General features: G+C 27.2%; 9 protein-coding genes across 10 annotated transcripts; 4 read left to right on the top strand and 5 right to left on the bottom strand.

The window, feature by feature from the left end:
* Window positions 1–4,418: 4,418 nt before the first annotated feature.
* Window positions 4,419–6,994, top strand: LOC101498724 (protein DETOXIFICATION 16-like). The gene is made up of 7 exons (XM_004495213.4): window positions 4,419–4,632; window positions 4,992–5,536; window positions 5,691–5,777; window positions 6,045–6,101; window positions 6,254–6,492; window positions 6,580–6,785; window positions 6,873–6,994. The coding sequence occupies exons 1-7, from the start codon at window positions 4,435–4,437 to the stop codon at window positions 6,939–6,941; spliced, it is 1,401 nt and encodes a 466-aa protein (XP_004495270.3). The 5' UTR covers window positions 4,419–4,434; the 3' UTR covers window positions 6,942–6,994.
* A 2,558-nt stretch (window positions 6,995–9,552) lies between these two features.
* On the bottom strand, window positions 9,553–10,340 carry LOC140920183 (uncharacterized). Its single transcript, XM_073368044.1, has 2 exons — window positions 10,233–10,340; window positions 9,553–10,068 (listed from the first exon to the last, which is right to left on the bottom strand). The coding sequence occupies exons 1-2, from the start codon at window positions 10,338–10,340 to the stop codon at window positions 9,553–9,555; spliced, it is 624 nt and encodes a 207-aa protein (XP_073224145.1).
* A 3,186-nt stretch (window positions 10,341–13,526) lies between these two features.
* LOC101498383 (protein DETOXIFICATION 16-like) lies at window positions 13,527–17,843 on the top strand. Its single transcript, XM_012714293.3, has 10 exons — window positions 13,527–13,562; window positions 13,739–13,803; window positions 15,090–15,317; window positions 15,580–16,033; window positions 16,076–16,124; window positions 16,509–16,595; window positions 16,857–16,913; window positions 17,066–17,304; window positions 17,377–17,582; window positions 17,669–17,843. Exons 3-10 carry the CDS (start codon window positions 15,120–15,122, stop codon window positions 17,735–17,737), a joined length of 1,359 nt encoding a protein of 452 aa, XP_012569747.3. The 5' UTR covers window positions 13,527–13,562; window positions 13,739–13,803; window positions 15,090–15,119; the 3' UTR covers window positions 17,738–17,843.
* A 5,026-nt stretch (window positions 17,844–22,869) lies between these two features.
* Window positions 22,870–27,156, bottom strand: LOC101498040 (uncharacterized; the record flags this gene model as incomplete). The annotated part of the gene is made up of 7 exons (XM_073367081.1): window positions 22,870–23,164; window positions 23,405–23,800; window positions 23,988–24,074; window positions 24,206–24,341; window positions 24,592–24,865; window positions 25,026–25,494; window positions 26,793–27,156. Coding segments are annotated over 2 exons (660 nt in total), but the record flags the coding sequence as incomplete, so codon positions are not given.
* Window positions 24,269–25,145, bottom strand: LOC140920180 (probable receptor-like protein kinase At2g47060). The gene is made up of 3 exons (XM_073368039.1): window positions 25,026–25,145; window positions 24,592–24,812; window positions 24,269–24,341 (listed from the first exon to the last, which is right to left on the bottom strand). The coding sequence occupies exons 1-3, from the start codon at window positions 25,143–25,145 to the stop codon at window positions 24,269–24,271; spliced, it is 414 nt and encodes a 137-aa protein (XP_073224140.1).
* Window positions 27,157–33,992: 6,836 nt separating the features above from the next.
* LOC101497052 (ras-related protein RABE1a-like) lies at window positions 33,993–35,998 on the top strand. Of its 2 annotated transcripts, none has more exons than XM_004494943.4 (8): window positions 33,993–34,207; window positions 34,425–34,497; window positions 34,569–34,669; window positions 34,805–34,870; window positions 35,061–35,158; window positions 35,264–35,326; window positions 35,408–35,500; window positions 35,742–35,998. In XM_004494943.4, the coding sequence occupies exons 1-8, from the start codon at window positions 34,144–34,146 to the stop codon at window positions 35,823–35,825; spliced, it is 642 nt and encodes a 213-aa protein (XP_004495000.1). In that variant the 5' UTR covers window positions 33,993–34,143; the 3' UTR covers window positions 35,826–35,998. The 2 variants fall into 2 exon arrangements, with proteins under 2 accessions (XP_004495000.1, XP_012569725.1); XM_012714271.3 differs by lacking the exon at window positions 33,993–34,207 and adding an exon at window positions 34,208–34,331.
* A 12,811-nt stretch (window positions 35,999–48,809) lies between these two features.
* On the top strand, window positions 48,810–52,756 carry LOC101496299 (WAT1-related protein At2g37460-like). Its single transcript, XM_012714274.3, has 7 exons — window positions 48,810–49,079; window positions 49,176–49,238; window positions 49,329–49,445; window positions 49,921–50,155; window positions 50,826–50,987; window positions 52,178–52,329; window positions 52,416–52,756. Exons 1-7 carry the CDS (start codon window positions 48,868–48,870, stop codon window positions 52,528–52,530), a joined length of 1,056 nt encoding a protein of 351 aa, XP_012569728.1. The 5' UTR covers window positions 48,810–48,867; the 3' UTR covers window positions 52,531–52,756.
* A 1,155-nt stretch (window positions 52,757–53,911) lies between these two features.
* On the bottom strand, window positions 53,912–54,764 carry LOC101498044 (zinc finger protein ZAT11-like). The gene has a single exon (XM_004495211.3). It carries the CDS (start codon window positions 54,669–54,671, stop codon window positions 54,165–54,167), a length of 507 nt encoding a protein of 168 aa, XP_004495268.1. The 5' UTR covers window positions 54,672–54,764; the 3' UTR covers window positions 53,912–54,164.
* A 1,268-nt stretch (window positions 54,765–56,032) lies between these two features.
* On the bottom strand, window positions 56,033–56,686 carry LOC101495964 (zinc finger protein ZAT7). Its single transcript, XM_004494936.4, has one exon. It carries the CDS (start codon window positions 56,641–56,643, stop codon window positions 56,155–56,157), a length of 489 nt encoding a protein of 162 aa, XP_004494993.1. The 5' UTR covers window positions 56,644–56,686; the 3' UTR covers window positions 56,033–56,154.
* Between the last annotated feature and the right edge of the window lie 250 nt (window positions 56,687–56,936).

Genomic DNA, 56,936 nt, shown 5'->3' with positions numbered 1-56,936 from the left:
TGCTTGCGATGAGTCACATATTACGAAACTGCCATCCACAAGGTCAAAGTCAATGTTCTGATTCATTCAAACCCTAAACAGACTAGTCTCTTGTGCCTTGCTCAGTCAAAACCCTAATTTGACTTAGCTTCAGATGTGTGCCACGTCAAAACCCTAAAGCTGAGTCTTTCCCACGTTTTTGACTTTTGCCCGGTCAAGGAGCCTTGTCAATCAAGTTTCCTATTTCTGAGGCACTCTACTAGTGGCCAGTAAATGGACTCCGTGCTCCTTTGGATCCCCCCTTTTTCTCTGATCCAGTTGCTGAACTCATCTATAAATAGAGAGCTCACCTCACTTGGAAAAGCACACCAAAAGCTCTTCATATCTAAGGCTTTTCTCACTTCTCCCCCTTATATTCTTCTTCTTCTTCTTCTTTTCTTGAGTAGCCTCCGTGCTATATTTGAGTAGCCTCCGTGCTATATTCGAGTGTCAGTCTGTCGACTGGCATACAGAGGGTGTAATTCTAGAACGGTTTTCTACAGTGCAGTAGAACTCCGATACAGTGAATCTGGACTGTTTTATCCTGGGGACTTCGTGGTTGATAGTCTGCCTTGCACAATTTTGGGCAGTGCCTCGAAACGTCTTAAAGAGAGCGACCTAGTCCGCGACTCATCCCAGTAATATTTTCGGTGGCATAAATTGTTTTCAAAGGTTTTCGAATTTCAAAAACAACACCTTCAAGCGAAGAGAGTGGATCAACTTGTGATATTCATCAAGATTGGTGCAGAAGACACTAAAATCCTTCATCTGAGTCAATAACTTGAGAGCCTTTTCATACTTGAGTTGCTTAAAATATCCAACAATGAGCGTATGGTACAACAGAGCAATGAATAACTTAGAATCCTTGTTTTTGGCTTCTTCCAAGATCTTCCTTGTCTCTTTCATACCATCTGAACGTGAAAAACCACACGTAAGAACATGAGAAGTGGATAAACCTATGCTTTCCGATAGCATCAGCATCTCGAAAGCTTGTCCGATTTCCCCAGCTTTAACATAGGCAGTAATAATTACATTGAAAACAGCTGTTGAAGGAGGTGGTAGTGGACCATCTGCAATCATTTTAAATATCAACTGCTTGGCTGCGTCAAAATCTTTAAACCAACACAAGGCTTCGACAACCAGCAGACAGAGGCTTAGTTTACTCCCCTTTTCCCATTGCTCCACCTCCTCAGGGATATTAATATCAGTCAGCATCTCCAAAGCCAAATGTACGGTTTCTTTTTCTGAACAAAGTACGCGGATCATAGTAGTTGGTAACAACATATCTACCTGTAGCGACCAGTTTGGGTTTCTTTTCCGTTTCTCATTTGCTGCCAGATAGAGAGCATAGGCTTCTTTAATCATATTGTTTCCAGAAAACCAAGATAACATGTAATCAAGCATGTCGCCATCATCAGGAAGTAGGGTTTCTGGATGAAGCGCCATCTTTTGACAGATAGAAGCAGCTTGTTGGAGCATATGGCAGAAACAAGGGATTCGAGAACAGGGATAGTGATGAGGTACTTATTATTCTTCCATATCCACTTTACAAAGCGGATAAGATCATGAGGTGAAACGTTAGGGGTTTCAACTAATTTAGTTTGACAGGAGGTTTGCATAACTTTGAGTACAAATTGTTGTTGATGGTGAAGCTGGAGAGTGGGGAAGTCAAGGGCATTAAGAAGTGAATTAATTTGGTAGCCATGGCCATGGGGAGGAGCATTACTAAGAAAATTAATAACATTTTGGAAATCTTTGGATGGCTCGTGACGAAATGAAAAAGAGGAATCACAGGAAGTGCATAAGTTTGTTAATGAGGAAGAAGAACGGATGTTATGTTTTGATGCAAACGCGGCCACCAACCTCATCTGCATCATCATCTCCAGTTTCAATAAAAAATAATAAAATAATTGTCTCTTCTACGAAGGGTTTAGGTTTCGGGGCCTCAATCTCGTCAAATAAGGATTATTGAATAACCATAACTGAATAACTATAAATAAGGATTATTGACCAATAACTTTATCAAAGATATTAGCTACTCATAATAGCTTAATTAATTATTTTTTTAATATTAATAGCTCAAATTATTTTTTATTTTTTTATAAGCCAAATTATTTTGTATTTAATATATATCCATCACACAAATTGGTCATTAAACAACTTATTAAAATAGGAAATTATAGTTGATAAATTTATTTTATTCTATTGAATTTACTTAAATTTTTCTTTACTATGAATATATTATTTAGAATTTTAGATATAGTTTTTTTGAAAAATTTACACTATCTATTTATATATTGTTATTTAAAAAATTGAAAAGTTTAAATACAAAGTTAAGGTTTATTTTTACTACTATTTGTTATTTGTATTAATGTTACTAAATATTCTTTAAGCCCAATTCGCAATATCATAAATATCTTATGTATCTTTTTTATTCTATTCCATTTATTTATGATTTTCTTGTAATTTTTTTTTATAGTTATGATTTTGTTAATAATTTTGTAATTATGATCTTTTTTTAATTTTGTAATTATGTATCTTTTTTATTTTATTTATAATAATGATTTTTTTGTAATTATTATTTTATTAATAATTGTGTATCTTCAAACAAAATCTACTTCTGTAGTTGTATTTTAAAATAATTGAGTATCTTCGAACAAAATCTATTTTCATAGTTGTATTTTAAAACAATTGAGTATCTTCGAACAAAATCTATTTCCGTAGTTGTATCTTAAAACAATTAAATATCTTCGTATATATTTACTTTCAAATAAATCTAATACTAATAATCCTATATAGAGCAGTATATTTCTTTTTACAATCAGTCAATTTACGCTCCCATATTCTCTTACTATGTAATTCTCCTCTTCCCAATTCTCTTTTTTTGTTCTTTTTTTCTTCACATTAACAAAATCTTGTATTTGTTTTGTTTTCTTCTTCTTTACTTCTTTTTATTATAAAGATTTATTCATAACTATCTTGAGAGATTAATAATTACTAAAAGGAATTTTTTTTTTTTTTTTACTTTCCAGCAGTGGTTCTTTACTCATTCATTCCTTCAACTTTTTAAACTCAAATAGTTGCTCAACACTTAAAGGTAATAAATTTTTCTTAAGTTTACATGTTATAGTTTTGTATGATTACTTTAAGTTGTTATAGTCAATTATGTTTATATGACTACTTTTGTTGAATAGAATTATAATCATATGAACACATTATGTTTTCTTTAATTTTAATTAAATTGACACTACTATGTTGATATGAACATATTTTGTACTATATACAACGTGGAAAATTGAAAAAAGCAGGAAAACAAATCTAATTCTATTATATAATTCATAACTTCATTAATAGCCCATTGCATTAATTAATTACATTAAACTACAAATTATTTTACTTAACACAAATAGAATTAGGTAATAATAAAATTAATCAACCACATATTATTTTAACAAGAACTATGTGTTTTTTATTTTCTAATTGCACCAAAGCACTTTGTCTCTTATTTTATTCAAATAATTAATTCAAACAAGTTTCCTTACCTTATGTAAGTATTTCCAATTAAAAATATGACTATTTTATCATATATATGTAAAGTCAAGTTTAATTGCTATCCTATACATATAGCATGTATATATATGTGCAATTTTCAACTAGGTTCAACTCTTTTATGACATGATAGTGGTTATAATAGTTTGGTTGATAAAATTGTAAATATTTAGATTTGAATTGGATATTTTTAATATATTTAAAAATTAAAATTATTATTATATTAAAATTAAAAATATAAAATTTATTGAAAATATTTTAAATATAATTTATTTTATATTGATTCTCTAATAAAATTTGTCAAGTTCCGTCACTTTTTCCAACATGGGTTAAAACATATGTACGTGAATCTCTTGTGGCTAAAAGTATAATACCCAAATTTTTTAGGTCGAGTTAATTAACAATATTTTGTGAAATTTAGGAGCTTGATTCAACAAATGCAAATGCAATAGTTGATGTGCTTTTAAGGAGTTTGACATGGGCCCTTCATTGTTAATAATTATTATATTTTTTAAAATTTGAAGTTAATTAGAAAGAATCAGGAGAGAGAGAGAGAGAGTAAAGCCAACAACTACTATCTACTATAACCATTTGGGTGCAATTAAGGATATATATCAAAACATCAATTTTTGTGAAAAGTCAATAAGTATTTTTTTTTAAATTTGAATTTCATAAATAAGCTTGTAAATTTTTACATATATTTATTTTTGCAAAATTCTTTTCTATAACAACGCTTTTCAATTTTCATATATGTATATATATATAATTTGTCCACGAATTATATGAGTTGATTTTTTTTAAAAAAAAATAAAAAATTATATTTGTGTGTGCATGCAGTTTCAAAAGGGGGACAGAGAAGGGAGCACAATGAAAATAGAGAGAAAAGAGATTTTAGATGAAGTAAAGAAACAATTATGGTTGGCAGGGCCAATGATACTTGTTTGTGTATTTCAGAATTTACAAATGACCACTCTCATATTTGTTGGACATTTGAATCAAGAGTTGCTTCTTGCTGGTGCTTCTTTGGCTCTTTCAATTATCAATGTCACTGGTTTCAATGTATTGGTATGTTAATATGATTTTCTTAATTTTAATTTCCAAAACTAATGTTGATGTCTATGCATGAATGTAAGAAAGTCACATTTGCTCATGGTTTAAATATTTTTTTTTTTTATAACTTTTATGATGTGTGATCATATTTTTATTTAATTAATACATTTTTCTAAGTAATTAAATATGGATTGCATAAATTTTTGAAAAAAACTATTAGTCTATACTACTTAGTTTCAAAAATATATTTTTGAAAAAACTAATAGTCAAAATATCATATAACTTATGTGTTATATTGTACATGAAAATGTTGTTTGCTTTCTTTTGATAAAAATGATACTATTCTTTATAAACTCATGTTTATATTTATGTAGATGGGTATGTCAAGTGCACTAGACACATTTTGTGGTCAAGCATATGGAGCAAAACAATATCATATGGTTGGAATATATACACAAAGAGCTATGTTGGTTATCACACTTGTTAGTTTACCCTTATCAATTATTTGGGCATACTTAGAACCCATTTTGATAATTCTACATCAAGACAAAGATATCGCAGCACAAGCTCAACTATTTGCTCGTTATGCAATCCCAAGCCTTTTTGCCAATGGCATTCTTAGGTGCCTTGTTAAATTCCTACAAACCCAAAACATAGTTTTTCCTATGTTGTTGGCTAATGGACTCACTAATTTAATACATGTCCTTCTATCTTGGGCTTTTGTTATACATTTTGGGCTTGGCATCAAAGGAGCTGCTATTGCAATTTGTATCACAAATTGGGTTAATGTGGTACTATTGCTACTTTATATCAAGTTCTCCTCTTCATGTAAAAAGACTTGGGTTGGTTTATCAATGGAATCCTTTCACAACATCCCTCAATTTCTCAAACTTGCTTTCCCTTCAACAGTCATGGTTTGGTATGATCTTTTCTCAAACTTGTTTTCTTTTCATATTCATATGTTATTAGTTAAATGACAAAAATGAAAATTTTCGAAAGTTCAAAGATAAGTCTTTAGAAAGTTTTATTGTGATTTCTAATTGTTCCTCTATTGTATCTCAATCATGTTTCAGTTTAGAATCATGGACATTTGAAGTAATGGTGTTTCTGTCTGGTGCTCTTCCCAATCCAACACTGCAAACTTCAGTACTTTCTATATGGTTAGTTTCTCTTTGTTCATCGTCTCCAACATGATTTTAAATTGCGGTTGCGGTTATGCTACAAATTTTTATATTGTTGAAAAATGCGAGCAAATGCGGTTGTAATTGCGACTACGATACTGTTGCAAATACTTCAAAATCAACAATATTATAGTCGTAATTGTAGTTAGGGATCGCAATTTAAAATTATGGTATGCTGAGTTATTTCAATTTATTATTTTGTATATATATATATATATATGACCAAATATATTTTTTGATTCTCAGTATTAATGTACTTGGTTCGTTCTGGATGATACCATTTGGAGTTAGTGTTGCTGGAAGGTTAGTCTTTCATGTTAAACTTGATTAATACTATATTGTAATCCAAAATAGAAGCAAGAAAATGTGCATACTATTACAAAAAATAATTTATGATATTATTTATTATTGACTATATTAATGTGTGTGGTTACATGCATGTTTGAACAAAATAGTACAAGAATCTCAAATGAATTAGGAGCTGGATATCCAAATGCTGCATATGTAGCTGTTTTAGTGACCTTAATGATGGCGTTGACATGTGGAGTTGTAGAGTTTGCTTTGATTATTTCGGTATGGAAAGTTTGGGGCAAGGCTTTTAGCAATGTACATCAAGTAGTTTCATATGTGTCTTCCATGACACCTGTTCTTGCAATTGCTGTTTTTGTCGATGCATTTCAAACAACACTTCAAGGTATGAAGCTTGGTGCATTTTGCAGGCAACTAAAATGTTTTTTTTTTTTATATACATATATATAATTTATTATTTGATTGTGAATAGGTGTTGCGAGAGGATGTGGTTGGCAGAAGCTTGGTGCATATGTTAATCTAGGATCTTTTTATCTTGTGGGAATTCCTCTTTCCGCTTTATTGGCTTTTGTTTTCCACATGAACGGTCAAGGGCTCTTTTTAGGTCTTGTAACAACACTTATTGTGCAAGTTGTGTGTTTTCTTTTTGTCACTTGGCGCACTGATTGGGAGAAAGAAGTAAGTCTTTCTACTTTTGCTTAAACAAATATTTACGTTTTTAAATATGTGTGGCTCCTAACAACATTCATTATCTTGATTCTTTAGGTAAATAAAGCAGCAATAAGAGTAGGAGGCACTGGAGTCCAAGATAATACACTTCCACTTCTCGTATAGTTGAAGAATTTTTATTAGAATTTTATTTATAGAAACTTTGTGAGAAATGAGAATTGTATACAAAAGTTAGTATCTGGCTTCCTAATTTTTTAGTATTTTAGAGATAACATAGGTATTAAAAAACGATAAAGTTAAATTAATCTATATTATTTTATTCTTAATTTTTTTATTAAAAGTAAAATGCATTTAATGCATGTTTTTTATTTTTATAAAAGTATAAAAGAAAAAACATCATTGATTATATTTTAATTTATTAAAAGAATCAAAATATTGAAAAAAAGTAAAATAAAAACATTTAATATCGAATTAAATAAGTTTTTAATTTTTATTAAATTATAATTTTTTTTTAGTTTCTATAAAAAATATCGACTTTTTTTATTCACTTTTAATTACTATTTAATTTTTTTTAATACAAAATTGATATTTTTAGTTTCAAAAATTGAAGTCCAAAATTGGGGGAACTTCAATTTGTGCCTCAAATAAACCCATAAAATCATTTTCTTCTACAACCTATAAAATTACAATAGATAACATTCTAATAGCTCAAGAAGAAGGGGATGATGACAATCAAATTAGAGTGGCCCACATAGTTTGGTTGAATTGATTATTCGGTGCATTCATTCTTGTGTCTATCCTTCCCTAAGATTGTGGCATTACTTTTCTCTTTCATAGTTTCAGCAACATTGTCCCAAAAGTAAAAAAAAAAAAAAGTTAGGTGATCATATGTAGTTAATAAATTCTAAAGCATTAGTAGATTATTGCCACGGCCTAATAGGCCGTGAACAAATAAGTTCAACTCAACCTTCTCCTTTACTATCTCCTTCAAGTTATAAACAGATTTGAAATATAGAAAGGAAGAAAAAGAGATAAGGAGTATATATTAACTTGTGAACTCCTTGCACAATTCTAACAAAAGTTTTCATTCCAATTTGATAAGTTCCAAAATTGAACACTATTTTTATTGCTTGACCGAATGTAGACTTAAAAGAATTTATAAAACAATAAAAAAATTTGAAACAAAATATTTTGGCCATAAAAAGATTAAAAAAAATTAGTCTACTAGTAATAATAGCACAAACTAAAGCAATTGTATTCAAGATTAGGACTATATGCTCTTCTCTCCAAAAACAATCCTCGTACAAAAGACGATGTATTTTAATTAGAATCAAACCCATAAATCAAATAATAGATAACCTTTTGTGCCAAACCTGTATCCAAGAAAAACGCATTTTCTTGCCCTTGGATCTAACTTGTTCCTATTTTGAAGAATAGTTGAGGCAAACGACAAGCATCCAAAAACCTTTATGTCAAGAAAGGTTGGTGGCTTATGGTATAATTTTTTGAAAGGTGTGAAATTATTCAGTGTAGGAGTAGGCAATCGATTTATAAGAAAAACAACATGAGACAAAGCATAAGACCAAAAACATTTAGGCAATTTAGCATGAAACAATAAAGCCCTAGTGACATTCAAAATATGTCTATGTTTCCGTTCAACAATGGAGTTATGTTGTGGAGTTTCCACACATGAAGTTTGATATATAATTCCTAGATCAGAATAAAAGGAAGGCATTAAAAATTCAGCCCCATTATTAGACCTAATTATTTTGATTTTTACATAAAAATGGGTGGAAACCATGTTTATAAAATCCTTAATGCATATTCTAGTTTCAGATTTTTGTTTTAAGAGATGAATCCAGGTGTATCGAGAGTAATCATCTATAATGGTAAGAAAGTAACGATGCCAATGCAAAGAAGGAACACCTATGGGTCCCCAAATATCCATGTGTAACATTTCAAAAATATGAGAAGTAGTAGTAAGACTATGATTACAAGGTAATCGACATTGTTTAGCATAGTGGCAACTATCACAAATTTGATTTTTATTCATAGAAATATAAGGAAAATTCTTACAAAGTTGCTATAAAAAAACATGTGATGGAAGGCCTAACCTAAAATGCCAAACATCAAAATTGTCATTGTTAATACAAGTATTGATCATAAAAGGCAAAGCAGCAAATTTAATACAAGAATTATCAGCATTAGAAGTGATACTACTATCAAGAATGATTTTGGGGGATAGATTGAGAATGTAAAGGTTGTTTAATAACTCAACACACCCAATCATCTTCATTGTATGTAAATCTTGAATATCACAAGATAAATGTGAGAAAACTAATTGACAATTAAGAGTTTTGGTTAGTTTAAAAATTGAAATTAAACTAAATTTGAATTGAGGGATATAAAAAACATCAGTGAGATGCAAGTATGAATTGAAATACACAGTTCTAAATAAATTAGCAGTAATAGTATTGCCATATGGAAGTTTTATTGAAATATGAGGTATTTGCTTAATAGTTGAAAAATATTGTATAAAGGGGCAAACATGGTCATAAGCCCCTGAATCTAAAATCCAAAAAGAAAGAGGATCAGAATAGTTATTTGACTTGGAGATACTAGAAACAACATGTTGTGTTGTATCATTAGATTTTTGTTTGGTTGATTCATTCTTGGATGTTTGAAGAAGAGTAATCAAATATTTGTAATCATCTTTAGAAATATGTATGGAATCATCAACTTGATTATTTGAGGGAGAATTAGTATTGCTCTTTGGTTAATTACTAGTAGATACCATGTTAGTGTTGGTGGATTGGTTTTTAGAGGTATACCCAGGGGGAAAACCGTGTTTAAAATGACAATTTTCGATGGTATGATTTGTTTTCTTGCAATGAGTACAAAACATAGAACTTCGAGTTCCTTTACCACGACCCCTACTTGAAATATGGTTTCCTTTCCCTTGCCCAATATTGATAGAATTAACAGCACATATGGTGGCATCATTATGAGTGGGAATAAGTGTTATATCTTGTTGAATAACAAGAGAATAAACCTTGGTAATTGAAGGCAAAAGATCCATGAGAAGAATCTGACTTCTAACATATTGGTAAGAATCATTTAGGCCTTTCAAAAAACAGATTACATATTCATTATGCTTGTAGGTGCGGACAACAGAACTAAGTTTGCAAGAACAGGGAGTTGAACATGTACAAAAAGGTGTAGGTCTTAGATCATCTAATTCATCCCAAATGATCTTCATATCCGTAAAATAGGTAGATAGGGATCTTTCATCCTGTTTAATGGAATGTAAATCACGAAGCAAGTCGAAAAATCGCAAATAGTTACCTTTCGTAAATCTTTCGCGGAGGCCGTTCCATAGATCGAAGGCACTGTCAATGCAAATAGTTTTGTGATCATTTAAGGGCGAAGCAAAAAGAACCGCGCCGAGATTCTCACCGGGGTGTAGATAATAAGGATTTCGGGGGGGTTTAGGGTTGGATATTGAACGACCGATGATGGTGGTGGTTGTAAAGGAACATCAGAAAGATCGTTGCTAATGTTCATCTTGTGATGAAATTGGGAGGAAGGGAGGAAGAAAAAATTTGTGATCGTTTGAAGACGACGATGATGGAAAGAAACGATGACTGAGGAGCTTTGTGCGGAAGGTATGGACGAAAATTGTATATTACTGAATAAATGTCATTATTCTTTATTATGAATAGTCAAAGAATACAAATTGAGTTTATATAATAATAAACCATAACTGAATAGCTATAAATAAGGATTATTGACCAATAACTCTATCAAAGATATTAACTACTCATAATAACTTAATTAATTATTTTTCTAATATTGATAGCTCAAATTATTTTGTATTTTTTATTTTGTATTTTTTTTATAAGTCAAATTATTTTGTATTTAATATATATCCATCATACAAATTGGTTATTTCTCTATTGTTTATTCTTCATAAAACATTCGATTTTTTTAGTATCGGCCTTTAGTAACATATGATCGTGGGTACCTCTTCAACATATATGGATGCCTAATTTACATGAGATTGATGTGGCCTGAGTAGACAATGATGAAGCTTTTGATATGGTCAAGTATAACATGACTAACATGCTTCAGTTGAATCGTGTACAAAATTTCACCTTTAACATAAGAAGTGTTTAAATAAAAAATGTAACTTTTTATGTTATATCAATTCATTATGTACTGTTTTTTTTAACGATTTAATAAATGATTAATCCAGTGAAAGAGTTGTGTACTCTAATGGTCGAAGTTATCCAAATATCTGGCGAATCAAATTCTACCAAGCTTCTAATGGTCGAAGTCATGTTTATAAGTGGCAGCATTTTGAATAGTTTTGTAAATTAAAATAAAGCATTTTGATTATAGTCAAATGAAACGTAAGTTTTGTAATTTGTTTTTTTTGTTGAGTCTTGTGTATTTTTTATTATTGCTGGTTTAATGGTGTCTCTGTCACAATATTTTTTAAATAATCATTTTTATTAAAATAATTTTAATTTTTTTTTGTACTTGTTTTCAGTAATTTCTAAATAAGCATATTTTAAAATTGATTTTTTTTTTTAAAAAAAGTTATTTTTCATTGCGATATATATAGCCTGTTTGTTTAAGATTAAAAATGAAATTATTATAAAATTATTTTTTGACTAATAAAATTTTGAAAAATGATTAAAATGAAAATTGATTTTGAGAATTCTTTATAAAAATTATTTTTAAAATATATAATTTTTTTAAAAATAATATTTTTTCTTGTTAAAATATCTAATAATGAATATTTAATTGTTGAGTATCAAAATTATTATTTTTAATCGGTAACAAATAATTTTAAAACAACTTTTATTATTTTTAAATAAAATCTCATAAAATCATTTAAAAAAATATAAAATCAAAATTTCATTTTAAATTTTCTTAACAAACCGATCTACAAACGCAAACAGCTTCGACTTTTCTTAAAAGTCTATAAATTATTTAATAGCATCTATTTTTTTTCTCCCTTATTCTAATATTTTATTCTTTGTTTAATTAGTATTTGAGCATGGTAAATTTTATAATTTTTTTTTTACTTTTATCGCTATTATTGCAAAGATAAAATAATACAAGAAAGAAACATGACGAAATAAATATTAAAATTAAAATTGATAGTATAAAGAATGTGATAAATATAATACAATTAACAGTATAATGAATGTGATAAAATATTATTATTATTATTATTATTTTCTCTTCGCCCAGTATATATGCTTTTATAAATAAATATTTTCTCACGACTTAAGTCTCTAGAGATGGCAAGAAAATCATATCCCTGAAAATATGCGACAATTACAAGGGAAGTAGCTTAACTAGTATTTAAGAATAATATAAATAGATTAAAACTCATTACAACATACACCAGAACCATTATGAGACTGGTGAGGTTGACTCTGGGTCTTATATAATTTAAATATTTATTTATATATGATATATTAATTATTAATTATTAATTGTAGTACAAAATTACATAATCATCAAAATTAGAATTTTGGAGTTATTGTTTGTCTAATTAATTAAGATTGATCTGATGAATCATCAAAATTAGAAATTAATTTGTAAGTTATAAATAGTATATTTAGGTTAAAATGAAAAGTTAAATTTAGGAAATTATAATTTCTAAATTATATTTAGTCTAAATAAATAAGATTGAACCGTTAGATCATTCAAATTTAAATATTTATGTCATAATCAATCTAATTAGTTATAATCTAATCATTAGATCATCAAAATTTAAAATTTTAAGTCATAATCAATCTAATTAGTGAAGTTTGAACCGTTGAATCATCAAATTTCAACTAAAGATGACTTATAAATTCTAATTCTGATGACATATTAATTCAATCTTCATTGATTAGATTGACTATGTATTATCTACCTCATCTTCCAAAAAACATTTAATTTCATGCTTTAACTTTAAAGAGCTCCATCAACTAGAGGAAAACTAAATTCCATGGTAAATTAACATAACCACGCACATAAGAGAAAAGAGACGGAAACATGAGGCCACGTAGCGACGATACAAAAATAGGTGTTTCAGCGTCAACCATTCTTAGAGATCGTGCAATAAGGTGGGAGAAAACAATGTTTTAAAAACCAAACAGGAGATCAAACTTATTCTACCTATTTATTTTATTCTATTGAATTTGCTTCAATTTTTCTTTACTATGAATATATTATTTAGAATTTTAGATATAGTTTTTTTGAAAAATTTACACTATCTATTTATATATTTTTATTTAAAAAATTGAAAAATTTAAATACAAAGTTAAGGTTTGTTTTTACTACTATTTGTTATTTGTATTAATGTTACTAAATACTCTTTAAGCCCAATTCACAATATCATAAATAACTTATGTATCTTTTTTATTCTATTCCATTTATTTATGATTTTCTTGTAATTATTTTTTTATAGTTATGATTTTGTTAATAATTTTTTAATTATGATCTTTTTTTAATTTTGTAATTATGTATCTTTTTTATTTTATTTATAATTATGACTTTTTTTGTAATTATTATTTTATTAATAATTGAGTATCTTTCCGTAGTTGTATTTTAAAATAATTGAGTATCTTCGAACAAAATCTATTTTTGTAGTTATATTTTAAAACAATTGAATATTTTCGTACATATTTACTTTCAAATAAATCCAATACTAATAATCCTATATATAGTCGTATGTTTATTTTCACAATCACACCAATTTACACTCCCAAATTCTCTTACTATGTAATTCTCCTCTTCCCAATTCTCTTTTTTTGTTATTTTTTTCTTCACATAAACAAAATCTTGCTATTTGCTTTGTTTTCTTCTTCTTTACTTCTTTTTATTATAAAGATTTATTCATAACTATCTTGAGAGATTAATAATTACTAAAGGGAACTTTTTTTTTTTTGACTTCTCAGCAGTGGTTCTTTACTCCTTCGTCCCTTCAACTTTTTAAACTCAAATAGTTGCTCAACACTAAAAGGTAATAAATTCTTCTTAAGTTTACATGTTATAGTTTTGTATGTTTACTTTAAGTTGTTATAGTCAATTATGTTTATATGACTACTTTTGTTGAATAGAATTATAATCATGTGAACACATTATGTTTTCTTTAATTTTGATTAAATTGACACTACTATGTCGATACGAACATATTTTGTACTATATACAACGTGGAAAATTGAAAAAAGCAGAAAAACAAATCTAATTCAATTATGTAATTCATAACTTCATTAATAGCTCATTGCATTAATTAATCACATTAAACTACAAATTATTTTTCTTAACACAAAATAGAATTAGGTAATAATAAAATTAATCAACCACATATTATTTTAACAAGAACTATATATGTGTTTTTTATTTTCTAATTGCACCAAACCACCGATATCGACTATTTTATCATATATGTAAAGTCAAGTTTAATTGCTATCCTATACATATAGCGTGCAATTTTCAACTAGGTTCAACTTTTTTATGACCGTGGTTATAATAGTTTGTTTGATAAAATTGTAAATACTTAGATTTGAATTAAATATTTTTAATATATTTAAAAATTAAAATTATTATTATATTAAAATTAAAAATATAAAATTAATTGAAAATATTTTAAATATAATTTATTTTATATTGATTCTCCAATAAAATTTGTCGAGTTCCGTCACTTTTTTCAACATGGGTTAAAACATATGTATGTGAATCTCTTGTGGCTAAAAGTATAATACCAAAATTTTTTAGGTTGAGTTAATTAACAATATTTTGTGAAATTTAGGAGCTTGATTCAACAAATGCAATAGTTGATGTGCTTTTAAGGAGTTTGACACGGGTCCTTCATTGTTATTGATTATTATATTTTTTAAAATTTGAAGTTAATTAGAAAAAATCAGGAGAGAGAGAGAGTAAAGCCAACAACTACTACCAACAATAACCATTTGGGTGCAATTAAGGATATATATCAATGCATCAATTTTTGTGAAAAGTCAATAAGTATTTTTTTAAATTCGAATTTCATAAATAAGCTTGACTAGTTAATGGCTAGTTTGCCTTTCTAGTTTCTTCATTATTAACTATGCTACTAACAATTTTGTTCGTTGTTTCATGGAACGTAAATTTTTACATATATTTATTTTTGCAAGATTCTTTTCTATAAAACACTTTTCAATTTTCATATATGTATATATATATATATATATATATAACTTATCCACGTATTATATGAGCTGATTTTTTTTTTCAAAAATAAAAAATTATATTTGTGTGTACATGCAGTTTCAAAAGGGGGAGAGAGAAGGGAGCACAATGAAAATAGAGAGAAAAGAGATTTTAGATGAAGCAAAGAAACAATTATGGTTGGCAGGGCCAATGATACTTGTTTGTGTATTTCAGAATTTACAAATGACCACTCTCATATTTGTTGGACATTTGAATCAAGAGTTGTTTCTTGCTGGTGCTTCTTTGGCTCTTTCAATTATCAATGTCACTGGTTTCAATGTATTGGTATGTTAATATGATTTTCTTCTTTTTAATTTCTAAAATTAATGTTGATGTCTATGCATGAATGTAAGAAAGTCATATTTGCTCATGGTTTAAAGATTTCTTTTTTTTTTTCCTTTCTTTTTTTTTTATTTTTAACTTTTATGATGTGTGATCATATTTTTATTTAATTAATACATGAAAATGTTGTACATGAAAATGTTGTTTGCTTTCTTTTGATAAAAATGATACTATTCTTTATAAACTCATGTTTATATTTATGTAGATGGGTATGTCAAGTGCACTAGACACATTTTGTGGTCAAGCATATGGAGCAAAACAATATCATATGGTTGGAATATATACACAAAGAGCTATGTTGGTTATCACACTTGTTAGTTTACCCTTATCAATTATTTGGGCATACTTAGAACCCATTTTGATAATTCTACATCAAGACAAAGATATCGCAGCACAAGCTCAACTATTTGCTCGTTATGCAATCCCAAGCCTTTTTGCCAATGGCATTCTTAGGTGCCTTGTTAAATTCCTACAAACCCAAAACATAGTTTTTCCTATGTTGTTGGCTAATGGACTCACTAATTTAATACATGTCCTTCTATCTTGGGCTTTTGTTATACATTTTGGGCTTGGCATCAAAGGAGCTGCTATTGCAATTTGTATCACAAATTGGGTTAATGTGGTACTATTGCTACTTTACATCAAGTTCTCCTCTTCATGTAAAAAAACTTAGGTTGGTTTATCAATGGAATCCTTTCACAACATCCCTCAATTTCTCAAACTTGCTTTCCCTTCAACAGTCATGGTTTGGTATGATCTTTTCTTCACAACTAAATTTGAGTTTCATAGAATATAGATGAATATATTAATATAAGAACTGGAATCTTGATAGTAAAGTCATTTTATCTTAGCCATTTAAATATGGAAATTATTATTTTCACTTACTTGCAACTTTGGTCCATATATTTATATCAATTTACGAAATTAGTTCTCATATATATTTTAAAAGTTTTTAGTTTTGGTAACTCTCTCAGATTTTTGGAAGGAAAAAAAATGAATTAATATATTTTAAATGATGTGGTATATTATTTCATGATATAGAAATATCTAAAGGTATTAATTATTCGTATCTTATTAAGAGAGTTTTATTGTGATTTCTAATTGTTGTTCTATTGTATCTCTATCATGTTTCAGTTTAGAATCATGGACATTTGAAGTAATGGTGTTTCTATCTGGTGCTCTTCCCAATCCAACACTGCAAACTTCAGTACTTTCTATATGGTTAATTTCTCTTTGTTCATCGTCTCTAACATGATTTTAAATTGCGGTTGCGATTACGCTACAAATTTTTATATTGTTGAAAAATGCGAGCAAATGCGGCTGTAATTGCGACTACGATATTGTTGCAAATACTTCAAAATCAACAATATTATGGTCGTAGTTAGGGATCGCAATTTAAAATTATGGTATGTTGAGTTATTTCAATTTATTATTTTGTATATATATATATATATATGACCAAATATATTTTTTGATTCTCAGTATTAATGTACTTGGTTCGTTCTGGATGATACCATTTGGAGTTAGTGTTGCTGGAAGGTTAGTCTTTCATGTTAAAATTGATTAATACTATATTGTAATCCAAAATAGAAGCACGAAAATGTGCATACTATTACAAAAAATAATTTATGATATTATTTATTATTGACTATATTAATGTGTGTGGTTACATGCATGTTTGGACAAAATAGTACAAGAATCTCAAATGAATTAGGAGCTGGATATCCAAATGCTGCATATGTAGCTGTTTTAGTGACCTTAATGATGGCGTTGACCTGTGGAGTTGTAGAGTTTGCTTTGATTATTTCGGTATGGAAAGTTTGGGGCAAGGCTTTTAGCAATGTACATCAAGTAGTTTCATATGTGTCTTCCATGACACCTGTTCTTGCAATTGCTGTTTTTGTAGATGCATTTCAAACAACACTTCAAGGTATGAAGCTTGGTGCATTTTGCAGGCAATTAAAATGTTTATATATATAATTTATTATTTGATTGTGAATAGGTGTTGCGAGAGGATGTGGTTGGCAGAAGCTTGGTGCATATGTTAATCTAGGATCTTTTTATCTTGTGGGAATTCCTCTTTCCGCTTTATTGGCTTTTGTTTTCCACATGAACGGTCAAGGGCTCTTTTTAGGTCTTGTAACAACACTTATTGTGCAAGTTGTGTGTTTTCTTTTTGTCACTTGGCGCACTGATTGGGAGAAAGAAGTAAGTCTTTCTATTTTGCTTAAACAAATATTTACGTTTTTAAATATGTGTCGCTCCTAACAACATTCATTATCTTGATTATTTAGGTAAATAAAGCAGCAATAAGAGTAGGAGGCACTGGAGTACAAGATAATACGCTTCCACTTCTCGTATAGTTGAAGAATTTTTATTAGAATTTTATTTATAGAAACTTTGTGGAAAAATGGGAATTGGTTACAAAACTTAATTTGTAGTATTTTAGAGATAACATAGCTATTACGAAACGATAAAGTTAGATTAATTTATATTATTTTATCTTTAATTTTTTTATTAAAAGTAAAATGCATTTAATGCATGTTTTTTATTTTTATAAAAGTATAAAAGAAAAAACATCATTGATTATATTTTGATTTATTAAAAGAATCAAATATTGAAAAAAAAGTAAAATAAAAACATTTAATATCGAATTAAATAAGTTTTTAATTTTTATTAAATTATAATATTTTTTTTAGTTTCTATAAAAAATATCGACTTTTTTTACTCACTTTTAGTTGCTATTTAATTTTTTTAATAAAAAATTGATATTTTTAGTAAAAAAAAATTTAATAATTAAACTTAAAAGTTGAACACAACAAAAATATTACATGAAAAGAGAAACATAGTTTTATTTCATGAAAGAAGAATCAGAAACACAAACAGAAGCAAAGCGCACACACACATTACATTATACATAAAAAAAAAAAAAAAGAACAAGAAACTGTGTTTATTCTTAGTTATGATAGATTGATATTAATTTTTGAGAGGGATTAAGCCAGGAAGAGAAGGCCAATAATCAACAATTTTGGCAGGATTACCCATAAGTTTGTCACTACGCGTAAAAAGTACAAATTGTTGTTGATGTTGAAGCTGCAGAGTGGTGAAGCCAAGAGCATTAAGAAGTGAATTAATCTGGTAGCCATGGCCATGGAGAGGAGCATTACTAAGAAAATGCATAACATTTTGGAAATCATTGGACGCGTCGTGACGATATGAAAAAGAGGAATCACAGGAAATGCATAAGTTTGAAGAGATAGAGAAAGAGACCTTTGTTAATGAGGAAGAAGAACAGATGCTATGTCTTGCTGCAAACGCGGCGACTAACCTCCTCTGCATCATCATCTCCGTTTCAATAAAAAATAATAAAATAATTGTCTCTATGAAGGGTTTAGGTTTCAATTCGGCCTGAGTATTATTAAATAGCTGAAAAGTCGGGGCGTCAATACCGTCAAATCTTAAAAGTCCAGTACTTATTTTTCAAGTATAAGTAGTTAAGTACATGTACATTTTAAAGACAATCATGGTGAATCTAATTCACTACAAAAAAAAGTATCTATTGTGACACTCAATTTTTGTGATTATTTTTTATCTGTCACTAAAGCTATGCTTAGCTACGGTTAAGGTGTCACTGTTTCTAAAAATATTATACTCTTTTTTGTAAAAACATTAAATGAACAAAAACCTTCTAAAGTGAAAATGGTTTTCTCTTTCTTCTCATTTCTCTCATATTTGAACCCATTTTTTGATTTCCCTTACTTCTCTTTCATAAATTTTTTCACATTACAGTTAGGGTGAAATCGTTTTTCCATTTTCCCTCTCAGAAATCGATATGCTTCTCTAGTAATTATTGGATTTCCTTTGACTTTCCTCTTCGATTCATGTTCCTCTTCAATTTTTTGGTTTAATCGGGATTCTCTCATAACAATCAAGTAGATTCAGTTTTTCCTTTCTTCTCTCTTGTAGCAATTCGATTTTCTACGATTCAATTTAGGTCTTCTTCTTTCAAATCGTAAAATCGCTTATCTTCTCTCAGATCGTTCTTCTTCTCATTTCGATTCGATTCTGTTCATCCGATTTTCTTCAATTTCATTTGTCGTCTCACAAAATCGTAAAAATTAAGTTTCAAATCATTCTTCAATCTCAATCTCAAGTAAATGAATATCGTTCTTCCATCACAATTTCCTTCAAGACCTCTTCACCGGATTATCAGGCTCCACCGTTGACTTCACCTATAATTCTTCTTCTCAAATCTATGACACTGTCGTTTCAAAGTGTCCGAATCTTCAAGGCAGATATTGGGTGGCTCCCTGGTATATTGTGATAGACAACTATATTCAGTAAGTTGCAGAACTAGTCTACAATTCATTTCATGCTGAATAAGTAAGTTGCAGCCTCTAGTAGCAATTTTCTACATCTTGATATTGGTAGTTGAAAAAGCACAAAACATGTTAAATAGTAATGACAGTCTTCATGAGCAATGAATATTCATTTACATTAATTTCAGTCTTAGCTTTGCATGATTTCAATCTTAAGCCAAGTTATCCTTTGTTTTGAAATTTGTTATTGCCATTGAATGAAACCTTTTGTTCTTCCAGATTAATATTGCTCTATAAATTGTTCTATACATCTCTCCTAAATATTTGAAAGAGAACACACTTGTATTATGTTGAGCCTCAAGGAATAGAGTAGTAGCTTCTCTATGTGTCATGTTTGTTTTGTGTCTTCTGAAGATGAAAAACATTATTTTACACTAATGAAGATCTTCATATTATGTTATATGAATTGACTTTCGCTTGTAGTCTAGCTCTGATTTTTGAAGACAGATTACAGGCAGTCAAAAATCTACTTCTTTTTATTGTGTTAAATGAATAGAAATGAATTTGAGACATAAAGTTTTTTGGATTAGATTTTTTAGACTTATATTGCAGCAATATCATCTGCTTCAGGTTTATCTTTACTCAAAGTTGGTGGAAGAATGGTTTATTCAACATGCTCAATGAATCCTATTGAGAATGAAGATGTGGTTGCAGAGGTACTCTACTTTATAGTCTATACTTTTATGTAGCCTTGTTAGTCGCTGGGTTGACATAGAAAAGTGCTTTAGCATAGTAAGTTGAACTAATGCGCAATTACCTTTGAAGCACAGTACATCAGTTTGTTCCATTTCTGCCTATATTAGCCACCATGTTTCCGCCAGAGGCTGCAACACCAGTTTATATGGCTGATTTTTTGTTTGCCACCATAATCCACCAATGTCATTAAGGAAGATGATTATTGTTCTCTATGAAATTAGTTTGCAGTTAATCACAATAAATGTTAAGAAACTCATTCTAGCTTCCTTTAAAAATTTATTGAATCTTTTAAAGCAAATTAACTATTTATTGTATGTTTTAATAGAATTAGTAAAATTAAATTGTATTTTATTGTATGTTTCAATGGCATTAGTTAATAAAAATAAATTATAAATTTAAATTTAATTTCCAGATATTAATAATTTAGAATTACAATTAATAGGGAGATAAAATAAATTTAATTTAATAAATAATAATAGGTTTTAGTGATAGACATGGCTCTAGGAATAGATTAAATTTTTATTTACATGTTTCTAAGTTTTAGTCACAATCATTATCATAGGTAGAAATAAAAAACATATCGTGACAATTCTTAGAACATAGCTTTTAGCGACAAATGTTGTGTGTCACGATACGTCAATTTTTTTTAGTGATAATTGAAATACTGCTTAGTATATTTCTATAGTTGAGGGACTAAATTAGATAGATAATGATAGTTTAAGTTATAAATTAATGGTTTACTCGTAAATTAATTGTTGAACCGTTATCCATACTTATTAATTTTTTTATATTTTCTATGTGACTCAGCTTTGAGAAATTTACTAACCGCCGTCTACATTGATATTAAATTCAACCTTTATTTTTCACTTTGATTTATAAAAAATATTCTGTAAGAAAAACATATTACAGAAATTTCAAAATACAAAATATTTGTACCAACTTTAAAAAAAATATTATAAGTGTTTAATTATTGATTATAAATAAGAGATGCGGATTCAACATTAATAATGCCCTTCTCGTAGTGTCATGTTTGCATTTTCTGTCTACATAAGCAATAAAATAAGACCAAGATCAAAATACAAGTGATTTCAAATTACATGATCAACCAAAAAGAAAGTTATTTTGCATAGATTAAAAGCAAACTGATCTCAAATTACATAGACAAAAAAATATATCTAAGTCTATAAATTATCCTCTCCTTGGCCATGAATTATCTCCATTAAGTCATTCTTCCTTTCCAATAATATCTTTCTCCACCTCCTCTCCCCCTCTAATCCAAAAAAGAAATAAATTAGAGAAAAATAAATTAATAATATTAATAATAGAGTAATTATATTAAGAGTCATAATATATATAATCAATTAAATAAATAATTAATTAATACAAAATAATTAACTAATTCTAACTAACCAACAAACTTACCTATTAACAACTTAACTCCTAACCAACTAATTATTTAACCCATCAGTATATATTTGAACTTTAATGATTCAATATAAAGTTTCCGTATTCCTTCAAAAATATATCCTCTCCCTCACTAATATCATATACCGTGTTCAACTCTTCTTTATCAAAGCTAATATCATGTACTATGTGCAGCTCTTCTTTATCAAAGTTTCTTCAACATCTAAGTTAATTTTTATCTCATTTCCATTGTTTACCTTTAAAATAACATTTGAAATTTGTTTTTGTATATGACATAGAAAATTAATGTGATTCTTTTTTTTTTTTTAACGGATTCCTATTCGTGTATAAGCTCAATTCCTTTCTTCCTTTGCTGAATACGCACCGGTCATTTTCTTCAAGATCCCTTCCAAAATCTGTATATTGGAGGAATGAAAAGGCTGTTACGCCAGTTAAAAATCAAAGAGTAAACCGAGGTATTAATTCATCTTCTTCCTCCACTAAAAAAAAAATTGACTTATCGTGATACACAAATTTTGTCACTAAAAGTTAAAAACTGTAGGTAAAGGTCAATAATACTTTGAGTGACACTCAACTCTAGTGTCAACTTTAAGGGGGCGTCCTGCTACACTTCGAGGACTGTCACCACATGTTCTGACGACTGTCACTACATGTTTTTGATTTCTACCTACAACAATGTCACTAAACACTAAATAAATATAAATAAAGAATTGTCCTACGGTATTATCTGTCACTAAAACCTAAAAAATATAAAAAAGAATTAATCTATTCCTACGACATTGTCTGTCACTAAAAACTAGATAAATATAAATAAAAAAATTGATATATTTTATTTTATCTCCCTACTAATTGTAATTCTAAATTATTAATACTAGTAAATTTTAAAAAAAAAATTGTATAATAATACACATCAAAAGAGAATTATTGCCACCCCCAATTTCATTTTCAAGGAAAGTATATAAAACAAAACAACTTACTGCTAGTTAGATAAATCATAAACAATGAACATAAACATTCCTAAGAAGAAAACATACACAAAAATAATATCAAGTTTATGGGATCCATAATAACATATTAGTTTTTCTTTTTCTTTTTTACATCTTAGTAAAAGAGGCATTATTAGTACATTAAATAGGTCTTAGGTAGGAGATTCCAAAACACAAGGAAAAGATCAACCAACTCACTTTATCAAACACTTTCATGGGATCTTCCAGCCATGTCTTTAGCAATCACAATACAACCATAAACTTGAAAAATTCTTTTTGATCCATGCCTTGGTTTATTTGTTTCCTGTTAAACAATGTACATATGAGGCAGAGTTTAGGATACATGTTAGGCATCTCAAAGGCAACAATAACATGATCACCATGGTGTGATAATAAACACTGACCTAATACTTCAATTTCTATTTTAATCATATAGGATATAGGTCAAACACAAGTATTGCACAATTTTTCCAGATCATCCCATATTACAGTTTTCATATAATAAGATTCCTAACACAAACCCAAAATCATACTGAAAATTTACCATCTTTTGTAGTACACTTTGTCTAGATGGATCCACAAAGGTATGGGGAAGAAGCTTAAATATCACTTGTGCACCAGAGGCAACTACAAGAAAGGAAGAGTCAATTTTGAGTGTAAGAGTCACTTTTCAATATTAATTAATAAGACAAAAGTAAATGAGATACATCATAAACCATTAGTTCATGAATCTAGTGATGATTTAATTTACAACTTGTCATTATGTCTCCTTAAGAAAGGACCCGATGTTCTAAATTGCAGTCCTTCAATGGTGCAGTCACCAAAATCCTATTTGTTGCTTGAGCTCTTAAGTTGTCCTCCACCGGGAGACTATTGTAATTTGGCATTGAATCAGGAATTGAACGTGCAAAGCTATTATGCTGATTCGGAGCCACTGGATCTGAATGTGCATTAGGCAGAACATATAGATTTAAACTTCGGTCTCTTGTATAGTATTGGCTATCTAAACAAAATATAAGAATTCTACAGTCTAGTGAGCTTCTTTTATATTCAAATAAAATATAAGTTATTAAACACTTCCACATACAGTTAATAACATGAAAAACGGCCAAATAAAATAAAAATACCTTAGCAACAGCTTTTGGTGGGTATTCTCCTCCTAGTCTTGTATCAACACACTGTCTGACCTTATCATCACTGAGTTTAGATGTAGCCTAAAATACACATCAATCAAGATCATCTAGAATTTACAGTGGACAGAGATCACAATTAAAAGAAGCTTTGATTTTGTTTCTTTTTCTTTTGTTGGAGCAAGGGGTGAGAGTGTAAGGATATAAATTAGTACCCAAGTAACCAGACTCTGCTGTCCACGTGGTAGTGTATTATGATCAACAGGTTTCATTCCGGTCTATAGTTCCAAAAGGACAACACCAAAACTGTATACACCACTCTTAGCATTCAATTGTCCAGTCATTGCATATCTGCATCCACAAGATAATGTTTAGCAGTGAAGCTGGGGTACTAAATATAAATGATGGTTTTCCCAAATTGATACTAAGATAAAGAAACTTAATATATGGGAATTGCTCATGTTTGTCCAATAATCTGTAGCATATGAACATTCTCCATGGCTTGTCCAATTATTCAGCATTTACACACAAAAAATAGGTCCATCACATCCAATAGGGATAAAACAATGCACGTGGTCTAATATGTAACTTGAAATCTTACTCTGGTGCATGGTAACCAAAGGTTCCAAGGACATGGGTGGAATGAAGACGTGCAGCCATGTCTGGAGCCTGATTTGACAAATCAAAATCTGCAATTTTAGCAACATTATCATCAAAGATCAGCACATTGCTTGACTTGATGTCCTGGTGAATAATATGGGGATCAGCTTTCTCATGCAAGTATTCAAGCCCTCTTGCATCCCCAACATCAATTTTTATTCTCTATGCCCATGTCAAAACTGGACCAGGTTGCGCTCCATTAACCCCTTTTCTACCTTCATGTAAAAGAACGATGATGAAAACATCTAAATATAAGTAAAATATAGACTATAATCTATAATTTAACAGTTCCTTAATGTAGAAAGAAATTCAACCACTGTTTATCAATGTTTGATACTTTTCTAACATGACCAATTGAAAGGCAAAATCATATACCATGTAAATGTCATGAAGAGACCCATTAGATGCAAATTCATAAGCAAGAATATGAGAGTTTCCATCAATGCAATATCCAAGCAACTGAACAAAATTTTCGTGCTTCAGCCTTGATACCATTGAAACCTGAAAGCTCAGAAAACCACATGGTGTCTGTATGGGAACAACATCAATTATGTAACAAAAAATATTGAGCCAAGGTTGTCGCACAAATATATATGGGCCAAGAATTCCTCGTCGGACTGTTTACTAGCATCTAACTTCTTGATTGCTGCAGCCGGCCCATTTTTAAGAACTCCATAGTATACTCTTTCATAGGATCCCTCTCCAATAAGTGAATCTTGTCCAAAGTTATCAGTAACTTCTTTCAGTTCATCTGCCTGTATCTCAGGAACTTCAATGGGCTGCACTTTAACAGCCTGAGCTCCCTGTTTTGCAGTCTCAGAAGCATGATAATTTCCATCATTCCCTGCAAAGTGGAATTTGTCAGAATAATTACATCAAACTCAAATCAGGTAAATATAAGAAAACCAATTAACCCAGTTAAGTGTTGTAAACCGCATCTCAATTGCATATTATGAGTTCAATCCAGTCAAAACGGAAACACTCCTCAAATATGTGTGAACTCTTTTGAGTTGCAAACTATATATATAATCCCTAATGCACACCTCTAACTTATATGAGTCAAATTAACTGCTGGATTTTTTACAACATATGGTCCACCACTTTCAGCAGCCTTATGGTACTCATCCTCTTCGCAACAGCTGAAACAACTCATGATTCTTTCCTAATAAAATTAATTCATAAACCTGTCAGACCATACTAATAATAATTCACTTTTAAGCTTGAAGATATAGTCCATTCAAAAAATAACAATAACACTTATACAGTTCCATGTAGATTCTCATTGCAAAAAACTATATACATCCCGGTGATATTGCAACATTGAACAATTCAAATATCATGAAATAAAGAAGGAAATAGTGTATTTGTGTGGATTTTCTCCGCAACCACATTGACTGGTAATATGAAGTACTATGGCAACATAGCTTCATTTCATTCGCATAGTATAAAAACTTGAATAGACAAGATGCTTACACTCAATTTTGTTTTTGTTTTGCAACAGCCAATGTTACTAACAATTAGTTTTGTTAATCTAGTTAGTTTTTTTTGCTGAAAGTGGGGATCGAAAATGCGGCCTCCTTATCACTTTACTCCCTAACTCCCCCACCTCAGTCACCAAACCAAACTTATATCCCCTAGATAGATGCTTACACTCAACTGACTTAAATATCAGCTAAAATTTGCACTAATTGCCTACCTCTCAAACATCAATGTCATCAAATATTAAAAATTAAATATTACATGATCCTTGAACAACAAAGGAAGGCAATTGAACCATGAAATTTTCACAGTATAATATATCAATGTTCGTCTACAATTCGATAAAACTCAACGCCCTAGTTACAAAACTCAAACTCAATCGAATGAATCTAATGAAAGCAGATCGAGTCGGTTTCCCCCAATTAGACAAAACTACTGTCAAAATTCAAGCCAATAGTCACAGATCGGTCCAAAGCAAAATAAATTTTGTTGAAAACATTTGTTAAATGAAAAAGAAAAAAAAAACCTCATCCATAAACGAAATTATTGAACCAAAAAATTCAAACAACAGAATGAAAATAACAAGTACATGATTATTAATTTTTTTGGTAAATCAAAAAGGTAAAGTGTTACGTTGAAGGATGTGATAGATCGGATGAGTACCTGAAATGAGACGAAAGAGCGAAATTGTGGAGTTGAGACTCTTGAAGCGATAGGTAGTGAGAGTGTGAAAAAAAAGGGCAAAGACGCGTAATTGAGGATTTGAGTCCGCGAAACGGGTGAAAGTAACGCAGGATAAACAGAAAGGAGTGCGTAGAATAAAGGAGGTGCCGAACAACCAAAGCTTTTGACTCGGTTTTGAGTTGGAATTAGAACTACAATCGTTGTGTTGTACTGTTATTATTGTATTGTTGAATCTGAATCCTGAGCCTGAATAGTAAATCGTAAAACGCTGAATATTGAATTGGAAATCGATTAAAGAGGAAAATGAAGGAATCAATTGAAGAGGGAATCGAATTTTTTTTACTTATAATTTATGAGATGAAATAGGGAGAAAAAATTGAGAAGAGCTTCAATCATTCCTTAACCTTTTGAGCAAATTTGAGAAGAAATATGGAACAAAAGTTTATGAGATCGAAATGGGAGAAAGGGAATCAATTGTTGGGTGAATTTTGAGCAAATTAGAGAAGAAATGAGGAAAATAAATTCTGAGATCCAAACGGGAGGAATGGAATACGATGAAGTGAAGTGTGGGTCAACCAATAAAAAGTGTTGGTCAACTAGGAAATATTCTGTAGCTAAAAGTAATTATAGTGACAAATAATGAAGTATCACTAAAAATTGAGTGTCACAATAGATGTTTTTTTTTGTAGTGCTCATTCTTACCATGAACAAAGTGCAACCTTTAAACCTTAAATTGAGTATACTAGTTCAATGTTCCATTCGGTTTTGATTAATTATGGATTATCGTCAATATTGTTCACGTAGTTATGAGACATTCTTGGCTATGCTGTCAGTTTAATTAATTGCATGTCCAAAATGATATGAATACATGTACGTGTAAGAAAATTTGTTTCTTTGTTTTAGTTTTTTTTATAATTTGTAATGATGCAAGTTGTGAGATGAGTACATGGTGTATTAATGCAGTGTGAGATTGGGCGTGTGGGCAAGTGAGAAACTGCAAGTAGCAGTGTGAGTAAGTAATTTGAAGTTGCGGTTAGAAGCAGTAGTAATAGCTAAAGGGTTTGTGTTTGTGTGTTGTGTGACCAATTATTCACGGTCCAATTTGTAATAAATATGTGTGTGTAAGGTGGGTCTTTTTTCATTTTTTTTTTTATATTTTTTCTATTTCATCTTCGTTGGAGTTAATTCGCATAATAAATCTATGTAGACATTAAATTTTATTGGTGTAACCTTTAATTGTTTTTTTATATTATTTTAACGATAACATGTATATCAAAATTTATAGAATTTAGAAATCCATAGTTAGTTGTATAGTTATATGGTCAATATTTTATGTGTATATTGAAAAATATATGGCACATTGCACTGAACATATTCAATGAAGTATCTAACATTTTTTAAATTTTATGAATATTTACAGATTTAATTTACTCGATAAAACTATTTATTATACAGTTGAATCTATGAAATTTATTAAATAGAATAATTCGAACAAGAATTACTTGTGGAGTAAGTTGATACCCATATATATATATATTGAGTGAGAGAAATAAGAAGATAAAAAAGGTAAATCTTTATTATACAATTATACATAAATGATAATAAATTTAAATTATTTAAACATCACTTATTTTACATATATATCTCATGATTACTTATAATCATAGTTAGTCATTCATGACTTAATCCATGAGTGAAATACATTCATCTCACTTTCTCATTATAATATCTAATTTTGTATGAGTATATTCTTTTATATATCATATCATTTTATTTTTGTAAGTGTATTTCAAAATTAATTGTACTTTAATTGTATTTTAATTGTATGAAGTAGCAAAATAAAGAATTCTTATATTAGATAACAATATAAAACTAATATATATTTATGAACCTATTCAAAAACTGGATATTGCTATTTTTAATAAAATTTTAACAAAATATTAATAAAACTACTTACTGGATAATTTTATATAAATTAAAAAGTCTTATTTTTATTTTATTGATATTAAATTAATAAAATAATTTTACATGATAATTTTACATTGGTACACATATCAACTACATGATCCTCTTGCTCATACTAATTTACACAATGTTCTACTCATACCAATTTACATAATGTCCTACCTTATCAATTTACATGATTCTCTATGCATACCAATGTACATGTATATATATATAGACTCAAATTTCTTTCATTTATTTCATGCAAATTTTTAGAAATAGTTTAGTTTTACTGTCATCACATCTTGCAACAATTCTTTAATTTCTTATAATTATTTTCTATAATCTTTCACACGGTATAGTTTTAATATCCAATATATTAGTATTTTCTAAAATCTTTGTCACATAGTTTCAATTTCTAAAATAGAAACACTTACAAATTTATTAGTTTAATCTATTTATAAACCCGTTTTAAAATATTAATAATCAATTTAATGACTACCGGTTAAAAAACCAATAAATAAACACATATCTATGTGGTTATATATGTCTACATTCAAATATTTTAAACTTTATAATTTATGATGTGACTTATTATTCAATAAAACCTATATATTTTTAAAAATTATATTGATAATTGTTTTTTAACAAAATATATAATTGTTATTTTTTTATTTATTTATAAAATATATAGATAATTGTTACTTTTTTTATACCTTACATGTCTTACGGAGTTGTCTGGGCAAGATTGTATTAAACATTATCTTATAGAATGGTGTCAGACATGCCTCCAAACATGCACTGAATTTTCAGTGATATACATCTTCAGTGATATACATCGAATTGACAGATACAATCAAATAGAGGGTTGCAATGCAAACTGTAACCCTCTCTTTTATTTTGAAGGTAGACTATTGATTATATTCAGTGATATACATCGAAACCCTCTCTTTTATTTCATTTTAAATGAATTTTTAGTCTTCTTATTTTTTAAATTAATTTTTTGGTATCTTTATTAGCTAATTCATAGATTTATTTTTCTATTAATTTTAATAATGTGACACATTAATGATTGTAAGTTAAATAAAATATTTTCTATGTCATTATTGTTGTAATTGATTTTATTTCTATATTAATTAAAAAATAATGATGTGACATGTTTTAAATATCATATTCACGTATTCACTAAAATAGATCCCGATTAAAATACTATCAAAGAACGGGTTGCAGTGCAACCTGTAATAGCTGGGGTCGAAGCAAAAATATGGCCATTCAATGGATGGCATGAAAACAAGGTAAGTTTTATAATTCATTTATAATGTTTATAATTCATTTATAATGTTTTTAGTTGAATAATCTTATTTTTTTAGTTAAGTAATTTTTATTTATATTTCTTATTTTGACATGTAGGTATATTTGGATCCCTTTCGCCGTGTACGGAATGAATTTACACCCGACTATACGCAGAAAAATACTGGTTAATAAAAAATTCGTGGAGTGAAAGATTTGGCAGAAATGGATGGATATGTTAAAATTGAACGGGGCACTAATGCCTTTGCAATTGCAACATATACTTGGTATCCTATCATACATGACAGTAAATCAAAATAATTGTGCTTTAAACTATATATTTGAATGAATTTCAATTTGAATTTTATGCGTTGAATTATTTTTATGTGTATAATTGTAGTTGTTGGGTTATCGTTGTCGAAATATCATTGTGTATAATATGTTAATATGATATGTTATTTGTGCATGTGTTTTTCTTGTTATATGAATTAATCTAACCAACATCTATACATTAAGATTTATTTAACTTAATTTTTAATTAATAAAAATATCAACTAAAATCAAATCTACTACCTCTCTATAATAAGGGTTAAGAGTTTGCTAGTCAATATATTTTTATAAATTTAAATTTTTTATATATAATACAATATTATATTTTTATTTATTTATTAAAATTTTAAAATTTAGTTACTCAAGTGTTTTAATTGAAACTCCCCCACTATCAATTATGCATATGAAATAAAAAACAAAATTAAGTGGACTTACGTAGTCAAATATTGAACCACATTCATCTATTAAACAAAAATAATTTCTAGCACATATAGTTTATTAGGAAAAAAACAAAAATGGTAAAGTCATTATGTGTTGACATTAAGAATGGGTAATATAATCAAAATTAGTAAATAAATCAAATAACGTAGTGCGTTTTTTCCCTAACATTAAACAACTTATTAAAATAGAAAATTATAGTTGATAAATTTATTTTATTCTATTGAATTTGCTTAAATTTTTCTTTACTATGAATATATTATTTAGAATTTTAGATATAGTTTTTTTGAAAAATTTACACTGTCTATTTATATATTGTTATTTAATAAATTGAAAAGTTTAAATACAAAATAAGGTTTGTTTTTACTACTATTTGTTACTTGTATTAATGTTACTAAATATTCTTTTAAGTCCAATTCCCAGTATCATAAATAACTTATGTATCTTTTTTATTTTATTCCATTTATTTATGATTTTTTTTGTACCTATGATTTTTTTGTAATTATGATTTTGTTAATAATTTTATAATTATGATCTTTTTTTTTTTATTTTGTAATTATGTATCTTTTTAATTTTATTTATAATTATGATTTTTTTTGTAATTATTATTTTGTTAATAATTTTATATCAGTATTAGAAAGTTAAACCCAATTACTAATACAAAAATATATTTCATCTATATATATATATATATATATAATCTATAATATTTTAAATCAATTTTTTAAATTTAAAATCATTTATATAGCTAACAACTTATTGTGAGGTGCAGGAACTCACACACTAATGAATCAAAACAATTATCATGTTAAGTGAGAGATTTCTATCTCTTAAAAACTACCTGTTTCAGTGGTAAATATATGAACTTGATATTGTTAATGATTATTCTAAATGAACATCGGTAAAGTTTCTTAAACACAATAATAAATCACATAAATTTTTTACTACTTTCTGCAAACAAGTGCAAAATTAAAAAAAAGAAATTGTATTACAATATTTCGTAGCAATCATAATGGTGAATTGAAAAACAAACATTTTAAAAACTTTTATGAAGAGAATAAAATTGTACATAATTTTTCTTGTACTAGTACACCACAACAAAATGATGTACCTCTTCAAAAAATAATTGTTTTCAAATAATTTTAAGCAGATGGCGTTAACATTGCTTATTATATTGAAAATAAAATCTATAGAAGACCTATTTTCAAAAAGATTTTTTATAACATGTGATAATGAATAAAACTCAATATTTTGTATTTCCATCAATTTAGTTGTATATTTCCATCAATTTAGTTGTATATGTTATATTTTGGAAAGAAATTGACCACTCTCCCCCCACACTCCCACCAATCTACCTGTACCATTTTTTGTCTTCATATTCTACTTTTTAGAATTTTTTTTTCACTCGAAAGTAGAAAATTTTACCTATATCTCTCAATTTTAGATTTCTTTTTTGTTTCACAAAATGGTTATGTGTTCTGAAAAATTAGTAATTAAATATATGGAACACAAATGTATTCTAAATATTTAGAGTTTAAATTTTTTTAAATATTTTTGTATTTTAAATAGTTTATTTTAAGTTTTTTGGAACATATTAAAAACTTTAATGGTGCACACTTTAACAATTTATATTCTTTAAAAAAAAATTAATGTACCAATAAATTTTTCAAAGTTCTATTGAAATAGTTTAACTAGAGGGTATAGAGTAAAATTTTCTTAAAAGTATATTACTTTCTACCCAATGAAGCAAACAAAAAAACTTTTTACCTTTCTCTTCAACCATCTTATTCTGTACTACTCTTTTTTATTTCTTCTCAAATTTCATTTCACTTGTGTATTTTGTTATAGGGAAGCGGGGAAGATGAGAAGATATTAGATATTATTTTAAGTTTGAGTTATTTGATTCAATTATTTGGAGAGAAGTATATTAAATTTTCTCACATTTAAAATCTAGCACATTCTTTTCCTGCAACCCAAATGGTAAATGACTATATATACATTTAATATCTTAGAGTGCAAGTTGATACTATAATAATCCACTTCTTTACACAACGTGTGCGAATTTTGCTGTTAAATTCTTTATAACAAAAGTATATCTAGTTTTTTTTTTTTTTTTTTCTCTTCGAGTCAAACTATTAGATTTTTATATTGAATCTAATTCATTCTTAAAATTAATTTATAAAGTGAATAACGTATATCTTTATCAAGTTTTTAGTTATTAACTTTATTTTATATAAGACTTTAGTTTCTCCCAATATTACAAAATATTTTAGAATCTCTTATCTTTTCTGATAAAATCTTTTTCCTTCTATTCTCAAACAAACCCTTAATTTTTTTAACTCTCATTTATTTTTATAAACAAAATTAAACATCTCTTAATTTTGTATCTCTCATTTACTTTTATAAATAAAATTAAACACCGCATAAAAATTTATATTTGTAAGTATCTTCACTCTAATTTTTTAAAAATGTATTTGAAACATAAAAATTAACTCAATGGAAGTAAGAGAAGGAGAAATAATATTTAGTTCAAAAAAAAAAGATTTAAAAAAATATATTTAGTCATCTTTTCTCTCCTACAAACTCTAAGATTGAGATAAAAAGAGAACAAAATAATATAACAAAATAAAATAAATTATGGTTTACAACTTCAAATGAAATTTTAGTCTCTGCCCTTTTAAAAATGAAATCAAGCATATATTATTTAAAAACTAAGACAAACACATATTATTTAAAAAACTAAAAATGAAAAAAAAAAACAAATAAAAATATATTAAAACTTGTGTTTTTAAGTTTTTGAAAAATTTAAAAATTTTCTTTTCAATACAAAATTTCTATTTTAATTTTTTTTAACAAGTACTCCAAGGATACTTATTAACAAAATCCGATTGAAAATATTTCCTCATCTCATCGATCAAATAGACCTTAAGAATATTTTCAATGCCTTCATTCTTAAATATAAGATCCGTTTGAACAATTTATTTATCACTTTTATAATATATCCTATTTGAATTTTTAACTATATTGGTTATTTTTTAACTAACTTTCCCCCTTAATAAATTTAATTTTCAACTAACAATAAATACTATTATGAGAATATTAAGTCTTTTTTTTTTTCTTTAAAAGATAAAATTGTAAAAATAATATCAATAACCATTCATTCCTGGCGCACATCGCTAGGGCTCCTCTGCTAGTCACAGTTTTGAGTCTCAGCTCTGAATTTAATTTTTCCGACAAATAAAATCGCATAATTGTATTTTCCTTATTTATTTTAGTGAATTAATAATTGAACGACATCAAGCATCGTGGATCAGTTTATTAGATCTGGATGGCTGCAAGAGCTCGTTCCGATTACGATTATCTCATTAAGCTTCTCCTTATCGGTGATAGCGGTACTTTTCTTTTATTTTATTTTATTTATTAAATAAAGTTTATATGAGTTGGGTTCCGGAGACTGTTCAGATCTATATTTTATTTTACCGGTTCAAAGCTTACTAGGTTTTATGATTTTAAACGGTAAATGGATCATTAGTAGTTTTTGTGATGAAAAGTAAAATGGGTTACAACTAATTATTACTTGTTGTTATTAATTTTTTGTAACATTGGCAGGTGTGGGTAAAAGTTGCCTTCTATTGCGTTTCTCAGATGGATCATTCACAACTAGTTTTATAACAACCATCGGGTAGGTTCTTTTTTCTCTCTTTCTTGATGAGATGGTCCTTTACTTACTCAGAATGCTTTATTTTTCTTCAGCATTGATTTCAAAATAAGGACAATAGAGCTTGATGGAAAGCGAATCAAATTGCAAATATGGGATACAGCTGGTCAAGAGCGTGTTCGAACTATTACAACTGGTTAGTTTTCAACATTCATATTGGAATCAGATATGACTATGACACCAATACTTGAGCAATTTTGGAGGTTGCTCTGTAAGTCAATCAGTACATATTGTGATATCTATTAACATGTCTTTAATCTTTCTTTTGCAGCTTACTACCGTGGAGCCATGGGCATTTTGCTTGTGTATGATGTCACTGATGAGTCGTCGTTTAACAGTAAGTTCTCATTCCTCCTTCAGTTTTAATCTCCTTCAATGTGTGCTCCCTAATATCATGTGCATTAGTGGGACAAGTATTTTGTTTGTAAACTCTACTCTTCAACTTTGTATCTTGAGAGATTCCAGTGCTTACATGTGTATTAGCTGCAACTCACTACTAATCTACTATACTTGTTTGTGTCCACCAGACATCAAGAATTGGATTCGCAACATTGAGCAACATGCTTCCGATAATGTCAACAAGATATTAGTGGGGAACAAGGCTGACATGGACGAAAGCAAAAGGGTTTGCCCCACACACTCACTCTTTGTCCATCCTTTTGGTTATGCATGTACACGTGTCGTCTATGATTACTATGTTACACTTGATGCTGGAAATTATTCTCCTTAGGCTGTTCCAACTTCAAAGGGTCAAGCTCTGGCAGATGAATATGGCATCAAGTTTTTTGAAACTGTAAGCGGCACTTATTACTCTTGTTGGAAAAGCATTCTGAAATCACTGTGCTATTTTAATGCTGAGATTATTCTTCTACAGAGTGCAAAAACTAATATGAATGTGGATGAGGTTTTCTTTTCAATAGCTCGGGACATCAAACAAAGACTTGCAGAAAGTGACTCAAAGGCTGAGGTTTTTATTTTAATCTTTCTTAAGTTATTATGGATTATCTTGCAAGTTGCAACAGTTTATATTTGCTTCATTTTTTTGATTCCCAAACTATTCCAAGTTAATGCAAGACTCTTCCTTGAAATAGTTGGTTTTCATTTTGGACTGCTATTATTGGGGGGCATGTTTGGTTCAATAAGAAAATCCTTACCAGGTTTAAATGCCTCATTGTCCTCGCATTAAGTTTTTATATGGTTCTTTGCAGCCCCAGTCACTCAAGATTAACCAATCAGACCAGGGAGCTGGGTCTGCTCAAGCCGGACAAACATCTGCTTGCTGTGGTTCTTAGAGGAAATTCTTGCAAGTACATTTGACCGAGGAAGTTAAATTCGTGAATGACTTTCGTCGGTGCTTGTATTGTTCTTTTGTTATTTCACAGTTGCAACTTATTGGGTGTGAATGGTAGATCCTTCCTATGTTGGGAAATTAATCATATAAATGTATTTAGTATTTATTGCTGTATCTGTTTATTTTTTTCTTTATTTTTTCAGGAGCCTGACTATGCACAATCTTTGCTAAAACCAAGAACAACATCCTAATGTTTTGCTATGCTTCATATTTCAGAATCTTAATGGTACTATGCATCTAAAGAGAAAACAATATCATCTGATATACCTCACTATGAATTATTAAAAGAATGAATTGAATTACATTTACAATGTGAGAGGATCAATATATATAAGCCTATGGAATGAGTTAGTGATCAAATAACAGAATGTATACTAATATATTGACCAAGCCACCACCCTAATACATTAACTAATTCATAATGAAGAACAAAGAGCTGATTGAGTGGACTTAATATTATCATTCTTTACACCCCCTTGCAAACTCAAGGGTGAATGAGTGAACTAAGTTTGAATCGGCATTTAGGAAAAATAGATGTTGAAGTAGGCTTAGTAAGAATGTTTGTAGTTTGCCCAGAGGAAGGAATGTGTTGGACCAAAATTTCTTTGGCTTGAGTTTTTTCACGGACAAAGTATAATCAGGTTCAAAATGTTCGGTACGAGAAAGAAGAATTGGATTTGAAGCAAATAGCACAACACTTAAGTTGTCATGGTAAATAATTGGTTTTGACTTGTATTCTAAGAAAGTAATGAGGATCACCCAAATCATTTAATGGAAAATAAGCATTGAGGGAGCTGATGAAATTGTTGATAGTTTGAAGAGAATTTCCTGTGATAATAACATGATCTACATAAACTAAGAGGAGCAAATTAGCAATATGGTCATTAGCAATAACAGGAGCAAATTTATTTTGACATGAGTTATTAGTTATGGTTGGGATATGATCATGAAATGAATGGGAACTACTAAAGGGTCAATCTTTCATAGCCATAAGTAGTGCTTCAATAACTGCAATTGTGTAAGGATTTATACGATAGAGAACTGATGCAACTATGGAATCATGTTCTTGATCATCTCTTGGTATTGATGATCTTAATTATGGTTGCAAGTGTATCAACTATTTTCTGGATTGACTGAAGATATTCACACTAAAATTATGAGATATCATTTTTAAAAGTACAAATGTAAGTATACATTATAATTCTTTTGAGTTTTTCATATACGATTTTATTTCTAGAAGATATTCTTAAAACATCTCTCCGATGCATTGTTCTGAACATTTAAGAACTAAGAACAATCCTTTTTTATGCGTAAATATTAATAAATTAATAGTTATGTTACTTTTTTATATTTGAATTTTGAATTTCCTCTTTAAAATTCATTTTGCGTTTTCCAATTAAACTACCTACGAACTAAAAACAGCCTTTAATTGTTCACACCATTGTACATTGCCTAGTTTTTGTATTTAGGGAGAGTTCACATTTTGAACAAGGGTTGCTTTTTTACAATTATGGTAAAAAAGAGACTTTGAACGTGGGTGTTTTCTTATTTTATAGAGTTTTGAATTGTTCTCTCCTAATCGTATTTCGTTTGAGATTAAATAAAAAAATAAATAATTTATCTTTTCAAATTTATCGTCCCATAAATAAATAAAATCTTGTGGTAGGCTTGGTTCTTGGAAAGAAATATAGTAAAATTATATTTCCTATTCTTTTTCTAGATCCCGTTACTAAGAGAGATGAATACAAAAATTATTATTAAAGTTGAATAGAGTTACCAGTAACATTCGAACAATATTTTTGAGTAAGACTCATTATCTAATGTAGCTCGCATTTTTTTAGTCTCTTTCTCACTTAAAAATTTGAGTGTTATTACAATTAATCACACCAACTAAGAGAGACAATTTTAAACACAAGATAGATTGATGAAATCTAACAAAGTTGTAACAATTCAATCAATAGAAGTAAACAAGAATTGTACTTATCGGAATATATACCAATGACAGAAATACTATGTAAATAGACAATTTACTTTTAAACATATTTCATAGTTTGATTTCTTTCTAAAAATAGTTTTATTAATCAACAATTAAAACTATGAAAAGTTTAAAACATAATTGTTAGTATCACACATTTTTATATCATTTAAAAGTAGAAAAACTAAATTTATCTTTCAATCTCTAAGATTCAAATGTAAAGAGATTAGAGAGAGGAAATGTCATACTAAGATTACATTCAGTTCTCATTCAATTGAATGAAAGTTTCTTCTTTTATAAAACTTAAAATGTGTACAAGATATGTCGCCTATTATTATAAAGCTCATATAGCAATCATTTTTCCTAAACGCTAAAAAAACAGACTTCTTGAACCTCTTTAAGAATACGTTTGAACCCTTATCTTCCAGAACAAAAACACCCTTCCAAACTTATAAAATATTCACCTCCTTTCTGACCATTGACGTGTAGTCAATTGATATCTCCTCAATCCTTCACATCTAAAACAATCTTCACAACAAGAAATATCTCACTCTTGTCATTTCTTAATTAGATTAAAAAACAAACAAGATTTGAATTAGAAAAAATGTTTAATCTTGATTATGATCTTGTATATATGAATGATGATGAATAGATGAAAATGTTATTTTTTTCAATGATGGTACATGTTAATGTTTAAGAATATAAATTAGTAGGTAAAAGTACAATGCATCCTAATTTAAATATTTGATTAATAAGGGTCAAAAATTGATTATGTAGATTGTCTAAAAAGACTAAAGGTAAGAAGAACCCATGCCCAAATCAACACCACAAACTCCATATTATGTACAATCATCGCCTGACAAAGAGCCGCTCACTCAAATTTATGCCTATACACCACATCAGTCCTATATATGGATTCACAACGGTATGAATTAATTTATAACTTGTTCGATGCTAATTATAATACATATTAATTAACTTTTCAAGCATTTGAAAATATCTATATCCAAGTTTTGTATATTCATGCTTCAGGAGTTCATATACTCCATTAAATTAAAGATTTAACTGGACTTAAAATGAGAGTAATTCTTCTGCCAACAACTAAGATCAAACACGTCGGATACCAAGACACTACCAACAACTAAGATGTAATAGAAGACATATGTCATATGGTACTAAAGGACATTGGAGATTAAATAATTTTATTTCAACTTTTGTAATATTTTAATCAATTTATATTATTATTAATTATGTTTTAATTTTTTATGTTTTTATAATGAAATTAAAAAGAAAAACTAATACGAGGTTGCTTTTCTAAAAAAGTGACCTCTTTATTTTCTAAAAATAAATAAAACAAAAAATAGTTTATTTATTTACGAATTTGTTATTTAAAAAAGTAACCTCTCACTAAAGGTGAAAATGGTACCTATTAATATATGAATTATATATTATAGTGTATTGATATTTTTTTATAAAAATAGATTACTTGTTTAATTATATTTTTGGTCCCTCAATTTTTATCAATTCATGGAATTGATTCTCCTATTTTAAAAGTCAACAGTTTTAATTTCTTCTTTAACTTTTTGAACTAAAAAAATGATTATTTACCATTTAGAATGATGTAGCATACAATTTCATAATATATAATTATCTAGATGTATTAATAATTTATATATTTTTAATTAAATTATAAAAATAAAAATTTTCTGAAGTTAAAAGTTAAGTTTTAGCAAGATTTTTTTACAATTTTATGAATGTTGATCATTATACATCATTGTATTATATGTCACGTTATTTAAAATATATTATATTATAATTATTTCATGAATTAATAAAAATAAAATGATAAAATTGTAATTAAATTTTTTTTTAAAATCCTAGCTTTTTTAGACCATGTTGCAATTTTCAATCAAAAATAGTGGAGAAGTCAAAAGACTAGTCCTCTCAGTTTCATTGCAAACTTTGAATGGACCCACCTCTCAAATCTTAAGCATCTTCAAAAATACTAAATATAATTTAATGTCCAAGAAGGCAAATAAATAAATTTCAAGTGACGTGATATGAAATTTAATGTCCATAACTTTTATGACCAAAAAGTGCATTGGTCGTGCATTATTTAGCCTTTTAAAAAACATGTAATTCAAGCTAAGATGAAGACATAGGTTTGACTCGCACGTAAGAAAATGATATCTAAACTCTATTATTTAGCCTTTCTAAATAATATGTTGCAATTAAGCGCGTTCAAAAGGCAAGGTAGGATAAACAATGAGATGGCGATCGATGGCATTATATTAATCTCTTATCATTTGATTCAATTGGATGACAATGAATGTCACAACTTGTGCACTTTACTTAGGGTGTGTCTGCTGAGGATTGTATTTCCAAGACCACAATACAATAAAGCTAAGCTAAGTTGCACCTATTAAAGGAGAAAAATAAAATTACTATATTTGTACATTTTTTTTTTAAATATAAATAAGTTTATGTGAGTTGAATTACGGCCGACTTAAGATATAAGAAGGTCTAAAATAAATTTAAATATAATTTTTTGTTTTAGAATTTATAATAATATTAATTTCGTATTAAATTTTATTATTTTTAGATTAGACAATGTTAGAATATGAGACGTTTTATGAAGTGCAAATTTTTTTAAGGTTTTTTTTACTAAGTAAAAATTTATCTATTTTTAGATGTCTAAAGTTGTCATTTTAATGGTCTTACTCTTAGGTCGATCTCGAGAGATTCTCCAAGATAATTGCAGATCTTAAGATTTACGTAGCACAAAAAGTATTTATGACTATCCATCAACAAGGTTCTCAAATAGTCATTGGAAATTCACCTTGCACCTTATGGAGAATATGAGTCAATTTTCTTACCAACTAGTGAGAGAGAGACGTGCTTTCGCAGGAGTTCAATTTTTTAGTTCAAAACATGTCTTGAAAATAAAATAATTAGTTAAATATTATATGGATAAATATAACATGTTATTTTAAATAGTTAATTGAATTAGATAATTACATAAATATTTTTTTTATTTGTTTGAGTGTTTTTCACAAATATTAAAATAAATTATAATGGTGTATTGTTAATAGTTTATAATTGATATAATCAAAGTACAATACTATAAGTTGAAACATACACAATAATGACAATAAATATGCAATAACGACAATAAATATTTTTGTCTCATATTTTTATATTTTTCAGTAATAAATATATATGTCGTGTTTTTGTTTATATAGATATTCGTGACAAATATTTGTCTCGTGTGTTTTTTTATGTATCAATGATAAATATAAGTCTGATATTTTTTATATTTATCAATGATAAATGTTTATGTCTTGATTTTTTTTTTAATTCATAAGTGACAAATATGTGCCATATTTTTTTATATATATCAATAACATATATTTATCTCATATCTTTTATATTTATTATTTGTAAATAATTTTTTTTCGTGTTCTTTTTTATACTTTTCGTTGTTAAATGTGAGTCTCTTATTTTTTTTATTAATCAATAACATATATTTATCTCATATCTTTTATATATTTTTTTTTATATATCAGTGACAATCTTTTTTTATGTTTCTTTTTGTGTATCAATGACAAAACTTACTTTAAAATATTTTAATATTAACTTTTGTTTTTATAATTTTAACATAAAAGTTCATGCTTTAATTTTTTAGGAAAGAAGAATAAAATGACAGAAAGATAATGCAAGACGGAAGTTAATAAAATTTAAAATTTGAAATGGAAAAATATAATAAAAAAAGAGAAGGGAAAATGGAGATAAAAAATAATAATACATTGATTAATAGATAGTGTGATGGATAAAGAAGTGTGTGAAAGTAGTTAATATATAGTATGATAGATAAAGAAATATTTTACACTATTATATAATTGAATTTGAATGTGTCAATAAATGGAACAAATGTAGTAGAATAAATTCTATTATATGTTGTTTATCTATCTATCTATCTATATATATTTTTTTTATCTATCTATCTATCTATATATATATATATATATATATATATATAAATATAAGTTTTACGATGAGAGTGTAAAAATATTAAATATTGACTACATAATTATATATGTGACTTTTGTAAGTGATCAAGATCGATGAAAAACAAATTGGTTTGGTGATAAAAAATATTTAAGAATTTTTTTAAAAAAAATCTACATAATATTAACATTTTAATTAAAAATTTCCATAGTACTTAAACAATTACTCCCTCCGTCTCAAAATAATTGTTCCATTTATGAAAAATAATTATCATTTTTTATTTTCAATACAACTTTAATTACTTTATTTCAATTACACATCTAATTAATATTGTTGTATCACTTTAAATTTATTATTTTTCATTTTACATTTATAATAATAAAAATAATTTAATAGTTAATATAAGTAATTTGATAAAATCATTATTCTCATTAATTTATTTATCATTTTTTTAATCTATATAAAATGATCAACTGCGATAATTATTTTAAGACGGAAGAAATATATGGGACTTCAGAATTTTTCATGTCAATGATTTAGTCTTACAGTTTTGAACATTTTCTAAAACAATTAGAATCAATTTTGGGATTGGTGCGTTTAACCCCTCGTATTGTTTATCTTATAAGTAAAAGTGATTCTTGTATAGGTTTGTGTAACCTTGTATTCCCTTAATTTATTTGCTTATAGAAAAAAGGTAATTTATTTTTCATTAAAAATAATTTAGGATATTGATTATATTCAATATTTATAAAATATATATATTTATTTGCTTATTCTAAAGATATGTTAACTTAATTTAAATTAAAAAAAAAAATCTTATAAATAGAATTAATTTATTACATTTCTTTCTACTAATTTCAATTATTATTCTTTACACGAAATAATGGTCAGAAAGCTTTCAATTTGAAGAAGATGGAACCTTTCGTTTTCTCCTCTCTCAATATTAATAAAGTTGTGGTTTTCATTTTGTTGGTCTAGAGAGATGATATGATAAATTATTTATTTGAGAAATACTAATTATACTTATTAAGGATCTAAATACTAAAATTTTATATTAAAAATATATTGAAATTTGTGTATTAAAATTTATTTCACATGTATCATTATATCAAAATTAACCTTATTCGAGACATGTTAATATTAAATGTACATATCTCTTAAATTGTGCTTTTATTAATGTAAATATATTATTTTTAATTTCCTAACAAATATCTTTGGGCACTTCTTAATCAAGACTTTTATTATTTCGATCTTAAATATTTAGTGTTTGATGAGTAAAGATAATGTGAGAAATTAATATTATCAACTTATATTCTATCATATTTCTCTAATTAAACTATTGCACCCAATTTTTTTTTATCAAATAAAATCTGAGTTAGAAACTTTTTTGTTGACAAAAAGAGTTAAAAACTAATTACATATGATAAGAAACTGCTCATTTATCCTTCTAATAATATAATTTGAAATATAGAAATTAAAATATAATAAAATATACATATATTTTATACGAAAAGAAAATAATAATTTCTTTTAAAAAATTAAATATAGTTTATCATAAAGATAATTTTGTCATTTTATAGAATCTAAACAATACAAAATCTATTAAAAAATAATAATAAATTTTATTAAATGAAAAATTATATAATATGAACTAATTTAGTTTTTATAACATTAAATATAATTTTATCACAAGAGTAATTTTATCATTTGTATATAATATATATAATATAATTATTTGGTTTTAAAAAAATTTATAACTGAATAATTATAATTTCATATTTTTGGTGATATATATTATGTAATTTCTTATGAGGTGAATATAAACACATGATTCTCTAAGAAAAACCATCAATGGGTTTTATGATTTTGCTTCACCTACCAACCAACTAAATTAACCAATACGATTCTTTCATCAAAGCTGTTTTCATAGTTCCTTCATTTGGTAACTTTCTTTTGCAAGGAGTCATGTAAATCCTTCGAAAAGCAACTAATTAAAAGTTAGACAAATTAAAATTAAGAAGAATATATTGTTGTATTGTATGCATATGATTAAAATTCACAAGCTCTAATTAATTTCAGTAAAAGGAAAAATCCCAAATTAGTTTTTATACTTCTTTAGTCTATTATTCCAATCCAATCAACCAGCTCACATTGGATATGGATAATAATTAGCTGGAAAAATTAAAATTGCTTGAAAGAAAGCATTCATTACTTGTTATATTTATAGATATTAATTAAATTTAATATGCATGCGAATGTATAATTTTTTGTGGCAAATTCTTATCAACATTTGTCATTTCTTGAACCAGATGTTTAAAATAAACATTTTTTAGAAGAAAATGACATTAGAATGTGTACCACGGTTTGGTTTTTTATTGTTCTCATTTTTTACTATTAATAGAAATACGTAAAGAAATATGCTATAAAGAGATAATTAACCAGAGTTTTTTTTTTAACAAAAAACATTAACCCATCCAAATATTTAAAATAACATACTAACAAATTCTCAACACTCAAATTAATAAAAATAATATATAAAATACTAAAATATCTATAAATAAAATAAAATTTATTAATATGATAAATTTGAAGTTTCTCATAATTGAGTTTTTATTTGATCAAAATTAATCTGATAATTTGAACTGATAAACATTATATCAAAATAAAAAATTAAAACGTCGTATAAAAATAATAAAATAACACATCAAAACTAAAATGATAATTAAGATAGATCATATGTTTAATCTTCACACTCAATGTATTACTAACAATTTCCAAAATTGATTGTTCCAAATATATATATGCATAAATAATTTATTTAGATACAAGAGAAAAAAATTAGAAAGATAATTTCAATATAAAAATTGACCATAACACACTCATCTTTATTAGATGAAGAGAAGAATAAATAGCTGACATTTATAATTTATAATTTATGGTTTGTGTGTTAATATCTGTTTGAACAGGGGAAAGCAACCAGAGTATCCTTTATTTTTAATTATTTTTGTTCTTTAATTGTTAAATTGAGTACACGTAAGTGTTGATATTAACGTTTTTTTGTAGGGTTCTGTTAATATAGTGTCTGGTTTGTGATTTTTCTTTTGTTATGCTTAACAATCTTTAGAAAAGAAATTTTTAGGAAGGTCGATTTTGTCTCAAATGAAGCTTTGGTTTCACTGTCAGCAACCCTCTCAAATGGGATTCCATTCAATGCTAGACATATTTTCTTTGATATAAAATAAAGTCTCTTAGTACTATCAATTTTCATGTTTGCCTTTTATAATTTCTTTTATTTTTAGGTGAAATTTTTTTGAATTAATTAATTATAAAAGTGATTCGTGTTTGAATATATGTTTATAAAAATTAATTAAATAATAGACTTTAGACTAAAAATTAATTGTAGCATCAAATTAAAGCTCCAAGATCTAATTTGGAGCTTAGGGTTCTAATTCAGAGCTTTCATTTTTAAACATATTCTTATTCTAAAATTTATTATTCAATTCATTTTACTTAAATAAATTCAAATATAAAATCACTTGAACAATATATCTATTTTTTTAATTATAATTAATTTATTCAAAATTCATTTTTCCACCACAAAATAAATATGTTGTCATAACTGGCTTTAACAAAATTACAATAAAATCAAATTGAGACTAAGACAAAGCAAACCCATATGCACACTAAAAACCAAACAATGTAAAAGTGTTAGGTTTAGATTGCAACCAACCAACAGAAAACAACATAAATTTCTATGCTTATTTAGATTCCCAATGAATTTTGAGAAGAAAAGGAACTAACTTCTTTAACCAATTAGCAGTTAGCCTTCAATCTATAAAACAAACAACAATTTTGAAGTTTCAGTTTAAGTTGTTTATACAAATCAAGAAAAACATGAGATATAATTTAATTTTTAATTTATACTTATTTTTATTTGTACAATAAATACTTAGAGATATTTTTATAAAAATTATATGTTTAAACTTGAACTTCGAAAATAGTAGATACTTCACCCTATTTTTGTTTTCCCTTTTATATATAGAACCAGTGAGAATAAATAGTTGTAACAAATCTTTTATAGAAAAAAAATATTAGACCCTTAAAATGTTTTCGGTTTTGAATATAAGTATAAAAAACTACTCATACAATTAATTTTCACTGTATTTAATAATGCTTGTGTTAAAATATCCTTCAATCAGACTTTTATTTTTCAATGACTCTTATATATTCATAGAACAAATTTTCATCAACAACATTTTTAAGAATGCACATATATATTTTTATGAGATAAAATGATTATATTTTACTAAAAAAAATTAATAAGTATCAAGTTGATTTTTTCTGTTTATAATCAAGAGAATTAATAGTTAGTTGAAAGTAGTAACTAGATAGAAGCTCCATCTTTCCTATATTATAAGACTAGGATTGTCTTAAATATTTTAGAGATTATATTCTAATTATAAAAATTAAGTTATAATAAAAAAAATATAATTTTAATAAATATATAAAAAAAATTAGTCTCTATAAAATTTCAAAATTTTATTTAAGTGAGCTATAAAATAATCCTCAACTTTTTAGTTCCTAAAATTTTTTGTATTCACTTTTAATCTCTATTTTGAAAAAATAAATTGTAAAAATTGATACTTTTAGCCTCTAAAAAAATCCTTATAAAATCAAAATTGAAACCAAAAGTGAATAAAAATTATTTATAAACTAAACTTAAAAGATCATTGTTTGTTAGAGATTAAAAATATATTTAACAAAAAAAAAATTCATCCTTATTTTATATATTATAAAAAATAAAAAATAAGAATATTTACCAATTAGAGCCTTGTGCTATTGAACTACTTGCATACCCTAATAGCTAACCCTACATATGACCATGTTGTAACAATTGTTGATGCATGCCCTAAACATACAAAAGGACATAGTCAAAAAACAATTTACACAATCAGTGAGTTTTTTATCCACCTTCCATATACAGATGGATCAAATGTAGTGTGACGACATGTTTTCACTTATTTAATGGTGTTTGTATTAAAATACACTTGAATTAGTATAAAGTTTATTTTTTTTAATAACTCTTTTATTTTTATAGAACACAAGTTTTTCTGAATAATACTTTTGAAAATGCACATGAGATAAAAAGAATTAATTCATATAATATAGATACATGGATATTTAATAAGACGGATATAAGATTTAAATTCGTCTAACCAGACTATCTCAACATTAATGTACGTAGAATTTACCGTTGTTCTCTTTAAAAAAAAAAAAAATGTATTTAATAATAATAATAATAATAATAATAATAATAATAATAATAATAATAATAATAATAATAATATATCTAATAACTTAATATTAATTTTATATTTAATGAGACATTTTTTCTGACTAGACTTATAAATAACAGTATAAAAAAAAGAAATGCTGAAGGAATGGGGTTCCATACTATAGAGGTGGAGTATCAAATTGGTCATTCCTAGTGCCTGCACATATAAAAAGCACAAAAGAGAAACAAAATACTTTAATTAGCCACCAATTTGCATGTATAGTGAGTGGTCTTGAGTGCTTTGAGAAGAAACCATTATCTCACATACAAAATGTCAAAATCTTTAAACATGTATACTGTAGTAATATAGAAAAGCAAAACTAATAATAACAAGATATATATGAATGAAAACTTTTTTGCCAATCATCTTTCATATGTCACCTTCGACTCCCTTTTAATAATTCATTTCAATTTTGAATTCAAAGCATCAACTTTATGAAATCACTTTTAGCATTGTATTTTCTCATCTTATATGGGAAGGACCCAAAAACTTGCCAATCCATTTAAAAATCTTTTTATTTGATATTAATTATAATACAATGATAAAAATCTTTTGTGAATTTATAATTTAACTCTTCTTATTTTTCTCCTTAAACAAACTCCATTTATTTTTGTGAAATAAAATAAGGATTTAAATTATGTGTTGTTTGGGAAGGACGCACTGCCATCAAAATGCTCCACTACATTTAATATTTTATTATTAATCATTGAGTAAATGACACATTTTTTAAAGTTTAATGAAAAGAAATACTATGTTGTGACGTTAGTCCACTTAAGTAAAGCTATTTTAAAATTAGTAGTATCAAACAAGACGAGTGATTTGGTGAAACAAAATAATACATCTTTGTGGATCAAGCATTTAACTTCTAACAATAAAAGGCGAAATGTTTCGAAAGTAGGAATTTATGGCTTTTGTCATTTTGAAAAGATGGAATAATCGATGATGTTGGTTATATGAGTTTAATTTTGAAAGATAACTATTTATTTATTTATTATTATTATTAAACATGCGTCGTATACACGGCAGTCCATTCAAAATACAATTAGATGTTAATATATAATACAAAATGCTATATAGTAATGAAAAAAATTCACAAAATATTAAGAAGGTTAAAATTTAAGTTAAAAAAATTAATTATATACCAAAATAGTGAGTTAAAATAGTCAAACTAATTAAAGGATGAAGCATATAATTTCTTGCATTTTCTTATTGTTTTACATTATAACTTTTCACATTTTCCTATATAATATATGTATACACTGTGAAAACTACCACTACTATTATTGAAATTTTACCGAATATAATATCCAACATCCAATCATTTTTATACAATAATTAATCACATTCGTTAAATCATTTAAAAATATTTGATTTTTATTATAATTATTTTTAAAATTACACTAATTACAAGGAATAATAATTAAATTATTTATATTAAATTGTTTTAAATGAATTTAAACTTTAAAATAAGTTTATGTTTAAAGTACGGCAAAACTCCATATACGAAACAATTGATGTAACTTATTAATTTAGAAAACACAGTAGTAATTAAGAAATAGTAGAATTTGACGTGAGCGTCCTATATAAATAGGAGTGTGGTGGTTTAGACAAATTAATTGAATATTGTAGGAAGAGAGACACATAAAAGAAATTGTTGAAGATCTATGACAATCATGATGGAGAGGCAGCATAGAAGAAATTGTATAGAAAAAATAATGCCATTCATAGCTGTATTGTTTTTGCAATTTGGATATGCAGTTATGGATGTTCTATCAAAGGCTGCATTGAACAAAGGAATGAGTAACTATGTTTTTGTCGTCTACCGTCACGCCGTTGCATTCATCGTCGTAACTCCTTTTGCACTCTATTTTGACAAGTATGTCTATATATATTTCTCTTACAATTTTTTTTTTTTTTTGTGATTAAAAATGGAGTGTCTAATTATGCAATGGTGCTTTATTTTATTTTACAGGAAAGTAAGGCCCAAAATGACTATTTCAATCTTCATAAAGATAGTGGCACTAAGTTTGCTAGAGTAATTATTTCATTTCTTTTTTTTTTTAATTCATTGATTTTTTATTAATGCAACACATTTTTTAATTCACTTAATTTGTCAACGACACAGGCCAGTAATTGATCAGAATTTGTATTTTTTGGGGATGAAATTCACAACGGCAACCTTTGCAGCTTCCATGAGCAATATTCTTCCTGCTATTACGTTTATATTGGCTTCTATTCTAAGGTAACTTGCATTTATTATTTTATTATTTTATTCTTTTCACTCTTTTGACAAAAACCATTTCTCCATATGCACAAAATTCTATAGTCTGTATTTTTCATAAAAATAAAATATTTTAAAAAAATTAATTAATCGGTTTTTACTTTTTATTAGGTTCAAATGATTTTTATTATGATAAATAAACATACTCTTAATCACCTCATTTTCTCATTGGTTTTTCACCTTTCGTTGCTATGTTCACAACAAGTCGTACGACTTCAATATTCTTTTCCTTATAAATGATTAGCTTAATTGAATTTCTTTTTTCAAAGTGAATAAATAAAAGTAGAAATTGTCTGTTAGTTTTCATTTATACTAGAATCTTAATTTTACAAATTTTTGAAGAAAAAAAAGTTAGAGATAATAAAGTAAAGTACCAATAAAGAAAATAGGTCTTAATATAGGATCAATAAAAATTTGTAAACTATTTTTTTTTTAGGATTGAGAAGATAAAGATAAGAAGTATACGAACTCAAGCAAAAGTGGTGGGAACTATAGCAACCGTTTCAGGTGCAATGGTGATGACACTAATTAAAGGGCCAGTACTTTTTGGGACATTTGGAAGTGATTCTCAAAACCATCATAATAGTGGCATAAGTACTCAACATACAATCATTGGAGCTGTGATGATCACATTAGGATGTTTTAGTTGGGCTTGTTTTATAATCCTCCAAGTGAGTTTTTCTTATCTATTCTTCAATATAATATACATATATATAATTTAGTTTTAGAAATATATATTGCTTTTCATTTTTTATTTATTATTCTAGAGTAAAATTAATTGAAAAGTACTAATATCACACCCTTTAAAATTCATTATTTCTTGCATGAAAAAATAATTCACTATCTTATTAGAAAAAATTCATGTAGGGTCCATCACTTTATGCTGTATCTAATTTTTGTTAAATTTAGTGGAATTTATATGTATTTCAACTAACAAGAGAGTGTTAGAATGAGTGTGCCAGCACTCATCTAATTAGTTTTACCTTGAAAATATATTCTAATTTATTTTTGTAAAAAAAAAATAACAAAAGAGGTATATGAAAAGAAGGAACTACAATGGATATCTTAACAAGAATTTAAGTGGTTGTGATTTTTCAATAATATAATTTTTTTTTACATTAATAGTATATGAAAATTAATCTCTTTTAAACAAATAAAATCTAAAAGTTTAAAACTCGTGAGATTTAATTTTTGTTCTTCAAGTGTAGTAAATTTTAACTTAAAATATAATGGTTAATGTTTTTTGGTAAAGCTATATAGTGTTTAATTATTACTTTTATTTAATTATAATTTGATTTGATAGTTACTAATTAACACAACTTAATTTGTATATGTTACTAGGCTATTACCCTTGAAACCTACCCTGCAGCACTTTCACTATCGTCATGGATATGTCTATTGGGAACATTAGAAGGTGCAGCAGTTGCTTTGGTTGTGGAAAGAGGCAATTATTCAGTTTGGTCCATAAAATGGGATGTGAGATTGTTGTCAGCTATTTACACGGTAAGCTTACCCAACCAAATTACTTAAACTATATAATATATATCACAAACACGTTTATTATATCCAAAATGTTTCGTGGAAGATACTATATAAATAAATATAAAGAATCAAACCACTTTTCCTTTTTGTCCCCTTCTCCCTCCAAATTATATATTTTGAATTTAATTTTAAGATTTAGTAGTATGAATTAATTATGGTAGTATTTATTTATTTTTTAAATAAAAAAATATACAAAAGATACATCAAGATTAAAAATTACCTAAAAGAGAGGATGCGGTCACTAAAATGAAATTGTATGTTTGGTAAATTTTACATTTGGAGTGACACAGAAAGAATTATGCAAATATTGGAACTGGTTTTGAATGGTTACCTATATATTACTTCAAGTAAATCATTTTTCCAACTGTGTTTTCCTAAATTTAAATGTATTTTTAATTAACCAAATACAAAATTAAAATTCGATCAACAAAAATTAATATATTTTATTTATAATATTAATCATATACATTAATTTTTGTTGATCAAATTTTAATCTAATTGTCTTTATAAAAAAGACTTGAATGTATTATTAGTAGTTTTCAAAATCCATTAACCTATACTTTTCGTATATAAAAGGAATACCAAATCCTTGTGTGATTTTTTGTTTGTTTGTAATTTTATATTTTATTTGCGATTGTATTATTTTTAATCCAAATAAATAACTAATTTTGGAAAAGAAAAAAAAAATCTAAACCATGTATAAAATAATATTAAGTTTTTGTGTGACGTTTTTTTCTTCAATTTTCCCTTTGATTAAACTATTTTATTATGGATTTAATTCATATACACTATCAGCGAAAAAAGTTTATAGGTTGTCACTCAATTACAACCGTTAGATTATCATAGATGTTTGATTTCTATCATATATACATCTAAAGTCATGTCCATAAATAGTAGTAATGTATTGATATTATAAAATTTTTTATCTTTTATTTAATAATCGTTTTAGTCATTTATAACTGAGATTATTTTTATGGAATAAAGAGGAGAGTGAGACTTTAGTGTCTATATACATGATAGTGTTAAATAAACGGCGGTGGTGATATCTAGTGACCCATGCAATCCAAATTTTGAGTACTATGCAAACTACTTATAATGACATTTTCATAATTAAACTAAAATGAAATTAACAAAAATGTTGATATATACAGGGCATATTCTGCTCAGGGCTAGGTTATTATTTACAAGGAGTAGTGATGAAAACTAGAGGCCCAGTGTTTGTCACAACATTTAATCCTTTGTGCATGGTTATTGTTGCTATCATGGGATACTTCATTCTTGCCGAACAAATGTTCCTTGGAAGGTAATCATAAAAAATTAATTTATGGATTTAATAAAATAATATTTGACTTGATTAAAATCAACTAATTGAATATGGTAATATTACAGGGTGGTGGGTGCATTTATCATTTGTTTGGGTTTGTACCTTGTTGTGTGGGGAAAAAGCAAAGATTACAACAGCCCATCAAAATCAAATATTGAAGAACCTGTTTTACCGAATTAGCAATCTGCAACTGAAAATTGTACTTATGAACAAGAGGGTGGAGTGCAAATTATTGTTATATTGTAATTTTAATGTCAATTTTCAATTTCAATATTATGGGACATTTTCAGAGAGACTCTGCACCTTCTAGTGTCAATACTCTTGTAAAGATATTTTAAGATTTCAATGTGGCACAACAAAATACTGAATTTTCATTCAATAATAATATAGAATAGTTTTATGTACACTCTTAATATATATATATGTCAATTAAACACTAAAAATAAAACATAAAATCAAGTAATATTTTAAGTAGTCGAAGTGATCAAATAACTTTAATTTTGACCGTCCATTGTGGTAAAAAAACAAAAATCACTGTATCATATCAGTTATTATAAAATAAAACATTATATATGTATATAAATCACACTCAAAAGGTTTTTATACCTTTGCCTTTACCAAGAGGTTAATTGCCGAAAAGCGTTTTGTCATAAAATAACAAAAATGTTTCATGCACATTCAATATTTTTTTTTTATATAGATAAATGTTATAGGTTAATTAATATGTGAAAAAAAAAATAAATATTAGTAGCAGAGATTAAATCTTTGTCCTTCTTCTTAATATTTTTTGGGTACTTTTTTTAGTTTGTCAATTGAACTACTTATACGAAATCCTACTCATTTGATTGATTAATCACGTGAAAAATAAATTTAATTCAATTAAATAAATAATTAATTTAAATTATATTAAAAATTATGATTAATTATGTAATTAAATTAACTACAATTTTATTTATTATTTGAATAAATCATCTGCTCAACTAAATTAATCACATTTTTGTTGTAATGATATTCGGTTGTCGTGCAAGTGTAAAAAAGTAAATGACTATGTATTATTATAAATGTGTGTATATTTTATTTTAATATTTAAATTATGTAGTTATTAGCTACTGTGTTTTTTTATGTCTCATTGGTATTTTTGTGTTTGAAAAGGGCAATTGAGAGATCTATTTAATTGAGACAGTACACAATGAAAGAGAGTTATTGAAATTAAGTAGACTTCGAGTGAAATATTTCATTTCTGACGTATACTCCTTTTATGTATTTTATATATTCTAGTATGTATATTCATAATCGCCAACAGAATCTATACTAATGATTTTGAAAGAAAGTTATATTATAGTTCTTTTTTACAGAAAATTAAATTTTATTCAAATGTTAAAATGAGATAAATATAATCATATTGATTATGAGTTGAAACATTTTTCATTTATATTTTAAAATTAATAAGAAAGTCAGAATACATTAATAATACACATAAACATTTTAGAAATCAATTAAAAATTACCAAATCAAAACTATATTTCTAAGAACCAAATTAGTTTTTACTACATTTAGCAAATGGTCAAAAAAATGCATGATTCAAAATAAATTGAGCAGGGTGGAAACATCGATGATTATTTTACATTGTGACTATTATTTAGTCAAAATACTACAAGTATTTAGCAATATCACTTGTCCGTATAAATATTTTTCTTAATAAAAATAAAAATCAAATGCACATTAAAGAATTGAAAGAATACACGTATTGAAAGTACAAAACAAAATATCATGACTAATCTAATCAATTACATGTAAACGATTTAAAATAGAAGTTAAGTATTGAACAAAGTATGAACTTTAGGTGGCATATTTCCAAACAACAAATTCAAGTCGTTATGCAAAGGTGTTAAGTTCAAGTCCAAACACATAACCTTCTTACTATTCGATCTTTTCAAAATTGGGACTTCTCCAACAATCTTCTTTTTCTTAGAAACCCCTTCATTAAGGGCAATTCTATGCCTTCTCATGTGTCCTCCCAAAGCCTGGCCCACAGAGAATTCCTTCCCACAAATGTAGCATCCATGCATTTTGGGCTTATTCCATAAACTCAAGGTTTGGGCCTGTACTTTAAGTTCGGTGGTATCTAGTTTGGGCTTTTTGTGACTAGCTCTATGGCCACCAAGGGCCTGAAAGGATGAGAACTTGCGGTTGCATGTGATGCACTCAAATTCCGTAGGTCCAAAATGTTTCTTGTATTTGCTTTCTTTGGGATGAGATAGTAGAATTAGACAATTTGCCAAATTTATGTTTTCTACTTCTTCATTTCTCTGCCTCTTCATGGCTAAGAATTAATAGTTTACTACTTTTTGGTAATTTAATAATGTAATTAAGATAGTGAAATACACAATTTTGTTTTTACAAAATATTGTGATTAAGATATTATATGGTGAGTAACATTAGGATATAGAGATTGGTATTTATAGGCCGTTTTCGGGATAAACTCAAGGACTTTGACTGATTTAAATAAACCAATTGATGAATGTTTCAAATCTATGGAAATTAAGAAATATAACTGTTGTTGGCATAAGGATGGAAAATTAACTAGTCAAGTGTAAGGGTGGGAGAGATAAAATTTGTCTTGTTGTCATGTTTAATGATACTATCAAAATTAAATATTTTTAATAATCGAATAATGTTGATCGCATGAAATATAAAGTATTATATTAATAAATAAAAAAGAATTGGCCCTCGTGGGGGCTTACGCTCTAAGTAGTTGAAGAATAACAACCTTGTGGAAAGCAATGTGTTATGGCGTGCTACAACTGAAATATTGAAACCATATGTTTGATATTATACAAATTATTATAATAAAATGAAGAACCTTGGGAACTATATGCGACTTACTTTTCATTTTCCGGTGAGCAACCTCCTTTTGTACAATTAATTTTATATTAAGAGAAGGATCATTCATGACTAAGTTATATATTGTACGTACAGTCTCCCATAATATTCCACAAGATATGTATATATAATTTATGAAAAATAGAACACCAAATTCATAATTCATGTCAAATGCTTAAAAAGAAGATAAAGTTAATTATACGTATTAATTAATTTATTATTTTTGTAAAATCCTTTTCAATTTTATACAATGTCGGTTCAAATGTTAAACCATTAAAATAAAGACAATCTTATAAAGAAAAATCTTGGTCTCTGTTCAATTTAAAAATTAAAAAAAATCGGAGACAACTAGGTAAAAACACTTTATTATTATTATTATTCTGGGAATAATAACTTGGTCTTAGATCTATTTTATAAAAATAACAATCTTGGTCTTTGTTCAAGATGTATGCGCTGCGTTAACACTCTCTTTTTTTTTTTCTTTAAGAACCAAAACAAAATGCATGGTGGATTCTATTTTTGGTGGCTCAAGAGGATTAAATTAGCCCAAAAACTTAATTAATAGGTGTGTAGAGTGTGCTTAAATAACAGAAATATTATTATGTGGAGTATTATTCATTTGACAAATATCACATATTTTGGTCCTTAAATCTTATTTTTATTGATAAAATATTTAAATTCAAATTATGTCTTTAAGTTTATTAACTCTTGTCTTTTTAAAGCACTAAAATAAACAAAAAATTTCAAAGGTCTAATCTATCTTCATCCGCTAGAACTTACAAAACTCTGATACAAATCATTTAATGAAATGAAATTCAATATATATATCCATAAATAAATGTTATTACAAAAACAAAAAACTAAAGGAATACATGATGATGTATATGTCCAAGAGTTTGGTCAGAAAAAAAAAAAAAAAAATCAAAATAAAGAAAGATCAACTCGAGGTGCCTTATTTCCAAACAACAACTTCAAGTCATTTTCCAAAGGTGTCAAATTCAAGTCCAATTCCAAACACATAACCCTCTTACTATTCGATCTTTTCAAAACAGGAGAAGATTTTTCAAAACAATTCGAAAACGCTTCATTATTTCTATGTCTTCTCATGTGTCCACCTAAAGCTTGACCCAATTTGAATTCTTGTCCACAAATCGAACACTCATGCATTTTTTTAACATTATTATTGTTTCCTTTGAGTGATTCTTGTTGTCCCTCAATTTTCAATTTCTTGTGACTTGCTCTATGACCACCTAATGCTTGAAAAGATGAGAATTTTCGGTTGCATGTTTTGCACTCAAACTCAATTGGAGAAGAAAATGTTTTGTTTTGTTGTGTACGAGAAAGTAACATTAGACTTGTTGCTAAATCTATGCTCTCTTTTTCTTCGGTTTCTCTTTGTCTCTTCATCATGTTTAATGTATGAGATACTTTGGTTAGTGAGGAACATTTGAATTTGACACCTCGTATTTATAGATAAAGTGGAACGGGCACTGCCTTTTGTTGTTCAAATTGGAAACTATCTAAAGTCGTTTTAGTTCAACGTGTGAACTAAAGAATATAATAATACTAATAATAAGTTGAACTTTTTTACTTGTGTAAATGACGTCAATACCCTCAATGTTTGCGTAATTGCTTAACGTAATGATTCTTCTTTTTTTTTTTTTTTTTTTTTTTTCGGTTTGGTTTTCCCGGGGAACCAACCT

The sequence above is a fragment of the Cicer arietinum genome, chromosome 4, assembly GCF_000331145.2.
Source record: "Cicer arietinum cultivar CDC Frontier isolate Library 1 chromosome 4, Cicar.CDCFrontier_v2.0, whole genome shotgun sequence".
Lineage (NCBI taxonomy): Eukaryota > Viridiplantae > Streptophyta > Magnoliopsida > Fabales > Fabaceae > Cicer > Cicer arietinum.
The sequence above is the reverse complement of the archived record's forward strand: the minus strand, read 5'-3'. Positions and strand labels throughout refer to the sequence as shown.

What these genes read in the sequence shown, in the direction of transcription:
- LOC101498724 (XM_004495213.4), top strand. Translation starts at nt 4,435, where the DNA reads ATGAAAATAGAGAGAAAAGAGATTTTAGATGAAGTAAAGAAACAATTA. An exon ending in TCACTGGTTTCAATGTATTG is followed by an intron (nt 4,633 to 4,991) that starts GTATGTTAATAT and finishes ATATTTATGTAG; the next exon opens with ATGGGTATGTCAAGTGCACT. An exon ending in GGAGTTAGTGTTGCTGGAAG is followed by an intron (nt 6,102 to 6,253) that starts GTTAGTCTTTCA and finishes TGAACAAAATAG; the next exon opens with TACAAGAATCTCAAATGAAT.
- LOC140920183 (XM_073368044.1), bottom strand. Translation starts at nt 10,340, where the DNA reads ATGAACATTAGCAACGATCTTTCTGATGTTCCTTTACAACCACCACCA. An exon ending in TCCTTATTATCTACACCCCG is followed by an intron (nt 10,069 to 10,232) that starts GTGAGAATCTCG and finishes TCCATTAAACAG; the next exon opens with GATGAAAGATCCCTATCTAC.
- LOC101498383 (XM_012714293.3), top strand. Translation starts at nt 15,120, where the DNA reads ATGAAAATAGAGAGAAAAGAGATTTTAGATGAAGCAAAGAAACAATTA. An exon ending in CATCAAGTTCTCCTCTTCAT is followed by an intron (nt 16,034 to 16,075) that starts GTAAAAAAACTT and finishes AATCCTTTCACA; the next exon opens with ACATCCCTCAATTTCTCAAA. An exon ending in ACTTCAGTACTTTCTATATG is followed by an intron (nt 16,596 to 16,856) that starts GTTAATTTCTCT and finishes TTTGATTCTCAG; the next exon opens with TATTAATGTACTTGGTTCGT.
- LOC140920180 (XM_073368039.1), bottom strand. Translation starts at nt 25,145, where the DNA reads ATGGTATCAAGGCTGAAGCACGAAAATTTTGTTCAGTTGCTTGGATAT. An exon ending in CTCTTCATGACATTTACATG is followed by an intron (nt 24,813 to 25,025) that starts GTATATGATTTT and finishes ACATGGGCATAG; the next exon opens with AGAATAAAAATTGATGTTGG. An exon ending in TTTGGTTACCATGCACCAGA is followed by an intron (nt 24,342 to 24,591) that starts GTAAGATTTCAA and finishes TTGTGGATGCAG; the next exon opens with ATATGCAATGACTGGACAAT.
- LOC101497052 (XM_004494943.4), top strand. Translation starts at nt 34,144, where the DNA reads ATGGCTGCAAGAGCTCGTTCCGATTACGATTATCTCATTAAGCTTCTC. An exon ending in AGTTTTATAACAACCATCGG is followed by an intron (nt 34,498 to 34,568) that starts GTAGGTTCTTTT and finishes ATTTTTCTTCAG; the next exon opens with CATTGATTTCAAAATAAGGA. An exon ending in ACATGGACGAAAGCAAAAGG is followed by an intron (nt 35,159 to 35,263) that starts GTTTGCCCCACA and finishes TATTCTCCTTAG; the next exon opens with GCTGTTCCAACTTCAAAGGG.
- LOC101496299 (XM_012714274.3), top strand. Translation starts at nt 48,868, where the DNA reads ATGACAATCATGATGGAGAGGCAGCATAGAAGAAATTGTATAGAAAAA. An exon ending in GTGGCACTAAGTTTGCTAGA is followed by an intron (nt 49,239 to 49,328) that starts GTAATTATTTCA and finishes TCAACGACACAG; the next exon opens with GCCAGTAATTGATCAGAATT. An exon ending in CTTGTTTTATAATCCTCCAA is followed by an intron (nt 50,156 to 50,825) that starts GTGAGTTTTTCT and finishes ATATGTTACTAG; the next exon opens with GCTATTACCCTTGAAACCTA.
- LOC101498044 (XM_004495211.3), bottom strand. Translation starts at nt 54,671, where the DNA reads ATGAAGAGGCAGAGAAATGAAGAAGTAGAAAACATAAATTTGGCAAAT.
- LOC101495964 (XM_004494936.4), bottom strand. Translation starts at nt 56,643, where the DNA reads ATGATGAAGAGACAAAGAGAAACCGAAGAAAAAGAGAGCATAGATTTA.